A 72,089-nucleotide genomic window follows, 5' to 3' on the forward strand; every position below is an offset into this window, starting at 1 on the left:
AAAATAAAATAAAATTTATTTTTTTAATTCATATTAATATTTAAAAGAAAATTATACTAATTAAGATATTTATTAAATATTAATTTAAAACCAAATTTAAACCAATATAACCTGATTTTGAATTTTAATAATAAAAAATTGAATAATAGAATTTCATACGTTAAAATATGTTTAAGTTTTTAAACTTAATTTTGAAATCTGACCAGATCTTAAATTAAATTTCGAAATTCTCAAATTTTAAAATTTAATGATTACTTAAACTAAAAAAAAAAGTATAAATTTCAAACCTAACTTATACCTAAAAGATGAAGTAGATAAAATGAAAAATAAAATGAAATTGAACAAGAAAAACAACAAGAGGTTTAGCTATTGCTGAAAGCACACCACTACATTAGACAACAACTAGAGAAGACCAGAAAAGAAGCAAAAGGCTTTAAGACTTGTAGATGCATATAAAGAGCACAATATATACATTTTGGTAAGCAAGCACTATACCTAATTTTTATTATTTTATATATGTTTTTACTGAAGGACAAATATAAATGAACTTGGAAGTGCAATAAAAAAGTTGAAACTTGCAAGCACCGTACCATTTTATTTAAATTTAACTGATTTTTTAAATTTAATCTTTTTTTTTATAATTTAACTACTTTTTAAAATTAAATAAATAAATAAACATCTAATATTATTCATAAAATAAATAAAAATCATCTATAATTAAATTGTAAAAGTTATTTATATTTATTTTTATAATTATAATTTTATTATTTTTTATTATAAAAAAAAGTGAACACAAACATGTGTAACACATGTGTTTTCACTATTACCACTATTAGATATATAATTTCTTTAAAATGTCAAATATAATTTGGTCATAATCCGATTGAAATCCAATTTCTCTTTGAACTAAAAACATTATTAACCTTATATTTGATCTAAAAAAATAACAAAAATACCTAAAGTTCTATTTGGGCCATGAGTCCAGATTGGATAAGTGGTATTTAATTGGGTCAGTCCATGAAATTCGTCGAGTAACTGCGTTCACCGCTGTTAACTGATGGCAACGACAACCACCGGAATGGGCGAAATCTAAAACGAGAATCTGTGCCTACGCAATCTTCTCCATGTCTGCATATGAAGACACGTCGTTCGCGAAATGGAGAATCGCTTAAGTTAGCCTCTTCAACACTCATCTCTTCCACAGAAGGAATCAAACACCTTCTTCTGCAACTGCAACTGTATCAAGCAGACGACGCAAACTCTCAGAAAAAACAAAATGGAAAACCTCCATAATCACAGGGGCATTACGAATGCCAATAATAGACCTCCACGTGGCTTTACGGATATTTTCAGGAGAGAGTTGGGCTTCTCTCATCCCAGCGCTTTTGCGCGTCGCTTTTCTGCTTCCGAGGTTTTCTCAATCTCTCTCTCACATTCGGTTTTCATATTTTTTCCTTTCCAAATTTCTCTGATTAATCATCGCCAACTGCCAAATATTTTCATTGTAACTTCAAACCTATACAATACAATTCGATGAATGTAAAGTGAAAAATCTATTTGCTCAATTAACTGCGATTTGTAGGTATCTTGTTTTATGATGTGTGTAAGTTAACCTTACTCCGGACAATGTCATACAGTTAATATATAACTCATTTCCTTGAGCATTTTGTTAACTGTTGAATTCCTATTTGTATGGAGATTTTTTTCGAAGATACAGAATTTGCTTTGGTGATTTCTATATTTAAAAAAAAAATAGTTTACAACTATCTATTTGCTTTGTTGTGAGGGTTATTTTATTTCCACTTTCAGGTGCTTGTGAAGAGCTTGAATTTATACGGGAAGTTAGATGGTCACGAAGGGTGTGTGAATGCGGTGGAATTTAATTCCACTGGTGACCTTCTTGTATCTGGTTCTGATGACCGACAAGTCATGTTATGGAATTGGGCATCCAATGCTAGATTGCTTGCATACCCATCTGGCCACACAGACAACATATTCCAGACAAAGATTATGCCATTTTCCGGTGATTGTCGAATAATAACTTCTGCTGGTGATGGCCAGGTAAATAAATCCGTCAAATTCTGCATCAAATCAAATATTCTGTGTAGCTCCAAAATAGGAGGCTTCAATTCCCTTTGCTTCCTCTTTTTTGGGAACAAGTAGTATACGGGTGTTGATTAATTTTACCAAGATGTTATGCCTTTTGTCGGTCATCCAAATGTTACTATAATTCGCCACACCCACAGTCCAGACTCTGATTTAAGGTCGACATAACTCGTGCTTTTTAACAGGTAAGGCTTGGCCTTTTCCGGGAGGATGGTGGAGTTGAGACTACATTGTTGGGGAAGCACCATGGTTGTGTATATAAGCTTGCTGTGGAGCCTGGAAGTCCCCACATATTTTACAGTTCTGGTGAAGATGGATTTATTCAACATGTTAGTCAAGTATTACAGCATACGTTGAAGCTCTCCTTTATGCTATCCCCATACAGTTATAAGTTTGTTTCTTTTGCAGTTTGATTTGCGAAGTAATTCTGCTACAAAACTTTTCTGTTGTTCCTCATCAACAGGAAAACAGACTCCAAGCAAAATAGGGTTGACTTCCATTGTGATTGACTGTAGAAATCCGTATTACTTTGCTGTTGGTGGTTCTGATGAATATGCACGCGTTTATGACATAAGAAAATGCCAATGGGTTTCAGCTAGAAATTCAGATCAACCCGTTAAAACGTTTTGCCCCCGTCACTTAATTGGTTCAAATAATGTCCATATTACAGGATTGGCTTATTCAAGCTTAAGTGAACTCCTTGTTTCTTATAATGATGAGCTCATCTATCTGTTTCAAAAGAATGAGGGCATGTGTTCTTCACCTTCATCTGAGGATTTGAAGAACACTAATGAGCCACAGGTTTACTCAGGCCACAGAAATGCACAGACAATTAAAGGGGTGAATTTTTTTGGCCCGAATGATGAGTATGTCTTGAGTGGTTCAGATTGTGGTCATATATTCATCTGGAAGAAGAAGGAAGCTAAGCTGGTGAGATTAATGGTAGGCGATCAACATGTTGTAAATCAACTTGAGGCCCATCCTCATATACCTATCCTTGCTACTTGCGGTATAGAAAAAAATGTGAAAATCTGGGCTCCTCAAGGGAATGATATACCTCCACTTCCTGGAAATGTGAAAGAGGTACCATCTATGCTGTCTTTATGTTTTCCTTCATTCATACTCTTTCCATTACTCAACTACTTTCTTTACTTACACAGGATATGTTTGATGCATTTTTTTTTCATATTCTAATTTTCTGATTGTTGTTCATGTGACCAGATAATGGAGGCAAACAGACAAGGCAGAGAAGACCGATCACGAGTAACCCTTACCCCTGATGTTATAATGCATGTTCTTCGCCTGCAGAGACGGCAGACATTGGCATATATTGAAAGGAGACATAGTAGGGCAGATATTATGAGTGATGACGACGATGCAGAGGGCTACCTTTTAGGACGCTTGGATGGTGATTCCTCTTCTGAAGAGGATTCTCCTGGAAATTCCAGAGATTGCAACATTAGCTGAAGCTTACACTAGCGGGTTTGGCTTCTTTGGCTGACTAATTCTTTAGAAATACTAAATGATGTTAGCTTCACTGTTTTTCACTAAGCAGTACCATATACATATACATGTATGGAACGTGTGCTAATAAACATAATTAGGCAAGACACTGCAGAGGTGTAAAATCTGGATTGTTCAAAGTTGAAGTTTAGGCAGAGTGCTTTTATATACTATTTCATATGTACAGGTATAAATTTGTGTTGGTAATTAAAGCAAGTGTACATTTGATACTGTAGAAATAAGTGAATAACCCTCCTCTTGATTTTATAATGCTGAATGTTAACGGTTTTGGTAATTAAAGAGAGTGTGAATTTGATATTGTAGAAATAAGTGAATAGCCTTGGTTTTGATTTTAGTAGGATTTGTTAATCAAAGCAAGTGTAAATTTGACAATGTACAAATAAGTGAGTAACCCTACTCCTGATTTTATTATGTTTAATGTAAATGGTGTTTTTCATCTATAGTTTTTTATGATTTTATGTCATGATAGATTGACAATATAGAACTTAACTGTTGTCTAATATTTTTCTAAAGGGTATGATTGAAATATATAAAGTTGATCATGATTTTCATTATTCTAGGAAAAGGAAAGTTTGAAGCAAGATTTTACATCTTTTATTTCTTTCTTGCCGAACAGTAGAAAAATCATCTTCAAACATGTGTTCTTTCTTTCTGGCCAATTTCTTTTTCTCCAAACAAACGGTCAATGTTGAATTTGTTCTCATCCAGTAAAGAGTAATACATGTTTTCTCACAAAGATATGGTATAATATTAAAAATTATACTAATATTATACCAAAAGAAAATAAATGAAAGAAAACTATTGCGACCTGCCACAATTACTAATTGCACTCCCATAATAACAGGAAAAAACTCAAATAAGTACCCACTTCATCACACCACTGCTGCTATGGTGGCTACTATCACCGCCGTTTTAGTCCTTTTAACTAAATTTTGTTAGGTTTATTTGGTGTTTCAAGTACGTTTTATGATAGTATTTGAGTTGTTTATACCATTTGACACTGAGAAATGCGTTTGAAACATCAAATAAAGTTAATAAAATTTGGTTAAAATGACTAAATTCACACATTTTTAAAGTTTAGGGACTAAATTAGTCCAAAATTTTGAAGAGAGACTAATTTCAATTTTCACTAAAAGTTAAGGGATCAAAAACATATTTAACCTTCAGTTTTACATGGACTAAAAATGGTAATTTTGAAAATTTGAGGGAATGTATGAAGAAATTGTGGGTGTACAGAAAGTAGAATCCATGAAGCCCAGTAGCTTTGGTTCAACCTAGGAGGTAGGCTTTGGGTTTTGGAAGGTGAAAATGATGAATTTATGAGAAAGAGGATGGGTCCGTTCTTTCTGATTCATCTTCCCTCATAACCCATGCTTGCTCTTTCTAATCTATTTAACTTTCACTTGATTACCTGTTTTATCATGTTATTTTTGTGAAATTCATTGCTAATTTTAAATTTTTAAAAAATTACTATCTAAAATTGAAATTAGTAATTTTATTTTCAACTATATATTTTACTGCTACTGTTTTTTATTTTGTGAATTTTATTATGAATTTTTTCATAAATTTTATCATTTAACTTTATATTACCGAATAACTTCAATTTCATCGGCTTTAACAATTCATTCTCTATTCTCAAAAAATTATTGTTTTAAATTTTATTAATTAATGTCTATTAATGATATCATGATGTGATGAATAGATGAAAATATTTTATGCTATATTGATAAGAAATTATGATTTGAGAAATATATCTTTTAAATAAAAAATACAATACACATCATTTATGAAAATTTTAGATTTTTTGTAAATTTTATGATTGGACATAATTTATATATTCTAAATTTTTGTAAATAGTTAAGTAGACATTTTTAAAATAAAACTTTTTTTAAGTTATGAATAAATTATTTTTATTAAATATAAAAGTTAAAAACATATATTATTTTAAAAAAGTTAGATTTAAGAAATGGTTAATTAGCTATTTTGTAAAAATGGTTGGATATCATGCTTTTTTTATTATAGATAAAGTGAAACAAATTTAAATAAGGATTGAATTTAAAGTTAACTTTTTAAGATAATTTCAAGATCTATCTTAATGAAGTTTATAAAACCTATTATATAATTTATTATTGGTTAAACGTCCACATTGTTGTGTCAATGATAATATAGGATGAAATAATGATATTTTTTGAGTTATATCTCTAAAACAGCACATTTTTAACTTAATAAAAAATTCAACTAACAAAACAATATTCAAATGCTTTGTAAAACTATCAATTTGATCAATCATGAACTTCACATGTAATTTTAATATGACATAATCTTATTCTAAAACATTTAAAACTATACTTATATTCATTCCAATAAGCATACCAGACACCACGTGTGTCACCCAACACATTAAATAAACGTTTATTTTTATCTGACAGTAAATCAAAATGGTACGTGTTTTGAGGTGCAGTTGGTGCGGTTTGCCTGATACCACTAACTCAATGCTTCATTCAGCGAAGGCAAAAGGAAAAGAAAAGTCAAAGGGATTTGACACTCATATTTACATAAAAAGTGCCCAATTAGCATATTTTGTGATATTTTTTAACATATTAATAACTTTTTAATAATAAATTATATGTTATTATTTATTGGTACGTATATTTGAAAGATTAATTACAAACTATTATAGACAGTCATAAAAAAACATCAATCGTTAAAAAAATATTTTTTTATTTTTTCACAAAAAGTGTAATAATAAAAGAAAGAAGATTCAGTCCGTAATTATGATGTGACTACACTTTTTCAATGACAGTAGTAAGCACTATGGGAGAGAAACGTGTACATTATAAATAAAGCACTACCATCCTTTTTCATTCCCACCGTATCAGTGGAATCTGCATTTCTAGGTGTAATATGATATTGTAACAATTTTTTTAAAATGTATTATTATTTTATTGATTCATATATTTGAAATACATCTGTCACAAGTTATTATATAAATTGTTATAAAAAAATTATTAAAAAAATTGATTAAAAACACATCTTCCTTTTAATTATACTGTATACACCTCTAAAGTTACCACTACTTTTATTTATTTTAGGTATCTAATATAAAAGTTTATTGTGATTATCTAAGTATAAGTCTTTTAAAATATACTTTAAGTATATCATAGAGGTAAATAACTATTAGTAGAGGACAGACAATAATATTAGTTGTAATTATTGGTGTGCATATAAACAGAGTTTTTAATATATCGAAACTAAAACAAAAGTTTTGTAACCTTCCAATAATCCAACTCTTAATTCAATATTTTGTCTTAGAATTCATTAATTTTTTCGTATTTAGGTTTGTAATGAATTTTGTTATCTTATGACATTTAACTTTATAAAAAAACAATTTATAATGAAGTTTGTTAGATACTTTTTTGTTATTTAACTTTATAAAAAAAATTATTTAATTACTTTACATACATAATAATTTGTATACTCCTCTTCACACTGTCGTATTAAGGAAAAGGAACTCTGAATACAACTTTTTTTTCATCTGATATATAGTAAATTAAGTTCAATACTTGAATGTTACTTTTATAAATATAGTATTTATTCAAATAGATTAATTTTATTAACAGAGTATTTTTTTAATATAAAATTAATAATGATTTATCCAATGGAATATATTTTACTGAATTAAATAAATACAATGACAATACATGCATATTATTTTATATATGACTTTTAAGTTGAATTTATATATTGAAAATTATTATTAAAAATAATTATAGAAATATTCTTGAATTTCATATAACTAACTTTCAAATATGTTTTCAAATATTAAAAATATATTCATATAATTTAATAATGATGATGATGATTTATTTAATCATTTATTGAATTAAATTGTATTTAATTTTCTTTTTATATTTGGATTGTTAAACAATTAAAGCATAAAATTATAGCTATGATTCCGATTTCCACCTTATCAGGAATAGTTCTATCACATGTGCGCTATGGTAGCATTTAATTAGTTTTGAGATAAAATATTTTTATTTTTATAAGTTTTTAAGATACATTTTTAATCTCATGTAAGAAAATCTACTCGCTTTTGCCATTAAATTTTAAAAATACACCTCTCCTTTTTAGGAATTTGACAAAATTAATTAAACTTATTAGACTATTAATCATTTACACTATATTAAAAAAAATTGTTTATCATAAAATTGAATTACACTATTTTATAATTTAGAAAATTGAATCTCTAATATCATCAGTTTTTAATTATTCACTAATTTAAAATTATTTTGTTTTATTTTTCTTTTAGAGTTTTTAAAGTTGTAGTTCGGTTTCGCTATTTTTGATTCGATCAACCTTTAGTTGAAATTTATTGAATTTAATCAATTTTGATTTAATCAAAATTCAGTTGGGACTAATTCGATTGAATTTTGGATGTGCTTGATTTAAATAAATGTTGTCAATTTTTGATCGGGATTAACTAAGTTGAATTCGGCAAATTTTTTGCCAGGACTAATTTGACCAAATTTGATTGATTTTCGATCAGAATAGTCTCGACCAAATTTGATTCATTTTTGATCGGGACCGTGTAGACCATTTGTAGTCGTCTTACTCGAATTCGGTCAATTTTTTATCGGACCAACTTGACTAAATTTTGATTATGGTCGCCTTGGTCAAATTTGACCAATTTTTGACCTGGGCCAATTCAACCAAATTTGATTGATTTTTTGGTCAGGACCGACTTGACACAGATTTAACCGTGACTATTCCAAATAAAAATCGATTGATTTTCATCTAAACCGATTCGGTCAAGATCGAGTTGACTAAGTTTCGTATGTGGCCTTCCCAACCTAATTCGATGGAATGAGTTTCGACTGTGTTTGTTCCGGATGAATTCGACCGAATTTCAATCCCGACCCATTTCGACATTTTGCTTGGTTTGACCCGTTTTAGCTTTTGGTCTCACACGACTCATCTCAAGTTTTTAATTTTGTTGTTTGTGGAAGAACCTATGTTCTTGAATAAAGCCAAACTTTTCCTATCTACTTAGTTAAATTTTTTTTAAGTTTTTAAATAAAAGTTTAATTCCTAGAACAAAAAGTAGTTTAATTCAGTTCAACCAAACTAATTTTCAGACAAGATATTAGTTTAGTGCAATTTTTAACAGTTAAACGATTTAATTAATTTTTTCTATCTATTGGTCTAATTAAAAAAATTTAATATTTCACTCTTAACTTTATTAACATATAATTTAGAATTAACTATACTTTACTTTTGATATTATTCAAAGACAATGGTTTTTCTTACTCTTTAGTTAAGGTAAGTGGTGAACATATATACAATATGGTAAAAGCATTTTCAATCAAATTATTTGTAAAAATTTAATTAGTAACATATTATTTTAGTCAATTAAAATCCTAATTAATTGTAAAATAATTTAATTTGATTTTTTCTATTAAATTAATATTAATAGTGTTTGAAAATATTACATGTTAAAATCTAGATTTTTAAGTATAGATTTTGACAAGTCACACGTATCCAAATTTTGACATGATAGATATCTTCGTATGTCATTGTAATTTCAAAAGAAAAAATCACATTGAATTTTTTTCTTAAATTAAAAACTTAATTAAGTTTTTTCAAATAAGGAATCAATTGAAAAAAATATATAAAAATGAAAACAAATTAAAAACTTTAAATATATAACTAAATTTAAAAAAACTTTTTCTTTAACAATTTTTTGACAATAGATTATGTGTCAGTATTTTATTAATCTATATATTTAAAATGAACCAATCATAAACTACCATGTAAAATGTTATAAGAAAATTGTTAAAATAAATGTTAAAACGACATTTTCCTTTCTAATATCCTTAACAAGTAAGAAACATTAACGTTAGATTGTTTCAAAAACAAAACTAGTGAGCGAACTGTATTACTTATTACAATCCAACCTCGTTATTCTCCTCTTACATTTTTGTGTGCTTGTATGAAGTTGAACACAGCAAGTAATACAGAAAGTTGATGCCTCCTATGAAAACCATCATCCAGTAAAAATGATCTAATTTCCCTTCATTTATGTTATCAGGTAGCCAATCAGTACTCTTGTGCACTTGATCGATCAAGGCTGTGCTCAGATAAAAAGATATTCCTATAATCATTGAAATCATAGCAGTCGATGTGCTTCTGAGTGACTGAGGAAGTTGCTGGTAGTAGAATGCAACTTGTGCAGGAAAATGAAAGGATTCTCCAATGCCAACCAACACCAGAGCTGGAAGCAACCAGAGTACAGACATAGTGGTTGAAGGGTTGGAATGAATCATCTTCAGCCTCTTTGATTCAACAAGAGCAGAAACAGCCATTCCAACCACATTCAACACATGACCTGTTCCAATTCTTTGGAGAGTGGTCGGAGATTTACCATTGAACTTGTTCCATGCAGGCCAAACCACCCTATCAAGAAAAGTGAGGAAAATCGATGTGGAAATTAAGGGTATGACACTAATGGAACCTGCTGGAAAATTGAAGTGCTGTCCTATTTGACGATCTGTGGCTAGAGCTTGAAGAACTGTCATGCTTCCTTGAATCCCTATTGGAACTGATAGGAATATGCTTGAACTCCATAGTGGCAAGATCCCAATTATAGCTTTGAAATTTTCCACTTGCTGAACTGTGCACAGTCTCCATGGTTTACCGATTGAACCATCTGATTGAAGGTCTCCATCAGTTATCAGAGCTGCACGATTGAAGAATCTGCATTTCCATGTACGACAATGCTGTTACTGTTGATGGTTCAAAAGTCACTTACAAATAAAAAAAGTGGCATGATGTGCCGCAATATTAAGGTTTTTTTTTTTTATTTAATTTTTACTCTGTTTCTTTCTTAAAAAAATATATAAAAATTTACTCTTTTATAACCATTTTAATCTTTTACCATGTGATAAATGAATATAAAAATGTGTTATAATACTATTACTCTATCAATAATATTAGAATAATGATATTGTGATCTAAATAAATTTTTTATATTCATTTGATATTATTTTTTATTATTTTAAATATAACATACTACCATTACTCATAATATTAAGGTCTTTTGTTTCAAATTTTATCAATAATTTGTTCTCTTTAATATAGTATTATAAAATTAGACATTAATAAATGGTCTAATAAAAAAATTAAATAATAAAACAATAAACAATAAATTTTATTAAGATATATAATATCTAATTTATAAATCTTATATAATAATAATAAATGAATTTTAAATTCAACTTAATTTTACAAAATCAATTTAAAGGTTTTTCATTTATATATTAATTGATTTTGTCTACATAAAACTTTTAACATAGTCAACAAACTTCAATAACCTAGTACCTTAATCTTTTTCCAGGAGTTGTAGCAGGTTGTATTGGAAGTGTGTCATCCTTGGCGATATAGTAATCCTTTGGTGTGGAAGAAAGCTGAGATTTCCATTTACGGATAGATGCAACAAGAACACGAGCAAGATCCAAGAAGGCGCTTCCTTGAGGTTTATGAAGACGATAAAATCGGTAACCGAGTAAGAGAATGATTAGGCCGATGAAGGTGGCCACACTACAAATGCCGAAACCCCAAGCCCAGCTGACATTATCTTGGATGTAAAAAATGGCAGTGAAGGATACAACAGAAGCAATGTACCAAGTCAGAAAAAACCAGTTAAAGAATGTGTCGTGATGCTTTGCCTCATTAAATTGATTTGCTCCTAATGATGCTGTTGTGAAGCGTGCACCTCCAAAACCAAGTGCACACAGCGCTATGCCTCCGTATAAGATTGCATATTGAAACTTTGAAGGGGGGTTGCATGCCTTTGATCCATTCTTACAGGGTTTAGGTTTCAATGAACCAATCATTGTTGTCAAGACAAAAATAACAGTGCCCTGAAATTTATAAAAATGTATAATGTCTCAAATTTTATTTAATAAATCAATAGTATTTGTATTTATAGAACTCTTTTTAAATAAAAGATAATGATATTTTGACAACATTTTTTTACAATATTTTAACATCATTTACGTGTGTTATTCTGTGGTTGTCTAATACAATAAGTAATAATAATCATAAACACCAACATGGACCAAAATGACGATGTTAAAATGTTGTCAAAAAAGTATTGTCAAAAGTATCATTATCCTTAAATAAACTTTATTCTGAATAATTGTGAATGTTTATTAATTATACTAAATATATTTTAACATCGGATTTCATATTATTTGTATTTGTATATATTTATTTTCGTAAAAAATTAAAATTAAAATTTAATTTATATTTTATTTTAGTTAAATTAATTAAAATTAAAGTTAATTTATATTTTATTAAATTAAAATTAATTTATTAAATTTATATTTGCAAATTTATATTTTATTAAATTATTTGTATTTGCAAATTTATATTTTATTAAATTAAATTTTAATTTATATTATATTTTATTTTCTTTTAATTTTATCTTAAAAATATCATCTTTTTAAAATATTTATAGATACCACAACTTTTAAAATATTTGCAGATGGGGTGAAAGATGAATTTTTTTTTTTTAAATATCTGGTAAGAGATATATACTCATCTGTGATGTGACTGTGACTGTCCATTGCCATCGGTTGTAATAACTGCTAACATTACTACTAATAATAAACAAATAAAAATAAAAAGCAGTCACCCCATCTCAATGAACCATTTGTGGCAAAGTTGAAACTTAAGATTAGTCTTTTTATAATATATTACTGTAATGTTATCAGATTTCTATAATTTCATTGAAACAAGTATAAGAAAATAAGATGTTTAAGGTTATAAGTTTTGGAGAAAAGAATATATTGGTATTGACATAGATGCATAGAAGAGAGAGTATGAATAAATTACCAGGAAAGAAAGAAAGGAAGAAAGCAAGGCAACAGAGAAAGGTCCAAAGAAAGAATCAGCCATGATAGCTGCAACAATGGGAAATAAACTGGAGCTTCCATTTGCCACGTTTCCAACCTGTGCAGCATTGATGCTCTTTACATTGAACTCACGTATCAGATACACGATCAAGTTTCCAATTATACCTGCAGCACCGAGTGACATACCTGCCGTTGAACCTGTTCCAGTTTAACCATTAATAAACAATTAATTAACTTATTAATATATATTATCGATTAATGATGCTCACAGGCAAAGAAAGAGAGAAGAAGAAGACCGACCAATTATGAAGGGAAAACTTCTCCAACCACCTCTGCTGCTGTCACTGTTCATCTTCTCTGTTTCTCCGCCACTTGTTCTACTGTCGCACGTTCTTTCACTTCCACTTCAGAATCAAACCACAAAACCCATCTGGTCCGTTTTTTATAGGACATGTTTCTCTTACACGTTTTTCTTTTGTTTTCTTTACTTAAATTGTATTTCTTAAAATATTTGCCAACGTCAAAGAATAGACGTTTGACTACCAATAATTAGCTAAACAATGCATACATTTGCCATAATCGCACATGCACTATATTTTTCAAACTCTCACTCACACTGCATAATTGATGATTTTCCTTTTTCATATTCTTAGTTTTTTTCTGTATCTCTATTTATCAGATAAAACAATAATTGCTAATGAAAAATCATTGTCCAAGAAACATTATTATTGGCGAAATTTTTATAAACTAAGTTTATCACTACCTGTGATATTTATGAGACCATTGCTCTGGTGAGTTTATCACCAACCACTACCTAGTGTATCATGAATTCGTTGTCGTTCTGTGTGTTGACTTGTTCCCTCCTTTGAACCCACCACTCATTTGTGGTTTTTCTCGAAGGATGATAGCTGAGCTTCCCCGCATCATCTCTTATTTATTAATATCTTTGATATCATATTATTAATTAAAGATAAAATCAAATTATAAGTCAAGTTAAATTTCAATCCAATATATTGATCTACTTATATGTTATTTTAGTGTTATAATAACATTTTTTATTTGAATACTTTCAAACGATAGTAATATGTAGAGATCATTAAAAGTCATGTCAAATTTTAAACGAGTTTTATTTTTCACTTTTTTTTGTTGGTTGTTCTTCTCGCATGGTTTTTGAAGTGCTATAAAAAGAGAAGAATGAGTCTACTTTTATGAGAAGAAGAAGAAGAATGATTGTGTTTTTGCAGGAAAAAAGAAGAAGAAAGAATATATAGTTAGTGTGTTGTTGTTATAAACATTTTATTATAGTAATGAATGACAATAGTTTTTCTAAAGTAACAATTGACAGGGATCTGATTTATTTAAAATATTTATATTAGTTTTCTAAAGTAATGTGTTTTTAATAAAATGCTTAATTTATTAATATATTTTTCAGAAAGTTTTGTTTTAATTAAATAAAAGTGGATTCTTCTTATCTCACTTAATGGGAATATTTTTGTAATACACTTTAAGAAAAAATTGTTTTTGAAAAAGATAGTTTCCTAAGAATATTACTTTTTGAAAGGTAAACAAAACATAAAATAGCCAGAGACGATTCTTCTATTTATCACACTTCAACCTCTAGTATGATCCATTATAGTAATAATATTCTTTGACTAAAAATAGATATGCAATTCCAACCTCTCTTTTTTTGTATAAATTCAAGTGCATAATGGAAGAAATTGGATTATATACATAAAAAAACTATGTGAAATGCAAATGCGCGAATTATTAATTAAATACGCTAGTTATTTTAATTATTCATATATTAGCAGAAAATTTTCAAGCAATTTACCTTATTCAGAAATTATTAGATGGTATAAAGTCAATGGGCCATTTTAGTAAATACCTTGCAACCAACACAAAATTTCAATTGCAAAATTATTAAAGTTGAGCATGATTGCACTCTGACCATTAAAACAATAGATAAGTTACAAGGTACAGAATCAAATCACAAATAATTTATTCGAGGCACTCAATCAATATTGAGTGAGTATACATAAGGATAAATAAGGTTTATTCGTTACACAATTCACAACAACAAAAGATTATACATTATTCATTTTATTATTTATCAAATATTTGTTTAAAAAATATCTACACATATTTTAAAATTTATAAGTATATTTACATATATTAAAAAAATATTTTATAAATTTTTAAAATAAAATTTAAACAAAACTAGAAAAAAATATAAAATATAAAATATAAATTAAATTAAATATAAATTAAAATTTAATTTTAACTAAACTTAATTTAATAAAATAGAAATTAATTTTAATTTAATTTAATATAAAATTAAATTTAAATTATTTTAATAATAAATATTTACAAATATAAATAATATAATAGTAAATAAGTATTAAAATATTCACTGATAATAAATATCTGCATATACTGCTAGAGATATTTTTATCATCTCTGATACGTTTACAACATCAAAACCTCTGTCCTATTAGCATATATATTTTTAAGGAGATAATTGGAACAATAATTAAACATACAAATTATTTCTCCTATAATGAACCTTAATTTCATTAAGGTTTCGGATTGAGATGTTACATGAAATGTTGATAAGGATAATTAACCACGATTGAGACTTAGAATTAATCACACGAAAAAAACTTGAGAGTGTGAGTGGAGATTTGTCATCATTCAAGTTTTACCACACTATCACGAACTGCAAGGATAATGGGTGTGGATATTTAAAAATATGTTTAGAGAGAATTAAAAAAAAAATCTACAAATAAACATGTTGCACACCAAAAATAAATTAATGTATATTACGAAGAATATGGAATATTATTAGAGCTGGCTGATATCTTAAGCTAATGAAGAATCGAACATTATACGAGACTCAATGCATTTTTCTATCTTCCTCAGTCTCTAACATATTATTCCTTAGCTTTACTTTTTATAATTGGTTCCAAATTAGGATTTAAAGCACCTGGAATTGAAAGGAAGAGGAGACAGAACATTTTAAAATAAAAGATTATTGCAAACCATCGTATGGATGGAATGAAGGGAATATTTTTAAATAGTTAAATATTGTTATAATTTAAATAATTAATATTGATACTTTATGAACTAAATGTTGATTTTAGAAGTCTTAGTACTCTGGAGTCTGATCATCCGTGACACTGTAACGTTAATCAACTGATAATTTACTATTTAAATTAGGGTTGTCAAAATGGATTGTAACCTGCAAGTTAATCCGACTCATCAAGAATTTGAACTGGATTGAATTTGAAAAAAATGTAATTTTTTTATGCGGGCTAGGTTTTAACCTGGCTCACTTAGAACCCCGTTTACCGGATTCAACCTGTGGTGAGCCGGACTCACTCACCAACCCACCTGTAGATGATGATAAAGAAGAAGATGTTTCAAAAGGAAAAAATATTATAGATTTGTCTATTCAAGACTCTAATATTCTAAATAAACAAGTGATACAAAAATTATTGGTTCGTCTTTTATACATGTTTTTTTATTACGCTTGGATTGTATGATACTTTTCTCTTTATTTTGAATTGTTTTTAGAGTTTAACATCATTTTAGTGTGACATTTATTTATATTTGAATTTAAAAAAATATAATTTTTTAATTTAAAAAAAATTATAATTTTTTAATTTAAAAAAAAAAACTTACAATTAAATGAGCCAGTGAGTCAACCCGTTTAACCCATCGTGGTGGGTCGGGATGGGTTCGAATTTTTTCAGCTCATTAATAAATGAGCCGGGTTAGGTTGACTCACTAAGTGACCAACCGGTAGTGAACCAGGCCGGGTCGAGCCGGGTTACCCGTTTTGACAGCTCTATAAAGTATACTCATAAAAAAAAAACACGTAAATTTTTTCAATACTTATATTGTCTTAGCAGAATCAAAACACGTAAATTTTATGAATTTTGTAACATATTTTTCTGTAAATACGAATGTAACTCAAACCACTCACAGTTAAACTCTTTGGTTTGAAGTCCTAACAACTTTAAACAAGAACATATTCACACGTCAATATTAATAATTTAATGATTTTTATGAGAATAAATAATTGATAGATTGAAAATTTAAATTTTTTAAAATAATGTGATGGTATCCAGAAAAAAAAAGAAAAAAATACAAGTATAAAAAATACATTTTCGGGGTCAAAAAAAATATTTGAAGATATATGATAAAAAGAAATTAAACACCACAAAAAGCTTAATTCTTTTAAATATTTCAAAATAACAGAAAAATAAACAGTTATTGAAAAGAAAGAATAGCATGGGCCGAAACGATAATACACTTCTATTGCTGTACCCAAACTTTAAGTATACAAAAAAAAATAATAAAAGAAAAGCTTTTGAAAAGAGGGTTTTTATGCACCTCCAAAGTTTAATGCTTAAATTATCCTTCAAGAATAAATTCTTTTTCTCTCTCTTATAATTATCTCACCACCAACCACTCATTTTTACTCTCACTTCTTGTTAACATATCGTATTTCCCTTCCTTTAATTTAATTGGATGAGTTTATTAGATTTTGAAATTCAATTAAATAATTTATCAAATTTTGAAATCCATAATTAATCAGATTTTGAAATAGAATGAAAATATCTTTTGAATTTTAAAATTTGGTAAAATTTTATTTTAGATTTCGAAATCTAGTAACCACTTTTATACTCATTTGATATTCATATTCTCAAAGTTTGAAATTCTTATTATTGTATTTTATTTTCATTTTTATTTTTAAATCTTGTTGTTTTCAATTTTTTAAATGTGTTTTACTTGTTTTAGTAAATTATATGTTAAAATATTTAAATATTAAAAATATATTAATTTATATTAAAATATCAGATTAAACCAATTAAAATAGTTAATGAATTTTATTTCAATTTTTATTAAATTAAAATTGATTCAAATAAAATAAATTTTATTTTTATGTTAATTCAAATAGTATATAAAAGAAATCTATACTGATTAAAATATTTATTAAATTTTAATTTTAATAAAATTTGAACAAATATGTTATCATCATTTTGAAATTTTAACAATAAACATTTGAATCCATTTTAGCAAAATATTAAATAAAATTTATAAAATATTTTAAAATCAGGTAATCGGATTTTATTTTTGTATAATTTATAGTTAATTAGATTCCATTCAAGTTTAATTTAATATATGTTAACTGGAAATTCGATAAGTTCTCCAATCATACAAAATTCAATAAGTTCTCCAATCAAATTTCGATCAGGTTTCGAAATTCGGTGAGTTATTTCATCATATCTTGAAATCAAGTGAGTTCTTCAGTCATATTTCAAAATTTTGTGAGTTATTTAGTTAGATTTCAAAATCTGGTATGTTTTTTTTTGTTGAATTTTAAAATCCAGTGAGTTCTTTACTTGGATTTCTGAAGATTTATTCATACAGATTTCGAAATATAGTGAATTCTTCGATCAGATTTTGAATTTTGAGTGGGTTTGTAAATTTAATTTTGAAATCGAGTGTTTTTTTAAACTAAATTTTAAAATTGGATAATTTCCTAAACTGAATTTTGTAATCGAGTGATTTCTATATTGAATTTCAAAATTCAATAATTTTCTAAATCAAATTTTGAATTTTGATACATGAAAAAATTACCCGTGAAGAAGATAATGGACGAAGACAACACAATAAATGGGTTTTGGTAAGCTGTGCCTTATTTTTTTTTATATAAAATTTTACAAAAAGGAAAAAATAACAAACATTAAATTATTTAGTATATAATTTGTATGAGCAAAACGAAAAAAATGACAAGGATAGAAAAAGTTAGGGGTACACAAAGAAACAATGGAGCCCCTACAATGCTATTGCTGGACCCAAACTTTAATAGTCTATGTCAATAAGTTCGAGGCACTTGCTCTCTCCACCACTACCAAATGCTTCCTACACTACCCTATACCAATTTTGCCTTTCTCTAAAACGGATGTCAACATTCGTTTCACCTTCAACGGATGTTGACATCCGCTCGTTCATTTATTTTATATTTTAATTTATTTTTTTATTTAAAAAGAAAAAAAAATCTTCAACGGATGTGGCGACATCCGTTAACGGATTGCCACATCCGTTTTAATAAAATTTTCAAAACTTTTTTTATGATTATTTAAATAATAATATACAAAATAAATTAATAATAATTATTTTATTAAATAAAATAAAATTAATTCATAAATAATTAAATAATAATTTTAAATTAATTAAATTATATTTATATATTAATTTAAAATATAATAAATTAAAAACTAAAAATTTAAAAAGAAAAAACTTCATGAATGTTACCACATCCATTTTAATAAATTTTTAAAAATTATTTTATTATTTAAATAATAATACATAAATTAAATTAATAATAATTATTTTATTAAATAAAATAAAATTAATTTATAATTAATTAAATAATAATTTTAAAAAAATTAAATAATATTTATATATTAATTTAAAATATAATAAAATAAAAACTAAAAATTTTAAAAAGAAAAAAATTTCACGGATAACATCTGTATCTGTTTTAATAAATTTTTAAAAAGTATTTTAATTATTATTTAAAATAATTATACATAAATTAAATTAATAATAATTATTTTGTTAAATAAAATAAAATTAATTTATAAATAACTAAGTAATAATTTTTAAAAAAATTAAATAATATTTATATATTAATTTAAAACTTAAAAAAATTAAAAACTTAAAAGAAAAAAAAAAACTAAACGGATGTGGGACATCCGTTAACGGACATCCGTTGAAGAATTTTTTCTTCAACGGATGTCGACATCCGTTCAAGAAAAAAGAGGAGGTGTAGGATATTTTAAAATATAAAAGATAGTTTTGAAATTTAAGAAAAGTGTGGTGGTGCGTAATGTGTGGTGGTGTAGGGAGTAACCCTCTAAGTTCGACCCTATCGTCTGAAATATTTTCTAAAGTAAATGCAATATTTGCACAATAAAACAACAAAACCACGGCAACAAACTAAATTTTACACTTTGGTTTAAACATTTCACTACATTTTTATGATGATATTTTCTTTTTAATGAAATTAGTGTAACGTTTATGGCCAATAATTCTTTTAAGAATTCAAGGTTTATAATCAACGAGTTTTTTCTTTAACACCAAAATTTCATTTATTTTTTCATATTTTATAATTATATTGTCGGTATGAAAAATTAATAAAGTATCGTGCTCTTTTATTCACAAAATATTGAATCCAATATCCTTTTTAAAAGACTTAGTTGGCTTTCTCTTAAACTATTTTGTTTATTATTATAATATAATGCTATAATTGTCAATATATTTGATAACAAAATAAGTCCATTTTGTTAAACTTCACTGTTTTTTCGGTCAAATAAAGATCCTCATTACACTTATTGCTTAATTTGAATATATCTAAAAACCACATCGAATTATTTAAGAATAAAGAGATAAAAAAGAAATTCATAAATAAATTGAGAAATAATAAAATACTAATTTAGAATATTTTTATTCAGTATTTCTTAATATACTGTGTTAAAAATTAAAAATAAAATATTCCGCTAGATTGAAAATTAAAATTTTAATGCTCTAAGCACTTAAATCTAACTTTTAATCTGCAAGGAGTAAAGTCGATTTCTAATGTTATAAGAACTGAGTTTAAACTTTTAAAATTTACACTAACTAAAATCATACTTTTAATTTTTCTAGAAGCGAAATAAATTTACACCCATCACGTGAGAGTTTTAAAGGAATAAGTATTTATTTTTCTTACTTTATTGCAAGATATTTTTCAATTACGTGATGTTCAAACACTGTTCTAATATTCACAAAAAAGTCAGAAACAAGGGAGGACTAATTTATAATTGAAACCTATAATAAAAAAACAGACAACCTTGTAACATAAACTTTCTGTTTTTTTTATAATGCCCAAATATATAAACAAATTACCTTTTGTAATAAAAAACAAGTTTGGAATATAAATAATTTTTACTTATTTTACCAAATAAAATGTGAAGAATGCACTGGGACAAATTATATTATCCAAATTTTTGAATTTTTATTGAATATATTTATGGAAAGAAACAACTAAAACTTAAAAGAAAAAACAAAACTTTTTTCTTAACTTTACCAAAATTAAAAGAAAAATGAAATATATTTTTTTTAATGGAAAAGAGATATTTACATGCGTTAATTAAGATATAAAAAATATAAATATTTTATTTTTAGTATTATCATTTTGAAATTAAAAAATTGTTTGTTTATGTCCTAATGAATCCAACGTACAATTTTCTATTGTTTTAGTGCTTTACGTATACAAAATACCAATGTTTTACAACAATTCCAGGTACAACAAGTACTAGTATATATTTAAGTTTTGACGCATGATCAACTCTAGTGCACTTTTTCTTCTAAATCAAAATAATCGTGTAAGTATAGATGAAACAAATCCTCATTTAATTTTTTTTTTTATCATAAGTGCTCGTATATGTTTTGTTATACTCATTTAAATACTCCTTCAATTTAAAAATTTCTTGATGTTAATTAAGTATTAACTTTCCAATGTATTGTCCTACAATAATGTCTATATAACTTAGGACAATGATATTTTGACAATATTTTTTTGACAACATTTTAACACTGTCTACGTGTCATTCTGTGATTGGTCCAAAATTATTCCACAATCAATAATAATAATTATAAACACCAATATAGACCAATCACAGAATGACATGTAGACAGTGTTGAAATATTATAAAAATATGTTGTAAAAGTATCATTATCCTATAACTTATTCCAATTCTATCAAATGAGCTGTAGAACTTCAATTATAACGTAATTAATCAAATATGTATTCATGTACGTAAAAGAAGTTTGTATGAATAATGATTATGTTTAAAAGATTTTAAATCGAATAAAAAGTCTAATTCCAATAATGACAACATTGTGAATCTTTGCATACATCATCTGCAAATACACGATCATTTAATATTCGTGTCAAACTACTTTTCTAACATTATTTCATTTTAGATATTTATTGAATTTTCTCCTAAGACAATGTATATGACATATAACAATATGTTAGATCACTTCAACAAGAACACGTGTAAGATATCTGTATCTAATATTTGTATAATAATATTTATAACAAATTTATGAACTCCTATATGCATACATGTGTTTATTTTTTTATAACAAAAAATAGTGAAATTATCATTATAACTATACAATTAAATATAAATAATTTTTACAATTTTACTGTAAATATTTTATAGGTAATCTTTTATTTGAAAAAATGGTCAAGTTAAAAAAACACCATTAAAAAATGGTTAAATCTAATAAACAATCACTTAAATAATAAAATTAATAAAATAAATATGTTAATTTATTTATTTTATTTAAAAGTGAAATTGAAAAATAAATATAGATATAACAAACTCACACATTTACCAATATATATATATATATATATTTTTTTTTTTTTTTTCACGATTTGTAGAAAAAATGACCAAACTTGATTGTGAGGCATTAGTTTAGGTGTTGTATATCTGATATCTATTGTTTTCTTCTCTTAGTTCATGATTTTTCTTAGAATTTATCTTCCTTCTAAGTCTATTGTACCATGAAGCCTATGAAGAAACCAACAAAAGTTGGCTAATGATTTGATGCATACCGTGCTTGATAACTTGCTGAAAATTAGGTTTTCCATATGTTGGCCATTCTTTCACTTTTGGTCTTTTGGTATACCACATGAAAGTGTACCCTTGCATCCAAGACCATGCAAGTTTCGCACCCAAGTGCAAAACATTCTTAAATTAAAACCATCTAATTGTGATGAGCGTATTAGATTAACACCCATTAGCCACTGTTCAATTACTCAATCATAAGCATCAATTTTGACCATCAAAATCGTGCAAAAGTAAGTATTTGAGGAATCAAAACCCTCTAATCCACGTCAGCTAAAATACCATGATCAATCGGTCCAAAATAATTTATTATCAGCTTATAAATAAATAAATAAACAAATGAATAATTTCAATCATTGTTGCCATTGACTTTAATAATCAAGGTCATGATATCTAATTCGAAAAGAACTGGTGTTTCTTTTGATGATGAGGAAAGGAGCTTTTCACCAAACACTGCCGTGATATGAAAAGGTGACCACGTGTCTGACATACAAGGTGCCACGTCAAGATACGAATAAGGACTTAGGACCGCAGGTTTGTAGAGAATCTGAACACTTATACAGTAATCAATAAAGAGAGGGTCAACAGGGAGAAATGGCACGTCGCAGTAAATAAATAAAAAAAGAAGGGCAGGAGAGGGAGCTGAAAATGGAATACTTAGAACAACAGGGACGCTTGAAGGAGAGAGAGGCAAAAGACAAAATGGCCCATCCAAACAAAGCCTTATTCTCTCTCTTTTTAAAAGACACCTTGTGGTTTTCTTTACACTTTGCTCGGTCTTGCTCTCTCACCCTGCGTCTTCCCTATCGTTCGTGCGCTTCTCGAACAATCTCCTCTTACCGATCTCACCACTGTAAGCTATGGACTTCCAATCCGTCTCCCTAATTTTTCGATCCAATTTTATAATCAATTATTGTATAGATCCCTAATGCATTTGCGGATTATGTTTTGCTATTGATTTCCCGGATCATTGCTATTGTCCATCAATTTGTTATCTCTCTGCTGTTTTTTAATTTTTAAATTCATAATTTGTCTTTGTCTTTGGCTCTGGGATTTTTTCGGATTTCGATTTTGTTAGCTTTGAACAATTGTGATTAGGTCTTCAATTGCCAATTATTCCCTTTCTGCCTGTGTAATTTTATGCTCCGTATTAGTGTTTGGTTGATGTGAGGTTTCTCAGTTGTGTACTTCAATCTACTTATTTATTTTATTTGGATTTATGTATAAGGATTAAAACTGTGTTTTATGGTTGTAGTTCACTTTCCTTTTGCCATCGTTATTTGTATTTCGAACTTTTCATATTATCAAATGCTTCACTCTTTTTATGATATCTATTTTTTCATAGTATCTTAAAGTGATTGTGTAACAGTGCTAAGCGACGTTATTATGTTGTTGCGTCAAGGGGTCTATGATAACTTGCACCATCATAGTTTTTGTTGAGTTCCTGAGGCAAAATAGTATTTATTTTACCGAAAGTAGGCTTTTCTGCGTTTTTTTAACCACAACTCGGAAGATTTCTGGTTCAAGTTTGATCTACATTGTTTACAATATCCTAGTGTTTGTTTGACTGTTGACAAGACTTGCGTTTCTCAGTTTGCTGAATTTTTATCCAGGGCAATCATGAGTGACGAAGGAGAAAGGACTTGTCCTCTCTGTGCGGAAGAGATGGATTTGACAGATCAGCAGTTGAAACCATGCAAATGTGGTTATGAGGTTAGATTCTATTACTATTATTTTTGTCATTAGACAATAATCTGTAGATTTTTATATAATATCCTGTGTTCATTAGAAGAATGATTTAATTTCGACTATATATTTTACTCTCTGTTCATCTTTTTACACTTGGCATTCTTCAGTGTTATGTTATTGTTCTTCTCCTCCTGTAGACTCTATATATTGTTGCATTTTATTCAGCTTGTAATTCTGCCAGATGGCATTGGTTACTGATTTGAGTACACCATTTGTTGCTGATTATTGCTTATTGACTAAATACTGTGGGTTGCTCTCTAACTATTACTGTATCAATGATTTTTTCTGTTTAGAATAAAGTGCCACTCATCTTTTGTATACCAACATGTATTTAAGATACTGGTTCCATAGTTTACTTTGATTCTGTTTGAAATTTTTATATCTGACCGTAATGATGAATAATGTCTTTTAATCTACTCTTGACCGTAGATATGTGTCTGGTGTTGGCATCACATACTGGATATGGCTGAAAAGGATGCCACAGAGGGACGATGCCCTGCATGTCGTTCTGCATATGATAAGGAAAAGATTGTTGGGATGGCTGCAAACTGTGAGAGGTTATTCTGTTAACAGTATATCCTTGTAGGCTTGAAATGTTGTACTGCTTTCTTAAGCCCTTTTTTCCCTTTTTGTTAAGCATGCGCGCATTTGCATAACCATTCCAACACTCTGAATAAGCTATCTCTTTAATATTATGCAATATACAATATGTCCCTGTTATCTTTCGTCTTTATGATCAAACAAAAGAAAATACCAGTTATAAGAATTTTGTTTCACAAATTTCTGCCTTACTAAGAAACTTGTTTAAGGTACCAAACTTGGTCATTTTGTTGAGTTTCTCTTGATAATTAATTCTTTACTTAGATTGGTGTCTGAAGTTCATATGGAAAAAAAGATGAAGAACCAGAAAGCAAAGTCTAAATCATCTGAAGCACGGAAGCAGCTCAGTAGTGTGCGAGTGATTCAGCGGAACCTTGTTTACATAGTGGGCTTGCCTCTCAATCTGGCTGATGAAGATGTAAAATTTTTCCTCATGTTTATAATGCTTGTTATCTTGTGTATCTTTTTTCCTTTTTGGCCACCTTCCCCTAACGTTGTCAATTTTACTTATTTTATGTGTGAGTTTACTAATATTTTATCAATGTGCAGCTTCTCCAGCAGCGAGAATATTTTGGTCAGTATGGGAAGGTCTTAAAAGTCTCCATGTCTCGTACAGCCTCTGGTGTTGTTCAGCAGTTTCCAAACAGTACATGCAGTGTGTAAGTTTGTGCTGTCCTCAACTTTGTAGCTTAGCTTTTTTTCCTTAGTGGTACTGTTCTGGATTATTAGTAGCAGCGGTGGTGACTGCCATAGTGGCACAGAACAGAATGACTCATGGATAATCCTAAATGTTTGTAGTGGAGCACTTTGCTGTAGTGGTCCATAGTGGCCACTACTCTATTAGGAGTCATATTCCTTGTTTCAACCTCTTTAAGATTCACCAGAACGTAATGGTCTTCACAAGTTTGACATTAAAAACCTCATTTAGAGATCTGAAACCACTTTAACAGTGCATCACACACGTGTCTGTAAGTTCTTGTACTCATACTTAATAGTGTGTGATTAATTAGATGCCCGCCTGGTCTCCTCATTTATGCAGCAGGTCTACCTGTCTTATATCCATCTGACTAGCCTCACTCTGTTCTCTGGCACCATCTCCAGTCATTTCTATTGTTTTCCAATACCTTCCTGTATTTCCAGCTTTATATGTTCTCTTGAACCATCTTTGACATTATGTTCCTTTTTTGTTTACTCAGTTCTCTCTCACTGTTCCCTGTTCTCTCTTACAGTTTGGTTGCTGTAACGTTCTCTCTCACAGATCATTCAAGATTTCATCTCTGTTCTCTATTAGCAGCAGCATATGAATGACTCTCATTTTTGGCGATTTTTTATTTACTTATTTTTTATCTCTTTGATAGCCATTTTGGGGTTGGCTGCTCTGTGTTGATTTATAGGATTGATACTATGGTACTCTTTGTTCTCTTTATTTTGTGTTATTGCTAATTTGCTATTGACTTCCTCTGGTTGCATGTATTTGTGATCTATTTTTATTTTCCTTTTTTTAATAATATAAATTTTTAAAATACTATGATTATTGATTAAATGATTTTTGAAGCTTTTCATTGCAATGATTTCCTTTTCTGTAGTTGTCACTCCTCAATACGCTATTCCACCATAGCTTTTTGGAGGGTGACCACTATGCACCCCTTTCTGCCATAATCTGCCTTGTTATTATGTTTTAACTGGCCAGCTTCTCATATTGATTTCTATGGTAAATGCTAGGTAGACCTTTTACGTTTTCTGGTTTCTTGTCATTCAGACTAACTGGATGATATTGGTATATGCATTTTTTTTCTTTCTCTTTTTGATATTTCTCTTTTGTTAGTACTGGATGGAAGGAAATGACCAGCAAAAGGACTGCACCAAAGCAATTTCTTTTCTTGGAAATGAAATAGAAAAGCCAATTTACCCTTTTTGGAAATGGCCTTTTACCTTCTAAGCGCATGCTTTAATTCAAAGAAGACCAAAATAGGATTTATGGCTTTCACCGCCTCCATGATATTCCCTGTTACATCTGCTTGCTTACCTTTATAAACGAAAATATAGCAGTTCCTGAAAGATTTTTTGCCCCCAGATATATTACTTATTCAAAGGAAGAAGAAGCAATTCGATGCATTAAAAATGTACATGGATTCGTTTTGGAGGGTAGACCTTTAAGGTACCTACATTTGGATTTATTGAAGCTATTCATGTATGGATGACTTGCTTTTGATAGTCTAATTTGCTGTATGTTTTTGTTTTGTACATTTGCAGGGCTTGCTTTGGAACCACTAAATATTGTCATGCATGGCTCAGAAACATGGTATGAAATTTACTAATTCCTCAGATTTTAACTTTTACGGTTGATTGATGATTAAGCTTGACTGGAGTTAGATGTTCATGAACAGCCTTGTAGCAATCCGGATTGTCTATATCTGCATGAGATTGGCTCTCAAGAGGATAGTTTCACTAAAGATGAAATAATTTCAGCATACACTAGGTACTTTTTTTTCTTGGATGGATTTTAAAGCAAGGCTTATTATGAGTGTGTTGAAAGATAGAATCTATTGTTTATACGATCCCATCATGATTGGATGAAGTAAAGGATAGTACTTTACCCTTTGCTTAAGCATGTGTATAAATAATATCATGTTGACTCATTTAAATGTTTATAAATCTTACTGCCCAACACTCCTAGAAAATCAAGGAGGTAATGAATCATAAAACCAATCCTTGAATTAATTGAAACTACACCTATAGCATCTCTTATTTCAGTGGCCATTGGCAAGCTTTTTATTTTTGCGGTAAATTAAAAGCTTCGTGTATTTTTTATATTGATTCATAAGGGATTCACTTAGCAGTTGATACAAACCCGGCCATCCATTTTTTTTTCTCTGTTCTATATTTCCTTTTTACCTTTTGCTATCAAAATCAAATGACCTTGTTCAAAGGGTTGAATCTGTTAATAGGACTCATTGAATTCTAGATTGCTCTGAATGTATTACGTTACATATAAAGGTTTCATTTACTTTTTGACATTATAATTCAGCCTGTGCTTTGCACAGGATAAATATCCTTTTACAATTATTATTCATTATAAATAAATAGATATTTTAAATTTGTAAATAGTATTATAATTAAAAATCATAATATATATATATATATATATATATATATATATATATATTTAAAATCTAACTTATGGTTTGGAGTTATAATAAATATTTGACGATATATGATTATTTTTAAATTGGCATTGTTAGGTAGTTAAGAAAATTAAGTAAACTTCAAAATGTAAACAGTTTAGTTTGAAACAATTGAGAGTTTTTTTTTTGGCTTGTTGCCGATGTGAAATGCACCTCCCAAAGTGAGAAGAGTGTTGAGAATTTTGTATTATGAGAGTTAGCGCTTGGAACTCGAAGTTATAAATATAGCAGTAGCTGTAGATGAATTCAAATATGGGCATCACAATTCGTGAGTCAAATTAGATTTCCTAGTTTGTCTTTGTTTGCAAACTATATCTGCTTGCGAATTGCATCTAGTGCTTTTCATACAATGGTTTAGTCACCTGCTCTCTTGTTTTGAAGAAGTCGTGTTCAACAAATTACTGGTGCTGCAAACTACATGCAACGTCGAACTGGTGATGTGTTGCCACCTCCATTGGATGATTGCACAGATACTTCATCAGGGAAACCAACTGTGAACAATGCGGCAAGTGTAGGGTTTTCTTCATGCTTTCTTTAATTCTTGCTTTGTTATATGACCTCATTTTTTTGGGTGTGTATCTTTATTTTTGAGCTAATTTGATATTTAGTTCCTTTTCCTCCTGTTTACTATAGGTTCTAACTTTCTGTTTTTTATCATGGGGCAGACCACTGTTAGCATTGTTAAGGGTTCACCTCCTAATGGGAGTTCTGGGAGACCTATATCTCTTTCTTCTGCTGCATGGTAATGCATATTTTCTAGTATTCCGCAGTGAAGGTTAAAATAATTTAAATTTATAATTTAAAAATTTCAACTAATGTGTTTGCTAGGGGTACGCGGGCTACAAATTGTCAGCCAGCTGCTGGTGGTTTATTATGTGTAAATGGATTGTCCAAGCCTAAACCTGATACAATCAACAACACACTCCCCTTTTTGTCTGCTGTTACTGGCACAATTGAGGCTTCCTTAAATAGTGATGTGACAAAGAGACCACTGTCAAGTGATGGGAGTCATAGTATGACTACCGGGGTAAAAGATGAATTATTGAAACCTGTTAAACAATATAGTAGCATGGATGACAATTTTAGAGCTGGTGAAAGAACTTTAGCTTCTGATGTTCATCTTTCACCTGTGAAAATGAACAATCGGTTGTCTTCTGTACCATTGCCCAAAGATGGTGATAGAGGCAGTTGTACTGCTATGAATGCACCAAATTGTATCAACATCACTGGACAGTCATGCAGCTTTGGTCCTGAGGAAGCAAATATTTCTACCAGTGAAGAGATTGAGAATTTGTCTTGTAATTTGTCTTCTATTCACATTGATGGAAATTCCACAAATGACCACTACAGTCAACCCAAACCTATCAGCTCATGTGATAACATGTCGGTTAAACCTATGCAATCTCAAGAATCACAGTATAATTCTGACAAATATAGAGATGTCATGATTACAAATGCTGACACTAAAGCTACTACCTTAGATAATGAGGTTCGTAATGTAAAGGAACAGTGTGATTTATCATTGGTTTCTCAATCTCAAGTACTATCGGTTAATACTGAAATGGAAGATGACGTAACAACTTTTGATAATCAAAGACTTAAGGATCCAGAAGTTGTTTCTTCATATCTGCCAAAGTCAGCCAGTTTTCGTCATGTCCCAAATCATTCTCATCCACATATCCTGCAGCATGGTGAATCATGCAATGTATTAAATGCTGGTTCTTTAGATGCCAATTATAAAGTTGGGGATGACTCACTATTACATGCAAATAACATATTATGCAACGGATATTCTGAGAAATCAATGAGCTCTAGTTCTTATGGTTTCTTCTATGATGAAAGGAATGAACAACATATTGGAAGTTTATTTAGTGAAACGGTTAGTATTGGAAGTGATGTCATGGACAAGGGTGAGAATAGTATAATTTCAAATATTTTGTCCATGAAGTTTGACGCCTGGGGTGACTCAGTAACATCACCTCAGAGTTTGGTGAAGTTGTTGGGTGACACCGCCACCGCCGACAAGCAGAATGGCTCACTAAAAAAAAGTAGTTCTTGGAAAATTCAATGTAACAATCAGTCCAGATTTTCTTTTGCAAGGCAGGAGGAATCCAAAATCCAAGCCAATGTACATCCATCTTCGGGTGCCATCCAACAATATCCAAGCAAGGGCTCACTCGTACATGATTTTGTGGAAAGAGACTTTTCTTTGGACAAGCTGGGTATCACAAATGGCTTCCCCTCCAATAACCTCGAAGAATCTGGAAATCTTGGCAGTGGTCAATTTTTTCCTTCAAACAATAAGCTTTCTGGTAGGTATTGATAGCTTACTTAAACTGGATACCCTAGGTTTTATAATAACACTTATCATTAGTTCTTTTGCTGTTCGGTCATTGCCATATCTTTTATTGTGCCATTATTGTTTGTAGATTCTTGTTGAGTAAACTGTATATTTCAAAAAACATCTTACTTTTGATGGGATTTTCCAGAACTAACCAGAAGCATTCATCACAAAAAGTTTCAATATTATACTCGTGTGTACATTAAAAGAATTGAGTTTTCATTACGGTTGGTAGAATAAACGATTTATTATAATGTTCCCTTGTATTGCCGTTGCTTAAGTATACTTATATCACCCGAAACCTCCCTGCAGGTCAACTGGTCAGGTATAGTTGATTTTTGTTTGCTAATTTTGATTGAGTTATGTAACCAAGTTTAAAGTGCAGTGACTGCTTTTATTATCTTATCTTTTTTTTATAGATATGTAATGACATTCCTTTATCGTATTCTTCAGCTGTTCCAAGAGCACAAATTTCAGCACCACCAGGATTTTCTGTACCAAACAGGGCACCACCTCCTGGTTTCTCTTCTCTTGAGAGAACAGGGCATGCTTTTGACTCCGTTTCTGGTTAGTTCTTGTTTTGTTCTACTTTAACATGTCTTTCTAGATATTTTGGTTTAATATCATTGTTATCCCTTTGACAGGGAATTTGTTGCGTGACCCTTCTTTCTTACTGAGAAATTCATATCAAACACCTTCAAATGGAAATATCGGTGGTCCAGGAGACATTGAATTTATGGATCCTGCTATTTTGGCAGTTGGTAAAGGGAGAATTCAAGGTGCACGAAATAGCCCATTGCTGGACATGCGGTCCAATTACCCTGAACAGTTAAATTATTTGGAAAATGAGGCTAGAGTTCAATTATTGATGCAAAGATCTCTATCACCACAGCAAAACCATCGATTTTCTGATATTGGGAATTCCTTTTCACAGTTTGGTGATTCATATGGCATCTCTTCTAGGTTAAATCAATCACAAGTCAGTAATCTGGCTCCATTTCCTCAGTTGTCTCTTCAGCAGTCTAGAAATGCAGTCTTGTCAAATGGTCAATTGGATGGATGGAATGAAGTGCAGAGTGGAAATAGTTTGGGTGTGGCCGAGCTTTTGAGAAATGAAAGACTTGGATTTAACAAGTTTTATAGAGGATATGATGAAACAAAATATCGGATGCCAAATTCTAGGGATCTGTACAACAGAACATTTGGGATTTGAAATTTATTGGGCATATTGACCATGGTAAAGCAAAGTCAGAATTAGAAAAACAGAATTTTTCTGCATTGCCGAAGGTGATGAGGCAGGATCATGACATAAACTGTCTATTGGGCTTCCACACGATTAAACTATGGAGAAGTGCGGTTATAGCTGCAGCTGGTAATCATTTAAACCCAAGCTTACCCTTTTCTTAGTTTTTTTGGTTTAATTCTTCATTTTAAACTTCCTCTTACGCCAGTTTTGTACATTATAAAAAGGTGCTAAACTACTTCTCCTTTAAAACTAGATTTGAAAATATTCTCATTTTGGTAATGAAATTTTAAGTAAACTTTTCCATGAACCTTAATAAGGGGAACCAAAAAAAATTCTCCATAAATTAAAATTAATTTGTGAAGTTAGAAAAACTGTTTAGGGAGAAGTTGATATGAGAAAACTTCTATGGATAAAACATAATTTATCTTTTAAACAAACTTATTTCATTTTTTCCATATTTTCTTCCCATATAAGTATTTATCTCATCGTGTATGAGTGACTTTGCTGTTCAGTTTTTGAAATGTACAATACTCAATATTCTTCTCTTTTTCTGTGTAGTTCTTGATTTGTGGAAGCAAAGCTGGGTTGAGATTAAGAAATCAATCATGGATCGGAATGTGATATATTTGGCAGGTAGACCTTAGTTAAGTGTTTTCTCTCTTGGTACAGAGCTTGGAAACCTGTTGATTGACTATCAAATAATCTCTCGTATATTTATGTAATTTTTTTCTTTCTCCGATATTGTGGATATATATAGAGGTTTGATGAGAATAATTCAATGGAAACAATTTTGGCAGTGGCTTTTTGTCTTGGTGTGGTGTTTGAATTTTTTTATGTTTGGTATGAAACCCTTTTTAATTTAAAAAATCCCTTATATGTGTAATACTGACTGTTGCTTTTTTCTGTGCATAATTTTTGTAATGGCATTTTATTACTTTGTATATATATACATAACAAAACAGTGCAAGAGTTTGGTGTTTTCAGCTATATATACACATGAATTGCCTTCGCTAATTACCTTGTTTTGTTTTGTTTATCTGGTATCTTGCTGTCTTTTGATCTTGTAACTGGTTATCAGGCTATATAACGGCATGGCTGGAATGTGACATGCCATTGATGAATAACTTTTTACATGCTTCTGTTAATGCAAGTCAGGGTTTTTACTTTTTGTTTCTACTGTGTACTTTTACGTGAGTATAGCAATATATATTTTCTGAAGGCTTGATTTTGGGTGATTAACGTGTTAGGTTGTATTTGTTTGAACGTTTGTTTACTTTTACAGACTAGTACAAACTCACGGATCGAGGGACGAGTATATTTCTTACAAAGTTTTTGGTTCGTTTATTTAAATAAGCCATTTCACTTTCTCGGGCATAGATTACACTGAGTTGCAATAATAATGTTAGGATATTGTGTTATTGGTGTGAAATAATAAAATCATGTTCTGGAGTAATTGAATGGGTCTTCGGAGGCAGTGGCAACTCTTATATTTAGTGATACCCCATTGATCCAAAATACTCCAAGCTACAATGTTTGCTGGAAACAATTGCTCCGCCCGCATTTTCGTTTTTGTGAAGAATTACAACATTTGTTTTTGAGAACTAAGTTAATTACCCTGTGTAATTCCTACTTGAGTATGAGATCGCGGTATTCTGTGTAGATGTACCTGAAAGGGTATTTCTTCCCATACCTCATTATTTTCTTCTTCCACCTCATTTTTTTTTTAGAATAAGTATTCTGGAATGAATGGAAGTTCAGAGAAAAAAATAGCGTGGTTGAAGTTGGAGCCTGCCTGAAAATATGAAGTCTTCAGATATATATTTCACTAGTTCTGAGAAATGGTAGAGGGTATCAATGTTATTGAAAATTAGAAATGGTAAAGGACATCAATGTCTATTGTAATTACGACTCAGGGTTACTGGAAGTGCCGAGTATTCTTAGCATCTGTAATGCTCTGACAAAGATCTACTGGCATGTGTTGTTTAGCTGTGACTTTGTCAGAGGGTCGATTGTGGCAAATGCTAGGAAATGGAAAAGAGAATCCGTTGTTTTTTAGAAGCGTAATGTTACGTAGTCTGCATGATAGAGCTAGACTTGCTAGAAAATTAACTATTTACGGTAGTGATTATTGAACGAATAAAGCGGTAAGGATCAATCACCTATTGGTGAACATGATGGTCACATTCTGCCAGAAGTTCTTGTCCTCCAGCTACTTTCTTGTGTAAATAGAAATAATTTGTTCACGTGAACAATGTAGCTTCCTGCTGCTTCTATGATCTGGCATTAAAATGCTAGTAGTAATTTATCTGTACATTATTTGTTTATTGGCAGTCGGAAATATAAGCTAAATAAATTATGTTTTCAATATGCAAGTGATTTTTCAATTGCTGACCAACTTCAGTGCGAAGCGATGAATGGAAATTTGAAATATTTGCTATTCATGAAAAAAATTGCATTGAAGATTATGCATATTATACTATAGATTTACCAATTTGATTGTAAAAAGTTATAGTCAGCTACTTGAAAATTGTTGTAATTGTTTAAGAGGAAATCAAAGGAAATTTAAATTGACATTTCTTATCCGTGGTTTGTAAGAATTATAAGAATTGTTTATGAGGAGAACAGAGAAAAGAAAAATACAGAGTGATATGATACGTAGATACGAAAAGAAAAGGATAGAAAAAGGGGCCGAGGAGAAGAGAAATTTCTGCGTAAATAGTTAATATCAATGTGGAGTTGAAAATTTATTACTATTTACTTCCATATAAAATTAGTAAGCGCAGCATTACGGCAGTTTGAATCCAAAATATTGTCCGAGAAGAGCTAAAATTTTCAGTCTATCATTGGCTAAATATTAGCTTGGTTATGTGCATCAGTTGAATTACAAAGAACTTCCATCTCAACAATAATATTCTTTCATCAAATTCATCTATCTCTGTTTAACTTGTCGCTTTAAATTTATCCAAATCTTTCCTCAAGAATTCAAAACGTACACACATTTCCACTCTCTGTAATCTATCCAACACCATCAATATTTTTAAAAAATAAAGCAAACATTTAAAATAAGATAATTTTTTTACAAGATAAGATTAATTTATACGCAATTTAAAAATAAAAAAAGGTATATGCAAATTAATTAATATATAAAATATGTTAAAATTATAAAGAATCGTATTTTTTTTATCTAAAGTTATGTAAAAACATGTTGAAAGAGTTCCAAAAGTAGTTGGAAAAGATATACCATTTAACAATTTTCAATTAAGAATCCGATACAAATCAAACAAATGGCCAAGTCTTTATAAAAAATAGAATACTTTATAATTTGATTTAAGAACAAAAGTTAATTTTTTTAATAAATTTAGGAAAATTTATTAAAAAAGTTATATAAAGTTTTTTTCGTTGATTTTATACTGCCTCTATATGTTCTGTCATATGTTCTGTCATAGTTGTATTGTGTCCGAATATATCACCAATTTCATCCTCCTTCATTCTAACTGGTTCCAAACGTAAAAAAAAATTACATAAGTAGTATTCTAAGCATTAAAAATATTTCAAGTTGATCTTGAATTTCCTAAAATACCTCAAGTTAAAATTCACTCTAGAAGAATTACTTATTGTAATTTTCTTCTTTTTACACATAGTTTATTCAATTTTAAAACTATTGCTTTATATAATATCACATTTTGGTTCCAACTCCTATCATATTTGTTGTAGGATGATAAGCCACATATTGTGTTAATGTATTTAGTCTATTTTAAATGGAGAAAATTAAATAACAAAAAAAGTAAAAGTATATATGGATTAAACATGTATAAGTTCATAACTTTGATGACAAGTTTGGATTCCCAATGTTGCATATGATGTAAATAGTGCCGTGCCCTTCCCTCCTTCTCTCTCTTAAATAAACATTTTAGGGACCATTTTGTTGGATAAGACATTGAAGGTTTGATCTAACATTGAAAATGTTTTGTTTTTTTTTTTCTTTTTTTAGTTGATTTTTAGTAAACGACATGTTCTTCTTCGGTTGTCATAAAAACGTTGCGCAGTAGAGTTGGAAAGCCTTTATTATTGGTATGGCTGTAACTGTACGCACCGCATTATCGTCACTGGTGAAGATGCCCATGCGCCTCGCTCCTGTGCTTCTCTAATACCCACTCTTTCCTCCGTTTTGAATCATTTTTCATTTAGCCAACTTCTATTTATTAAAAAGCTAATCATATATTGCCCCCCGAAAACCACTTTATAACAATAATATTTTATGTGAAAAAAAAATTATGGTGTTTTTCTTCACTCAAAAATTCATTGTTATATATATATATATATATATATATATATATATATATATATATATATATATATATATATATATATATATAAAATTATTTCTCACTGGTTATCAAGTGGTGCCAGCACTAGTGCAGAAAGGGCTATAGACGTCCGTTCTTTAGGCTTTTTGACGTCCGACGTTCGACCGACGTCTTTGCGGGTGACGTCTATGTAGACGTCCGTTGTGTCAGGCCGGACGTCTATATAGACGTCCGCTGTGTCAGGCGAACGTCTATATAGACGTCCGCTGTGAACCTCTCGGACGTCTATATACTACTGCAGAAAGGGCTTTATTGGACGAGTTATTTAGGGTTATTTACGGGTTATTTAGGGTTATTTAGGATTATAGGGTTTGGACGTTTGTTTGTGCACTGCAACACGTCTGAAGAGCAGATTCGAAATGAAAATGGAGGGAGATGGAGGAGTAAACGACCTAAAACGTAGGCCAAAAATGCCGCCCAAGAACACGCTACAAACTGCACAAAAATGCACAGAAAACGATTTTTAATCGGTCCAAATGAAAGATATTTCATCATTGAACAATTTAATCGGAATAAAAGTAAGATTAAATGGTCCAAAACAGATAAAAACCAACCTGGAAATGCAAGGCGCAGCGGGAACTCTCACGGGTTCGCATAACTCCTCGCGGGTTCGCGTTTTGGTTAGTAAGTCCTTATTTTAAACGTCTTTTGAACGTCCGTTGTGGCGGGGGCGGACGTCTATAATATAGTAGACGTCCGTCCCCCTCCAGAACGGACGTTCAAGAGACTGACAGTAGTTCAACCCATCAGTCTCTTGAACGTCCGTCCTGGAGGGGGATGAACGTTTAATATATATAGACGTCCGTCCCCCTCCAGGACGGACGTTCAAGAGGCTGACAGAGTAGTTGAACCAGTCAGCCCCTTGAACGTCCGTCCTGGAGGGGGACGGACGTCTATATATATTAAACGTCCGTCCCCCTCTAGGACGGACGTTCAAGAGACTGATGGGTTGAACTACTGTCAGTCTCCTGAACGTCCGTCCTGGAGGGGGACGGACGTTTACTATATATAGACGTCCGTCTCCCTCCAGGACGGACGTTCAAGAGACTAATTGGTTCAACTACCCTGTCAGCCTCTTGAACGTCCGTCCTGGAAGGGGACGGACGTTTACCTATAGTAGACGTCCGTCCCCCTCTAGGACGGACGTTCAAGATGCTGACAGGGTAGTTTAACCCGTCAGTCTTTTGAACGTCCGTCCTTGAGGGGGCAGGACGTTTACTATATATAGACGTCCGACCCCCTCCAGGACGGACGTTCAAAAGGCTGAATCTTCAACTCTCCCGTCAGGCTTTTGAACGTCCGTTAGAGGGGTCGGACGTCTACTATATTATAGACGTCCGGCCCCTTCTAGGACGGATGTCTCCACACTCAATTATTTACATTTATACCACCGGTCAATTATCTACGTTGAGGTTTTGGTGGACGGACGTCTATGAGGTGACGTTAAAAATCAATTTTGCACTAGTGCAGTCATCAAAATATAGTTTTCCTTCTTAAAGTTTTTTGACATAGATACATAACCCAATCATAAACTAATTAAGTTATTAAGTGTTGTTGTAACATGATTCTTACTTCGTTTCCCACTTCAAAATAAAACGAGATAGAATACAATAAGTAATTGTATAACTTTTACTTTTTAATTTCTTATCTTAATCTTATTTTAATTATTGTAATTTAATTAAATTTATAGTTCAATCTTATAAAATTGAAAAATTGAGAATTGTGTCACTATCTTTAATTTGATCTTATATGTAGGTGATGTAAAATCCCTAGCATATTATACTTATTTTGATATTATTTCGAGAGAAAATTTAATAAAAAGATACAATATATCTCAGTCTAGTTTATATATAGGATTAATATTACATATCAATGATTTTATGAGTTTTTCTTCTTATGTAATGCTCAATTTTGTTATTTCTACTTAATCTAGGACTTAAATTCACTTGAATTTTTAACATAATTTAACCTCTTTGCAAAATAAAGATTACTTATTGATTTCATCTATAATCAAATAAATATCTCAAACAATTCTATTAGACATATTGAATTCAAACACATTTCAAACATATAATTCTTTTATTATAGAAGGTAATTTTATTAAGTTTATTGTTGTTAATTCTAGTTACCAAACCAATAATGAAAATATAAAAACAAATTAATGACAGAGGTCATTTGTATGAAAAAGATGTTTTATAATTTTTTTAGAAATAAAATAAAATGAAAGATTACATGTGAAAAAGTTGTGATTTTTTAAGAACTAAATTCGTAATTATTTTTTAAAATAAAATTATAAGTTTATTTATCATTTTTTTTTTTGGTTTTATCTTATATATATGTATTTAATCATAATTCATAAATACTTATTCCGATCTGAAAATTATAAACGTTGTAACTCATAGTTTTATGTTAAAAATAATTTGGATAGATTAAAAGAGAAGAGTATTTATACATCATCACTAACTTTGACTTGTTTTTTTATATATAACTTATACAATTTACAGCTCGAAATAGTCTGACTTTGTCACAAATCACAGTACTTAATAGTAAATTTTGATAATACCATGCACGACGAAGCTACCTTATCAACATGTTAATTTTCCAAACGATTAATCAAATAAACGTTTTTTATTTCACCACATAATACTTAAATATAAAAATTCTATCACGACATTATTTTACATCAATTTAATTAAGAATGTTGTATGAACTAATAAATTTCATACTTTTTCCAAAAAATTCAACCAAACTGATCTAACCAGTAACGAGTTGGTTCTATTAGAATTAATTGAGTCTCATCATACAAACGTGCAAAGTTATTTTAAAGAAAAGATACATAATTATCTTCTATTGATAAAAAGTATAAATAATATATTTTTATCATAATTAACATAAACTAAATAATATACACTATAAATCCCCTACACATAGTATATAGTAATCAGTAATAAAAAGTAGTATTTATTTGGTCAAAATCCATAATATGTAATTTACAAAATGAATATCCAAATCAATTATCAATTAGAATTAATAGTTTTGGTTTATAATAAGCTAAACCAAAGATTATAATAAACTTAATTGTTTGGTATGGTGAATGAATCGAATTAAATAAATAGTATCATGATTTATTATTCCATCTCTTTCACTCTACATGATATGTGCATAAACAAGAAGACAAATTTGGAAAGCACCAAACAGAGACCTACCATAGTTGAACAGTGGCAGCCACCCAAAGAAAGAGAAAAAGATGAATGTATGGAAATAAAACAATCACAAAACCCAACTTTTGCTCCTTCTATCCAACGATTCTGGTTGTCCTCTTTGGAACCACTCGTTTATAATGTTTCTTTTAATGTTATGGTTGAAACTGTCACAAACACCTTATCCACTTATTGTCAGTGTTCAAACCCAGATACTTTTTATATGCAGAGTGAAGCACTGAATAAGACTACATGTCAAAACAGAATCATTCTGCCTTTTATTTCATTATTATTTGCAACATCACTCCTATTAATTCCACCGCAAATAATGTTCAAATTATGTTACTTTTACGTTTAGTTGTCACTTATCTTTGGAGTGTTGTGCAAGAAATATTTTTAAGAAAGTTGAATTACAAATATCACGTTGTAGTATTAGGTATGGGTGTTCATTTCCACGTTTGGAATAATTCAGGAAAATAGTATCTTTAGAGTAAAAAGTTTGTTTAGTGTGATCAAAACGGAACACAGGTTTAATTAAGTCCATTTTATTATAAATTTATCATCTCAGTAAAAAAATTAAATTTGATTCGATTTATCATAGATTGATAGGTTAAATAGGTTAGTTCAGTCTTCTAATATCAAGTTTTCTTTTTCAATTCAAAAAATAAATATTTTTTTAATTTAAATTCAAATAAATTTCAATCTAAAATGATATTAAATTTTAAAAAGATAATTCAATATATATATATATATATATAATACAATCTAAATACATTTCAAAATCATGTTAAACTTTAAATATAATAAAAAAAACAAGCACAAAAAAACAAAATTAGATGAATTGACGAGACAGCCTGACTACCACATGTTCAACTTGGATGAGTCGAATTCTTAGTGAATCAAGCTTAAAATTAATTTGTATCAAAATTTCAACTTTTTTTTCAACCTAACTCGACCTGAATCCGTGATAAGCCAAATCATTAAGAGATTCTAATTCATCTTGACATTACTAAGTTTGCGTGTGCTTTATTGAGTTGTGAATTGTTATGTGTAGCTCTTCCCTCATCAACACATGGACCTCGTTTTTTATTATGTTGACAGCAAATTACTATTACATTGCTTTATTGTGAATAGAGTAGTAATATTATTACATTATTAGTATTTTAATTATTATAAGAATTAAAATATGATATAAAAAATACAAGAATTAAAATTTTAATGTCTTATAAAAATAATTATTTTAATTTCTTTTACAATTCCTCTCATGATTAAAACTAATTATTTTAATTTATTAAATTATAATTCTTTTACATTTTAAAAATTAATTTTAATAATTATTTTTAATTTTTATAAATATTTTTAGAATTAAATATAACATTAGCAATTATCATTTTATATTATTTTAATAACTAGGAATATTTTGATAATCTTTAATTTTTATCAATTAAACAAATTTTTAAAATTTATCATATGAATCAAATCCTACACTAATTCTCACAAACTTTACCTTTAAATACATTCTTAATTACCTCTAAATCCATCTAATAAAAAAAAATTACTCTCTAATTTCCTTAAATCTATTCAATCATTTTTCCCGATCATCTCTAATTAAACGCACCTTATAAATGAACGGAAAAGTACAATCTGAGAGTGTGAAAAGAGATAAAGATGGATGTTGGAAAAGGTTTGCTGATGAAATAAATGTTGGAAAAGGAGAAAAGGAATAAATATTAGTAATTATTACGTAGGTCATGATCAGGGTAAACTTAGGACATCAGAGGATCCTTTTCCCTTTTCCCATTTTGAATGACTTCCAAATTCATTGACTACAGTACTCCTCCAACTACAAGAAAAAAGTAACAAAAATAAGAATTTTCAGTTCTTTCATATATTATTTCAGTTATATATATCTTGTAATAAAAGCAGTAAAAGATGAATAGATAGATGTAAAAGAAAGTGAAAGAGAGATATTTTTGTGACATTAGACGTGGATGGTTGATGATAATTGTGATGATGAAGAGAGAAAAGTAATGTAGGGTTGTAGGTGACATTATTGTTGTAGTACTCGAGAAATGGAAAACCTTAGGAGATATTTGATGTTGATTTTCTGAAATTAGTAATACTAATAGGAAGAGGACAAGAAAAGGTTGGTCCCGTCTGTGTTTCAGACAGAACACAATGATAGAGGGTGTTCTGTTCTGATTGATTCTCTGCTGCGTTTGTACAATGAAACAGAGATAACACATGAACAGTAATTGGAATGCATAGCAGCTGATGATGCCTCTCTTCTGCTCTGCTCTGCTCTGATGCCTTTCATATACTTTTGTAGCTCTCATTACCGGAATGAATAATGTTGCATTGCTCTGTCACCCATATTATTAAATACTACACTCCTTCTAATGTGTAATCACTTGTGTCACCCACTGCTCCTTCTCAATCAACATCGCCAATCCTCGTTCCTTTAAAATTGCAGGTTGACTCATTATATCCCACTTTTCAATCTTTTTTTCTCTCGTAAAACCATTTTTTTTTCTCTGTTTCAAACTCTCAAACATGTATCTTTTTATTTAAGTATTGATGCTCATAATTATTTTGTAAGAACGCTTATTTTAATGATGAAAATCACAAGCACTGGCTAAATTAGTTGTGCAAAAATATTTAGTTACAATTCAGTTATTGCTGTAGATATATCCTGTGAAAGTGAGTTTAAGACAGCTTACTTCATTTAAAATATTTTAAAATAATGTTTTTGTATTAAACTATAGAAGAAAAATTAAATTGCTTACTATTAGAATAAAATTAGACGAACTGAGCTAAAAGAATTGGAAAATATTATATTAAAAATTCTACATATTATGAATTCTTTTCCAAAACGTTCTATAACTTGTATAGTTTCACTAAATATATCAAATGTAATATTGTAAAAACAGCCACTCTTACAAAGATAACTTACTATTGTTTTTTTTCTTCAAAAGGCATTTACTAAGCACACCTCTTATCTCACGTTAACATTTAGTACATAATAGTAGGAACCAATAAATGACCAAAACTAAATTGATATCCAAAAAAATTATACAAGGTATTGGAAATTAAGTTATATAATGACTAGGTATTTAATTTAGTAATTTTTAAATTATCATTTATCTTTTTTGGTAATAAACATTTTTAAGAAAGTTATCAATTACCCAAATAATGACAAATTAACGTTTCTTTCTAAAAATCCTTATTAAATGAATGAGTATATAAATGTCGTTGGTGAATCGATACTTAATGTTTATGATTGGAAAAATAATAATTAATATTTTAGTAATGTTATAATTAAGAAATATTTTAAATTAAGTTAAAACACTATAAAAGGTGAATTTGGCGGGTAGAAAGAAATAACGGAGATTTCTTAGAAATATATTATTATCCATATTTTTTTCATAAGCAAAAAGAATGCACCCAATCATAAACCATCGAAAATGAGAAAGGTTTTAACTCCCAAAGAAGAGATGCAAGAGCGCTGGGGTAGTCAAATAAAGTTGTGAAATGTGCAATGAAAAATACAACACAGATTGGTTTCCTCCCAAAGCCAGGGTTGCACACAAAGAGCCCACACTCACAAAATTGGCGGGCGAATACCCTAGTTTTGATAGCCTCTTACTAGTTTTGAAGATAAGAGAATTCTAGTATAGAATTGGTGCTCTCGAAAATCGTTTTTTTCTTTTCTTCATACACGATTGGGAATAATGGTTCTTAACCAAGAGGAGCAATCAGTATCTAAGTATTCATCAAGCAGTAACAGAATTATACAACGAGTTATAAGCGCAAAGGTCTGTTGCAATTTACCATTTTTACTTGCATTACTAGATAGGATGGGATGGTGCCTGAGTGGACTTGACCTCGTAATATAATTGCGGTGTATTGCTACCTGGTGCACTGGCTGAAGTGAAACAGAGGTTCTGCGGAATTGAGTTCACTGATTTTGTTGGAAAGATGGCATGCGGTGGAAAGGTAGCTGAAATTGAGAATCCTGATGATGCTGCAGAAGAGAACGGTGGTACTGGGTTGGCAGTAACCTGGCCATGTGTTTGCCACGCCCAGTTGGGGACTCCTTTTGAAGGATCTATGCCGATTCTCTCTGCTATTTCCTGTAAAATATTTCAACAATCTTTCAAACATACGCATATAGTTATCTTCCTGTGCCACAAACCACACAGTAATGCTGGTATCAAGTCGTATTAATGCATGGAGTATCTCCTCCATGTAGGATACAAATTTGAAAAGGAACGCCGAAAGGAATGTCGACGGAAATATTATTCCCATGCCGAGATGGTTTGTCATTAAATTTTTAGCCGTTTCCAAATACAGCTCATTACAAATATATATTTATGAATTACAATAACCAATTTATGGACTCACCACTTTAAGTACAGTTTTTCAACGTATTTGGGAACAACTCTTCTTGTCAAAAAGGAATAAGTGACAGCTATTTATCAAATAGAGACAAATTCCTTGAAAAGTTAGATTGCACCAAAAGTTGATAAAGATCGTATGTAAACGCTAAGGAGGATTCAACGGACATAAAACTCAACTTCGAATGTTATGTCAAAATGAAAAGTTAAACGTTTCTGTTTGACCTAAGGTAGACAGACACTATCGTAAATGTTTATATGGAAGCATTTAACAACGAAACAAGCAATCGGTTGCACAGGCAATTGAACTCACCAGATTGGGAAAGAAAGTGTAATGTGCGGCGTTCCATACAGAAGGACGCTCTTCAGTTACAACATGCCTTTTCAAAGAAGGATCACCAATAACTGAACTAAAATTAGTCTCCATCTGTAAATAAAGAGAATCACCCTATCATGACCATTAATTAATTACTAACATATAAATGTGAAGCAATTACCAAACAATACCGGAAACCATGTTTCCCACCATTCATGACCTATGAAGAGTGCTACGGAGCTAGCTAAAGCAAATAAAGGTTATAATGTGATATAGACATTTGCCCCCGAGCTTAAAGTAAACAAAGACGAAAAGTTCAATTATACCCTTGAAATTCTTCCGGGTTGCGTGCTGCATGGGACTTGCTGGAACTGAAGATGACCTATGTTTTCTTTGGGACCATGTCCTGGAGTTGCTATGCCCAGATTGAGATCAAGATCGTGATTGCCACCTGTGTTGAATTTTAACATTTACCATCTAATTTTAACTCTGACAATCAATTGGAAATAAATATAACAGAAGAGTATCTTGCTATGAAGTACTACCTTCATTGATAGCTTCAGGTTTCATTTCGCTGTCATATGTACTTGGCTCAAAGTTAGTCACTGCCTCTCTTCCATTGCACTTGATTGCTGCCTTGTCATAAGCCCTGCTTTCCAGAAAATCAAAAGGGAGACATGTTGGTTCGAACCGTAATTAGCTTTGAAAATTCAGGGAAAGGGTTCAGTGCAGGAAAAATGTAATTCATGTATCATTAGGACCTTGCAGCTTCTACTTCGCTGTCGAAAAGCCCAAGATATATATACCTGCACGAAAGCATTGCAATCTCTAAAACAACAAAAACACCTCTGCCAATCGTTTCTGTGAAACAGGCATCCTAGAGAAGTTTCTCCAAACGTGGAAAAAAGCCTATAGAGTAAAGACCGATTGACTACCAAGCTGGAAACAATTCCCTTCGAATTCGTACTTCAGTTATACCAACAGGTACAGCTGATTGCAATAGGAACTTAAAATCGTACTAATAGCTTTTGCTCGTACAACGTATAAATTCCATAAACGTAGGCATACTGCTACATCAGTACAAAAAAAAAATAGATACTCACTTTTTTCCAAGGAATTGTCCCATTCGAGCTTCCCACCGGCCACATTTGTGAAGTGTCACTCCCCGGTATTTTGAACTCCCCCTTGAGAAACCGGTACTGTGACGGCGGAGTATGTGCACGAACTCCTCCTTGGAAAGATTTTTCATCTGTTCATCATTAATAACTAGTGAAAAACCAATCGCAAGCTCCACTTAGATTCAAATTCACAGAAAGCTTATGCTTTTTCCAACCTGTTTTAAATCCTCCTCATAATCAACAAGATTAAAATTGATATCCGCATCAAGTCCCCTGAACTTAATTGCAGCTCGATCATAGGCCCTAAATTTGAAAATTCCGAGTCAATTAAGGAAGACACCAATCAAACGAAGGACAGATTTCATTAATAAACAAAACTACGACAAAGGACATTAAAATATGGGCAAAAAGTTTACCTGGCTGCGGCATGAGCGGTGTCAAATCCGCCTACAATGAATAACAATCTAATCACAAGACGCTAAAAATAGCAAGGAAGCATCGAATAACAAACTCAAATATATATCTATACGTATATTAATCAAAAATAATATATGTAAATGGAAAAAACTCAATTATATAAATATATAAATGGAAAATACAATTAATCAAAAATACAAATCCATACCCAAATAGACTTGTTTCCCGCAATCCCTACATCAAACAAGAAACTAATTTAGGTCAATTCTGTTGTACTTTCAAATTCCACCATGATTAACTACATTAAAATTTCAAAGCAAATAATCAGAGTTACTTCAACTCAAACCCTAATAAAAAGGGAATATAATATATAATAATCAATAATCAAGAGATGCTAAAATGAACAATGAGAACTGCACGAACCAGATATGCGATTCCCATCTTCCGGTCCTTCTGTAGAAGGTGACTCCTCTGTACTGAGAGCTCCGAGACCGTGGACCTCTCCTACTCTTCTTCACCTGTGGTTGTTGCTGAACCTGAACCACCTTCACCTCGCCGTTTTGGCGATCCAGCGAGAGATCCACCAAACTCTTCCTAGCCTGAAACGACGACGTCGAACTCTGTCCTTGCCTATTCTCCGCGCTCGCCGGAAACAGCTCCTTCGTCGCTGAGACGACGACGTCGTCGGCACCTTCGACCTTAAGGATTCCGAAATTGAAGGTGAACACTTCGCCGGCGCGTGTCGAACACGAGTCCTCGTTACTCGACCCTTCCGCATTCACCACGGAGGAATTCGAAGTTCCCGAAGAAGCTTCGGGAAACTTGTCCAACAGCATCACCGAGTCTTGGCTCTGAGTCGAGTCGGCATTCAGATTAAGATCCAACATGGCGCTAAATCTTCTTCTACTAAGTATTTTTCAACTCTGATTTTCTTTCTATTTTATTATTTGTATCACTTACGCGCTTTATTATTATTATTAATTCGAACTACAACATAGCAAACAAATATTTCTTCAGCGTCAGCGGAGAATCTCTTTTTCTCTTCAACCGATGGTTACAAGAAGGAAAATCGATCCAATAAAAGGAAACAACCAATTATTACACGTAAAATGTAACCTAAACGGTTGAAGACGCGATATCTGAGGTTATATTTTGGTGTATAAAGAGCTTCTTCGACGAACAAGGAATCTGCAGTGGAACAGAAGCAAAGAGAGGGAAAAGAGAATTAGTAGGATATCCGGCCACTGTGAGTTCGACGGAGAAATTATCCGGCGACCGGAAGAGCGAAGGAGGAGGAAGAGAGAAAAACTCACAGAAGGCGTGAGAAGGAAGCACTGCGAGGTTTGGTAGTTACATTTATAGTTCCCTTGCGATGATTTGAGAACCGGAGAGAATAAAACTTTGGGGGCTACGGGATTCCATGGCACCGGAGAGAGAGTGAGAGAGGTAACAGGATCCGGGACACTTAATATAAAAGCTCTGACCCATTTTATGAGATGATGGAATATATAAACATTTTCTCTCTCATGGTTCCAACTTCGAACCGGTTGGTACGGTCACCGGTCAAGCGAAGGAGTTTTTTATTTTTTTATTTTTATTTTCATTACTCTGTGACACAGTCCAGTTGTGGTCTCATCGACGGAAACAGCCATCCACCACTAACGGCTGGGTTTCTTGTTATACGTATCAGAAAGAGGTAATAAGGGCGTTTTTGGTACAAAGTATCACATGCCCAAATTTTTACCCTACAACAAATTTTTCTCATCTCTCTCACGCACTAATAACTAAATACTATTGTAAACAAACTCACTTCATAACAGTATTAATTCCAGATTGCCATAAAATAAATTAAACTTTCACTACATCTTACTTATTCTGAATTATGCAATAGTATTGTATGTTATTGTGTAAGGTAGTAATGATTTTTTTTATATATATAAAGGTTCTGTTTTATCTTGCTTTTTTTAAGTGTGTGATATAATCTTTTTAACAAATGTAGTATATGTAAGAAAATAATTTATGTTCGACCATATAACATTTTATATTTTTATTTAATTCTAAATTAATATGCATGCTAAATTTATTAATTTAGTAATAATCTCAATATATTATTAGTTAATAGTATATATACTTAAAAGGCATACAGATTAAAGAATGTGCAATTATTTTCTTGTAAAAATATACTAAAGAATGTACGACGTTACAGTATTTTTCTTCCTTATATTAACTATATAGAGATTAATTAAAATGGCATATCTTCGACTCCTTTTGCGCTATTTGTAATTTTCAAATCTTGCAGATTAGAGAAAAAGAAAATCTTCTTGGAAAGCTAATCCTTCCATGTTGGATGAATAAAATAATATCACCTGATATACATGCATACAAAATATTACGATAATAAATCCTTGAAGAAGTACAAGAAAAACATATGATAGAAAAGTCAAATTGGATGTGTATACTAAATAAAAGTAAACGTTTACATATGAATATTGAAAAAATACTAATAAATGACTTTAATTTATAGTTGTAAAAATATAGAAATATTTTAATAATAGAATTTAATTGAATAGAAAAATAAAGCCTACGAATAAAATTTAGATTTTTTATTATTATATTAAAAAAATTAGGTTTAAAAAACTTTCTTTCACTTAATTTTCTCGGTAACAAAATGTGTTTTTAATTCTAGATTTTTTTTTAATTTGAAATTCTAAAAGAGAGATGATTTTACATTGTTGTGGTCAAGATTTAGATAAATATGATCATCCTTTTCAATTATGAACGTTTAAGTGAAGATGGACTCATGAGTTATCTTTTAAAAGTTTATATAAACTATTTGGAGTGCGAAAAAGATTAGAAATAAATTGCCGTTTAAAAAACATTTCAATATCAATGGAGTTAATATTACATCTTTATAATGTAATTATTTTGTATGCTTAACCTGTGTTGAAAAGAAAAAACGAGTAAAAGTTACATAATTTTATATTTGACATCATGGTTATGTAAAATTTGAGTTCATTATATATGAAGTTAGTGTTTATATTCATTGGTGTGATAGAGTTATCATTATTGTTACAGTAACTTTATAAATTTTTTAAAATTTTTATAGGGTTAGAGAAATCAAGTTATTAATAATATTCTTCTTAAAATGAAAAAAAAAAGTTCGTAAATGGGTATGGAGAATTTTGTAGAGGTTTGTTGAATAATTGAACTACACTTCCTTAACATAACATAGTAGAAGCTTTAGAACTCTTAATCTGTTTTATGAATTTCAAGCCGCTATGTTGCACTTTCTCGTCTTGTTTCTACGAAAGAAATTCTAACCCTAAAAAAATCTTCGTTTTGCGAGTAAGTACAAGTTGACCCTCGTCTAAACCATAATATATCAAAAAGTCATATCAAATCAATATTTTCTATTAAAATAAGTTTAATAATGAAATAGATATTTTGCTTTTTATTTCTCCTTTCATTTCTGTTGTTTTTTCTTTAATTTAAACAATTTTTTTCAATTATTTTATTTATTTATTTCAATTTTTATACATAATATTATTTATCATAGTTGTTCATGTTACCAAAAATTACACTTTCATACACTATTACACGCATTTGATGTATTATTTTTCATTTTTTCATTATAAAATTTATGTCAAATGAATATAGATGTATCATTCTATCATTACTCATATTATTAAATTACCCTTTTTCAACAAATTCGTGTAATTTTTCGTGTATTTTGTGTCTAACTGGTTGGGGGAGCAAAATATAAGTCAAGCCACTTAAAAAAAAAATAATCCAATTTTCAAAATTACTTTTAAAAAAATGGTTAGATACCGAATAAAGAATTTAAAAACAATACAAAAATAGTACAAACACACATTTATTTGTTTTTCATTAAAATAAATTATTTATTTTATTCTTTGGCGCTTGTTCAAACCCTTGCTTATCTCTGTTTATCACTCTGCTAGTTGGTGAGTAAAGAAGAAAAAAAGTAATATGAAATACCATGATCGATTTTAGAGCACCATAATCTATTATGAATTTTTGTATTATAGTATTGATGACTAATATAAATTTATATTAATGAAATAAAACAATCTCACTCATTCACTTTTATCAATTTATATTGAGAACTTAATTTTATGTTTTTTTTTTCAATCTCCCATTTTCCTTTTCCATGATCGAAAATAAGAAATAACATCATGGATTGGATTTACGTGATTGTCGTCCAAAATTTAATGGCCAACAGCTTGTCACTTCATTTCTTGTCATTGAAGGCATTTGCTACTAAAAAAATAGCAACTTTAAAACTTACAAAAGAGACTTGACAAAGAAGCTGATGAAAAATTGTACCCACTTTTAGAGGGATGCAAACTATATATGTTTCTCATAAATATATTCAAATAATATTAAAAATTACCATAGATTAAAAAAATATTCATATTAAACTTGTACTTTTGAAATGAGATTTGTTCTACCTTTCTCTCAAATAAATATAATTATATTGACGTATTTGAATCTCCAAAGTGGTATTCTTTTTCAAGAGGCAAGGATACAATACCATATAATTAGTAAAGTATTTTTAAAGTAGAAGTAATTTTAACACGATGAATTATGAATATTTTATTAGTTCAATTAAATTATTTATGAATATAATAATTTAATTATTCTATTTTTACTTTCTTTTTTTTAAATAAAGCCATTTCTTTATAACTTACTTTTTTTTTTCAAAAATGGTGATTTACTTGTTCATCGTTTTCAAAATCAAACTCATCGTAATAAAGTTATCATATATTAAACAATTTAGTCAAAATTTTGTTTAGAATAAGTTTGTCTGTATTTTGTATTATTTTTTTCTTGGATTGTTTGTATGAGGTTGATTTGTATAATTATGAAGATGTGTTGTGCGTATGGTTTAATTGACAATGATTAATCCATATTAATTTAAGATCATATTGATATATTTGATTTGATGATTACGGTTTTGTGTGGACAAGTTTTAGCTTCCTCAATGAAACAAAATGTGTTCGAGAATAGTAAGAACATTTTGATGTTAAGGAAAGTAAGTAATATTTTTTATACAACCCTAAGATTGTATATTCTAATATAAATTACAATAATAATAATAATAATAATTTGATAATAAAATTTAAAAAGGAATACAAATAAAATAATATATATATATATATATATATATATATATATATATATATATATATATATATATATATATATATATATATATTAACCATGACAAGTAAATGTATCACCGATTCATTAACATTCTTGTCTATAGTAAACTAAGATAGTTACATTGCTTTCTCCATTTTTTTGAGGTCTTTAAAATTATTTTGTAGGAATACAAAAATATAATATTTTTTCATTTTAATAAGATTGTTTCGATAACAAATACTTATTATAAGATCAAGGATATAATAAAAAATACAATAAAATATAAGTTTAGTTAATATTTTGGTTTTATATTTAAACTAATGATTTACTTTTGTTTGTGTATATATATATTTTTTTACTTTATAGAGTTATTTGTTAAATAAGATTAATTTTATATTTCTAATTAATTTGATATTAACACCGTTTAAAAGTGATACGTATCAAAATTTAATTCATTTTTATCTTGGATTACCTTCTTGTTGTGTTGAACTCTCATGAGAATTTTATTTTTGAAATTATATAAATAGGATTACTATTTTAATAAAATGGGGTTTTATTATTTGAAAATGATGTAGAATGAATACTCGATAAGAGACAGAGGAAGGTGGAAGAGGAAAGTGTAAAAAAGTGAAAGAAGTGATGAGAGATGAAGGAACATGAAGAGAGAAAAAAACAAAGAAATTTCATATTTTGACATTTAATATTTCTAAACTATGTTAACTCCAATTAACATTAAAAATAAATTAATTCTATTTAACAAGATTTAATTTCACTAAAGAAATATAAGGATGAAAATAAAGTATAGACCTAGGTATAAGAATCAAATTTATAATTAAACTTAAAATATATTAATGAAATTAAAAATAAAGTTTTATTGAGAATTTATGTTGGAGGAGGTTCGACACACACATAGAACTCCACACATGATAAGATATTGTCCGCTTTGGGCCAAGCCCTCACGGGTTTGCTTTTGGTACCACTCCAAAAGGCCTCTTATCATTGGAGATATCTATGTGTATATAAACCCTTGACCAGTCCTTATTTCACTCAACGTGCAGTCCTTATTTCACTCAATGTGGGACTTTGTTTGCACTCCAACAATTTAAACAAATAAAAAATTAAGAAATTACACATTAATTTATATTAAAGAAACCATGAAGAAGGATTCTTCTTCAAATATGGAAGGAAAGTTGTGATATATTGTAAGATGGAATTATAACTTTAAAGATCACAGATTCAAATCTAATCGGTAGCTTTTCAAAATAAAAAATGACAACAATATGTTATGCATCATGTGACAAACTTGTAATATATTATTAATTTTTTTAATATATATTATTTTGATAGTTATATAACTGTAGTTGACTATGAGAAACTAAAGTGATGTTAAATTGACAAATCAACTTTTAAAAATGTCATTAAAGTATAAAAACACCAAATTGATTAGCTAAAACATCAACTTTCAATCTATATCAGCACAATATTAAAAATTCCATCGAATCCATACTAACTTGTTTTTGCTTTTACAACTACATTCCTAGGTTAAGTATCTAAATCACAACCTCTATAACAATGTTATGTATTATTTATTTACTGTTCTGTCCATCATTTCCTAATTAAAATATTAATTATAAAGTTTGGTTTTTAATTATATTTTTCTCATCCAAAAGGTTTACATTTAAATTTATATAAAAATAATAATGTCTAATTTTTTCTTGAACCAGTACAACATTAATTTATTAAGTAAAAAATATAAAGCATTTGTACAGCCAATAAGGTGATGCTAAAATATTAAAATTCACTTATTGGTAAAAGATACAGAGTTGTATTACTTATCTTAGACTATTTTTAATTATATTAAATTAATCAATATTAAGTTTATATTTTAACATACATAAAATTATCATAATTTTGAAATTAAACAATAAAGTTTTAATGTCTCAGAAAAATATAATAACATATTTGTTGATGCATATATAGTCCCTAGTTAAGCTCTATCAACATTGACTTATATCAAGGGTTATTATGAAGAATGCCCCACTGTATTAATATTAAAGTAATTGTTATTTTTTACCACTCAACCTAATTATTTATAATATAAAAATAACTTTATTACACTTTTACAGCAAAAGGTGGAAGAAACAAAAATAAACAATTCTTTTATACATTTATATAAATATGTAGTAAAAATCGATGAGAGATGTCTGTTTTTAAATGTGTTTTAGTAATTTCAGACATTATAAACTAAAAAGTTATCAATTCTTTAAAAATTATGGAATAAAATTTATTTATTTATTTTATTAACTCTCATCTAGTAATCTATTACAGATGTTTATTAATGAAATAACTAATATATTATATAAAAAGATATGTTAATTGTTTTAAATTTAAAATGTAAAATAACATGTTAGAGATACCATAATGTACACTGGATATAATTATTCACAAATACTTTTAATAAAAAGGTAAAAAAACAACCACTATTATTATAATTAATAAAATAAAAAATATTTAGAAACTTATTCTCATTTAAACTTTTTTTTTAAGTGTTTGTGTACCGACTTGAACCTGAAAAGATTGGACATCTAAATAAAATTGGTATATATATATATTTATATATTTAAAAGATAAGGTTTATCTGTCATAGGAAACATCAAAAAGTAGAAAACTGCAAGATTTTTGTCCAGAAGGGTAGCTTTCTATTGTGTTATCCAATTAGTTGACCCATATTTCAATAAACTAATTTTCAGTTTTTCATTACAGTTCCTCTGATCCAAGCAACAGATATTAGTAATCTACTGTCACGAGTCACATTTATAAATAATATATAAATAAATATAAATTAAAAATCAGGGGTGAATAACTGAATTCATACTTTAAAAATTAATATATTAAAATTACAGATAACAATGTGTATATATATATATATATATATATATATATATATATATATATATTTCAGATTTTAAAGAACTATAAAACAGAATTCCTATGTAGATTAGGAACAGTATCGTAGTTAAAAGTTATTAATTAAGTATTTATTAAAGTTGAATAGAAAAAATAAGCATGTTTGACAAATAGTAGATCCATTAAATAATAGTAATGAGATTTTTTAAATTGTTGGGTAAGAGGAAGGGTGAAGTATCTAACTATGTATGACTTACCAATATTTGTTGATATGATAGAATAAAGTACTGTAAGGTGTCTTGTCTAATCGTGGAAGAAAATAATGGTTGAAAGGTGCGTTTGGCCCCACTCTTATTTCATGAACTTTCCATGGGACTCAGACGTAATATGGCCAAACAACACCTATTTGGCAATTACCCTTTGGCAGGGACAATCAATAAAAGAGTAAGACAAGCTCACATAAAAAAGAGAATAATATAAATGAACCACATAAATAACTATCTTTTGTTAGTCACACAATTAGTACTTCTTCTTAGGGTAATCCTCCAACCTTAGAATAACCTTTTCCAAAACAATGTTTTCCAATTTCGGTAACTTTACTATTATAGTATTATCACACAACCCCACCAATCTCATTTCACGTTACATATTACCGGTTATCTCCGGTTTTGGGAAACCAAAAGAAAAGCTACTTTTTAGTTTGTCTCTAACTAATTATCAGGCAACACGTGTCTTTCTTTCATACACACGTTCCTCATCACTGATGGCACCTATCCTTCATTGGTATTCACATAGGCCTAAATTGTGTTCTTCCACGCAGTTCAGTTATTAAGACGTGAAAATGTTGATTTTTTCTATATACGAATGAGAAAAAAAAGTACAGAGTTGAATTGGAACGTGAATAGTCAAGTGCAGAAGGTCAGAACCTAATTAAATACAGCAGCTTTTTTAAAATTAGTTTAATGTATTTTAAGATCCGGTTAGATTGTACCCATTTAATGTAATATTTTTTATTTAATGACAGATATTTTTGTTTGTATATTATATTATTTTGTTTTTAATTTAAATATAAAAATATTAAAATTTGTTTTTCAGGGTTCAAGTTTTAAGTTTGAATAAATATAAAGAAAATAAAATTTAAAGTGTATTAATATGATGTTAGTGTGGAGTTCATGTTGAAATAAGAGTGTGTGGTCAATTAGTAAATTATTGACTGATCTGGTGCAAAAGTGGACATATTTGAAATAAATATCCTTTGTTTATAAAATAAAATAATGAGGACAAATGAATAATATTAAAAAAATAGCACTTGTCAAATTGCCCCAAGTTGCGTCTTGAAAGTACAAACACTAGTATAATAATGCAACCATTTCTATTTATTTTAATATATCTAGAATAAAATAAAATAACATAGGAACAAGTTTTCAATTTTAGTAATAATCATAAATTTAATAAAATTTAGTGTTATTGTTTTGTTAACATTAAACACTCACTTAATTAATAAATTTATTTATAAAAATATATATTTAAATATTATATTTGATTGGTTGTGAAACGGTGGACTCTCTTTTTAGACGAGAAACCTCGGTTTCCGACCTCTTCTTCAGCGTGAGTCTGACTGAGAGGCTGCACCAGTAAAAGATGCCTCACGCGGTATTGTTGGTCTTCGCTACAATACAAAGTATAAAACATTGTTCTCATTTTCCCTTTTAATGCTTGTTTTCAATGTTTTGCTTCACAAAAATGTTGCTCATTTCCATTTTCTTATCAGAACAAATGAGTACAGCTACCAAAATAATGGCAGTATATCCAACTTGAATTATAAAATGTATAAATAAATTATAGTAATTAATAATTATACATAAAATGTATTTTAATTAATTAAATTTTAGATTATGTTATATATTATATTGTTTTATAAATTTTCTGAAAATTAGTTCATTAATTAGAACATAATACTATAACTTCTAACATCCCAAAAGTACATTCTAAAACCATATAATAGAAAGATCACATATAATAATATTACAGCACAGTTTTTACAAAAGATAGGACGTACGGTTATGACTGAACGACCTTACAAAAATAGCAGAGAGTTAAAACTGTACAAATGAGTACAAATATAGAACGAACGGCTTATAACCCTTCTTATGCTGAACCGTCAAATCAAAAGATAAAGTAAACGAATGATCGAACGCTCCTACAAAAGAGTAGGCCAATAACTGACCGAGCTCCTAAGTTTCGACCTTCACGTCCGTCTCTTCCAATGCTTCTTCCAGCAATCTCTTCTCCTTTTGCTCCCACTCACAGGGTGATCATCGCAATGACAAGGACGAACGAACGGGAATACATGACATGACAGGAAATAGGGTAAGCTTATGTAATTTAATTCAAACATCAACATATATTTCACACAAGTCTAATAAAAATCATCATGTACAAAAATCATACTTTTCCCAACCATAATCATATAACAATGCATGCAAAGACTGTTCTTTTTACTCTGACTGTCCGGACTATATGAATTTTGTGTAGCTACTACGTTCGTGCACTCGTGGAAAGGTAATCTGAAAAACCATCAGAATTACCATAGATGGAAACCCAAGCTGCCACACGAGGCTAGCCCTTCATCCCTCATTGTAGCTGGAAACCCAAGTCTACACATGAGTTTAGTCTGATAGCTGGAACCCCAAGCTATACGCAACCAGACCTCCTGCTATTCTCACCACATGCGCCACCATTCTCTACTTGAGACTCAGTGACCATTAGAATATTAGGATGAACAACATATTAGTCTGACCACATTCATACTTTACCATTCCAATATCAAATCATGAGATATTCCTCCCCGAAACACTCTTTCATAACCAAAGTCATTTCATCCATATCATATTCCATCATCTTTCATTATTAAAACCTCAACTGAACCAATTTGAATAAAGATCCCGTAGGATACCAAATACCGAACGTTAGTTTTTAATCCAGAACAAGACCAAACACTTGAAATGAGAGCGAGATGTCTCCAACTCAAAACAGATCAAATCGAGAGAGTTACTCACTTATTGTGAAAGGGACCGAATACAATAATAGTTCTTAGAGGCTAATAGAATCGAACGTTATTTACCAAGTGAGCCAATTTAATGAACTGACTCTTGATAGTTCAAACCGAACACCGTAAAGTCTAGGCCGAGTACTAACACCCTAGGCCGAACACCATTAGAAACTGATACTGTAGGACATCAAATAATAATAACGGACGTAATTATATGAAGAAACCGAACGATATAAATACTTAGCTTTATTAATGAGTTTAACATCAAGGAGAACGAGTGCTAGTCGAAGACCGAGCATTGTAGAGACCGAACGCTATTGAGTTTGGCCGAATGCTCTTATTTCAAAATTCATATTACTGAATCAAGGTCGAGCGGTTGGTTTAAGACCGAGCACCACTTAGTACGAGTACTTGGTGTAAGACCGAGCACTACTTAGTACGAACGCTTGGTGTAAGATCGAGCACTACTTAGTACTAGCGCTTGGTGTAAGACCGAGCACTACTTAGTACGAGCGCTTGGGGTAAGACCGAACACTACTAAACTTATAGAATAAAGGATTAATACATATTAGATATCATTTAACTAGTGTTCAAGATCGAACGAAATATACAAATGCATATAGATATACTGAAGTTTATAACCAAATACCAAGGAATGACTACCCTTGGCCGAACGCTCATGTACAAATATTACAAAACGAAAATGCTCGTCCTCAACTAGAATTCTCTCCAAATGAAAGAATACAGTTCCAACCGAGTCCACAAGAAAACCGAACACCATATCGAACACTTACGAAGAACGAACGCTACTGAAACGAACGCTTGGTCCAAGACCGATTACTCAAGTATAACTGAATGATCAATACTGACTCTCGACAATATCCCTACCCACTTCATGGCTTTCATTAATCATCAATACTTTTAAACAACATACAATATTTCATCATCAACCAAATCATCAACACAATATCATTCCAGTTTCTCATCTCTTAGATTCATATACTCATACGGCCAACAATGCAGTAACAACCATATTTCATATCAACGAACATGCATCCATACAAAGCGAGAATCTAAATCAAATTATATAAGATTCCCTTACTTCTAAGCGTAACCGAACATTCACAAATGCAGCATATGGTTCGCCTCTACCAGAGACCTTAGCGTTCTACAGTCACGCCTTAAGAAACTAAATCAAACACAAGACCAGAAATACTCAGAATGAGAGGATCAACTCATGCAACCAAAAATCTGGGTTTGCATGCGACAGAAAACACACACCTGAGGGAGAGATGAACTTACTAGCTCGGAATCAAAAATTGATCGGTTCAAACGAACGCCCTCGACGTCGGGAGTACTCAGGTGTGGTTTGTTTGATGATCGGAGGAAGAAAAGAGTAAGATTTTGTAGAGGGAGGATGAAGAAATCTTAGAGAGAAGGAGGAGAAAATGAAAGTTCATAACTTTGGGAAAGAAGGGTGTATGCAGAAGTGGCGTGAACTTTTGAAAACCCATAATTTTACTCCTACCGTCATTAGCGAACGGGCAACCTCCTGCTGCCACCTGTTTTCCACTCTCTGATTTCCAGCTCTCTTCCTTGACATTTGACTTCCACTCAAATGAGGTTTTTAGTGGGTTTTAAATGAGTTATGACATAACTCCTATTTTTATATAAAAGACTAGCTCTTCTAAAAATGGAAGGAGAGATGAAGTTGTGTATAGAAACAAATATTTTCAGCACTTATCACAAGTTTGTTTGTTGGGAGTTACTGTTTGTAGGGAGTTACAAAGAGATAAATCTACAGAGACTATGGAATTGACAAATTATTGATCATACTGATGTGATTGTATGAAGCTATTATTAATTTATATATATATATATATATATATATATATATATATATATAATTACTAAAATAATAAAACAAAATAGAAATTTAATTAACTAAAGCCAGAACTTATATTATTTGGGACTTTATTATTCTTGATTTTTTTTATTTCTTCTCTCTTGGTAATTTAATTTGAGTGATTTAATTGTATTGGCATAGTATACTATTCTACATATCTAAATTATTTTAATAACACGTTTTAAAATAAATATCAAACAAAAATAGTCATTTATCTTCCATTTAATTCTAAAGCTTTTTGTTTCAAAAACCCATCTTTCTCTACAATCTCTTTGACAATTCCCAAAAAAAAACACAGTCATAACATAGCAATTTTATTAAATTGAAGTTATGAAATATGAATGAAATGAAGATGATTTTATATCTTGGTAAGTAAAATCAATTTTAATTGAATTACTAGTTATGTATTTATTTGTATAATATATAGGGTTAAATATGTTTTTAGTCCCTGAACTATCAAGCGATTTTGTTTTTAGTCCCTGCTCAGAACTTTGATGGTTTTTAGTCCTTATAGTTTTGAAACTCTGAGTATTAGTCCTTAAAAATGGACGGTGTTAAGTTTTTGTCAATCTGGCAAACGGCGATGCCCAGCTGTGCTCTACACTCTCTACCACGTTGCTGACCAATAAGAATCTCACGCTCACGTGGCCATTCTCGTTCTTCCTCGAACGCCCTTCTTCATCGTCTTTCTGTGTTTTCTCAATGCCTGTTCTTCTGTCTTCGCCACCCATTTGAACAACAACACCGTCAGCCTCACCGGTGACCTCGCCGTCCGAAACTCCGTTGCTGGCAGAGGGTTTGAAGTTGTAAGAAGCAGTGAGATCAGAGAGCAAGAGAGAAAGAGAGACAATGGCGTCAGGCTGGGGAATTACAGGCAACAAAGGTCGGTGCTACGATTTCTGGATGGATTTCAGCGAATGCATGTCTCGCTGCCGAGAACCCACGGATTGTGGTCTTCTCCGTGAAGATTACCTCGAGTGCCTCCACCATTCCAAAGAGGTATTTTCCCTAATCCTCCCCTCTTTTTAATTCCCCTTTCGTTTATCGCATCCACGAACTTCCTTTTATCCAATCTGTAATTCTTACTTATATTCTTTCATCTCGTTTGCCAATCCTGTTGATTTCCGTTGCACGGCTTCGCTTCTCTTCTCTTCTCATCTCTCTTTCCCTTTACTTAGATCGCCTTTTGTGGTTTCCTCTTGTCTTTGGGATCTTGTATTGTTGTTGATTCGATTAAACCATCTCGAACGGAAGAGACGGCTGAAGAAGTGTTTAACCTAGAATTTAATTTGCTAGTTCCCCGCTTGCATTTCTGCTTGTATCACACCGGAAAGTTGAGATGGGTGTGGCGTTTAAGGATTGTCACTATTATGATGAAAAAGGAACTGAGTTTTCATATAATTTATTTTAATGATTGAATAAGTTCGTTCTCTTTACTTGTAAGGTAAAATGTATTTGATTAAATTGGGCAAAAACAGCATAAAGCGCTCTGCCAGCAGCGGAGTTTGGGACGGCGAGGTCACTGGTGAGGCTGACGGTGTTGTTGTTCAAATGGGTGGCGAAGACAGAAGAACAGGCATTGAGAAAACACAGAAAGACGATGAAGAAGGGCGTTTGAGGAAGAACGAGAATGGCCAGCGTGAGATTCTTATTGGTCAGCAACGTGGCAGAGAGTGTAGAGCACAGCTGGGCATCGCCGTTTGCCAGATCGACAAAAACTTAACACCGTCCATTTTTAAGGACTAATACTCAGAGTTTCAAAACTATAAGGACTAAAAACCATCAAAGTTCTGAGCAGGGACTAAAAACAAAATCGCTTGATAGTTCAGGGACTAAAAACATATTTAACCCTAATATATACAATATATATATATATATATATATATATATATATATATATATATATAATTGAATGACAAATATTAAATAATAAACTTATTTTTTTATTTATTCTAAATATTTCTATATATCTCCAAACTGATTTATAAAGAGTGGTCCACAAAAAATACTTATTCAATTTTCTCATTCAATTTTATACTCATATTTTAGGATATTTTATTAACTTTATTTTTGTAGGTAGATCTCCACTTGATATACATTAGATATGTAAATGAAAAACACCACTGTTTTCACCTCATTAGTATTTCATAAATTTTGATAAGAACATCAAGATACTTTATTCAACTTATTAAAGGCCAATAGGGTTTGTCAACAAGTTTACAATAAGAACTCTTTCAAAGAGTTTCTCTTCCGTATTGCTAGTATCCTCATGAAAAGATGTCACGAATATAAAATTTGTTCATCTCCACACACTACTTTCAGAACAATTGTAAACGATAATCACTCTTTACCATTTAAATTTAAATAGGAAACGAATATATTTGGTTTGTTTCCACGTGTCAAAAAAATTACTAGTGACAATTGATAATTTCACTCAAAGAAAGTTGAACCATCGAAGACTACAAATTTCCAAGATGTACACAAATTCTTTTTTAAATAATGTTATATGCATATATATTGTCACATTTCATTGCACGAATAATGTTGACAAGTAATAAACAAAATATTAGAACAATTTATGCAACAATTCGACATACACTAGTGCAAAAAGGGTTTTAAACGTCTGTTATTTTGGACTTTTAACGTCTGATTCCGATCTGACGTCTTTATGGATGACGTTAATGGGACGTCGGGCTTTACAGGTCCAACATCTTCATTTATAGAGCCTCCTCAAATTAATGACATAACAAAAATTGCAAAAAATGTTATATTAAATGACCTTAAAATGAAAATTGAATAGGCTAAAGGTTTTTCAATCAAAGCAATAGCCAACATAGTATGAGGATACCACTCCACTCCTCAACCATCCATTTAGAAACACCATTTTGATTAACACATAGGTTTGATGTCATATATTGGTTAAACTTGAAGAAACTGTGTGTCGGAGACAAACTATGAACAAGGACAATTATAATAGCAACTTAAGGAACAAGTAGATCTCATACATCAAATACAAGAAAACACGAATAAAAAAGGAAGTTGCAAGTATAATAGTCATCACTATAATACCTGTGTTAGGAAATGACTTTTCACAAAAATAACTTAATATAATGCAAACTCTATAAATTTGAAAATACAAACACGAAGTAAAACTAACACGCAATTCGAAGGTAGTTTTTTTAACTAACACCGAATTGGGAAGACCTATAACATGTAGTTTTTTTAAGCAAACATATATAAAGATTATTTGTTCTAATCATGATTAAAATTTAATGTATAAAAATATTTTGCGAATAACTAAAAGGCAGTGTTTGATGTCTTAGAAATTTTTTTAATATAAATTCTTATATTAAAACAAATGTTATGCTTTGTTTTAAAGAACAATACACAACAAGACTGACCTTCAATAAAATAAAAAAAAAATACTATGATATAACGATTTGCAAAAGAGATCCCGCTATATATCCAAAAATAAAACTAATAATAACCCACTATATTTGGTATTGTAAATAACAAGGGTTTAACATGCATAAATAGTACCAATGTTTTCGGTGTAGAAAGTGGCATTATTGTACAATAACAAAACAACCATTTATAAATTATTATGTTAATAATTTAACCATCGTTCACTTTCCAATAAAAATTATTAAAATGAAGTTATAAATAAAATTTAAGTTAGGAATGGCGTGAAAACATAATTATCATAGAAAGTATGGTTTAAAAAAGTAAAGAAAAAAAAAGTAATGTAAGAGAATTGAATAATGGTAAGTGAAGAGTTAGGTTTTGGATGGATACGTTGTCGGTAAGATGTACGAGGTTTAAGCATAGGGAGACGTGGAGGCTTCTTCTCCATTCATGGAAAGCCATTTCTCAATATCATATGAACTCGTTTTGTCAAACTTTTCCATTTTTGGATTATTTTACTTCAAATTATTCCTATTATTTTATTATCGTTTCCCACTTTAATATGCAGGTAGGGCATTTCCTTATATATTTTAATCCAATAATTTATTCCCTTTACGTAACCCAATTATTGGCTTAAGAATCATATTGTTTATGTGCTTTCCACTGTGGCTTATAATAATAATAAATAATAATTAATAATATTTGATTTTTGATTGATTGATTTCCATTTTTGTGTGCCTTGTGCCGTGCAAAGAGGAGAAGATAAGGCCCAGTCAGTATCAACCTTCCAATTAAGGGTGTGTTTGGTTGAGCACAACAAAAATAAAATTTGAAGGAGAAAAATAACTTTTTTATTTTTCCTAAAAGCATTTTTAACTATTTTTTTTTTTGTATAATTAGAAGTAGTGGTGAAATTTCAAACTGTTAAATTTTTAATTTCTTAAAAAAAAATTCATTATTATCATCGAACCATGGACGATATCCTGAATAATTTTTGTTGTTGTTTTATTCTGCACGTCACAACTAAGGAGATGACCTTCATAAATATCATTATTTGCACCAACCTAACAAACTACAAGCAAGTTGCCACCTCTTTAAATGTTATTTTTATTATATCCAACAATAGAGTGGTACAAGTAAAGATGATGAAAATTAATAAAAATTGCCCAATATTTCAAGAGTTAAAATTATTACTATTATTATTATTATAATTATTAACGTTAATATTTGTATTATATTATAAGTTAATAATATATGTAAATTGATTAAGTTAATAATATATGTAAATTGATTAATGTTTACTGTTACAAACTATCAACATATCAATATCTAAATTTGAATATGTTTTTATCCTGGTCGAATACAATTATGTGTAAAAACTACAAATATAACAAATAAACAAAAAGAGAAAAATAAAAAAAAGAAACCAAGGTTACATGCTCTTAATTTTATGGCTGTCGGTTCATGCTTAACATTGATATTAAAATATTTCAATTATAGGTCGAAATTAACTATTTTTTACGTATCTTAAAAGTTTGAATGTTCGTCTTTGTTATTTTTGTTCTAAATGTTTATTCAGTTAAATTTAGATTTTATGTATTCTAATATCAAAATTAGTAAATGATTAACATTCTAACTATTGATGTGTATTAAATGTCATCACCTATCTCTTTATTTCAAAATTTATATTTATAAATTTTAGAATAAATTTGATATTAGTAACGATCTAATTACGATTTAATTAATTATGATCGTGTTTTATCTCACGTGTTAAAACTAATTCATCTCAATCACTTAGTTTAAGTATGACCGTGCGGTCATATGATATAGATACCTACGAAGATTTTGTACAAAATAATTTAAAATAGCAATTACTTTAAAAACAACAGTTATATCATTTAAAAAATTAATTAATAATTGTATTATAAATATAAGTAAAATAAAAATCATTCTCTTTATATATAAATATAAATTATTATTATTTTTAGTATACAGCAATAAGATAACATTTTACTTTAATAAAAAACTAAGTTGAGTTTATTTTTAGTTTTGTATATTATGAGAATTTATAAAACGTTTGAACATTTTAGATTAATTTTTGCGTGAATAATCACAATAGTTATGCCACTAACAGAGTTGACAATAATCATGATTAACCAGAAACAACGAGGGTAATACTATATAATGAGGGATGATAAAAATAGTAGTCATATTTATAATAATTGATACGAGATGACATCATTAATGACATCAATGGTTGATTAAACTTAAGGGTTAGTGAAAATGGTAGCATTAATTGATTAATGGTGTGTTAATAGATACTGGGGAGAGTCTTTGAAATAAATAAAGAATTGAATGATTTGTCTTTGCATTAAAGAACCTAATGTTACAATACTTATTTTTAATTGTAAATTTGACCCAAAGATGTTTGGCTAACATTTAAAATCATTAGGTAGTGGTCACATATAATATATTCAACGTACATGGAACATTAAAAATCATTTATAAGTTAAACTAGATTACAAAAACTAACTAATATGTATGAAAAATATTTTAGGACTTGTAACCTTATGCCATTGATATATTAGGTAAAACGTATGCTTTTTACATTTACGGGCTAAAATTGGAAAACAAAAATTGATATAAGCAATATTAGAAATACAAACGAACTTTAATTCAATTGGCTTGTAGTGTGCTAATAGATTACTTGAGAAAATATATATTTATAGAATAATTAATTATATATAATTGCTTTTTTATTCTGAAGTCAATTATTTTTTTTCTTTAAATAAGTTCTTACAGTATATTTTATTCAGTTGGACAAAAATATTACTCTTATGGATTACATTATTAAACTAAGGATAACAATAACAAGTATTTTTTTTTCATCAAAGGCAGTAAATAAACAATAATCATGAATTAAATATACTTTTAAAATGATATATAGTTTTGTATTCTCCTACTCTAGGGTTTGATAAAATCATCGAAGTTTTCTTTTTCTGGAAAACGCTTTCTAGTTTTCTCAATAAATTTAAAAATGTTTTTTGAATTTATAATAGTTGAAATATATTGCAACTGAAAATAATGTGTGTAGATTGTAATTAGGCAAGTTGCTGATAAAATTAGAAAAGAATAAAATTTTATCATAGACAATTTTTTTTTGTCTTAGTTTTTTGCAATGAACATGGCATGGTGGTGCGATGTGAAGATTGAGTGGTGAGTACCATAAATGCTTTATACTATTTATAAAGATTGGTGACGCCATCAGAATATTTTCATTTTCGATGAAGACTTCAAAAAGGTACAAAGATGTAATCTTCTAAAATGTTTAAACTCAATTACTTCATTGCTTTGTAAAAGAATTTTTTTAATAATGATTTGTTTAATATAAGTTGAGATAAATTATCGCTCAATAATTAATTATAGAAGTATCAAACTTTGACACCATCGCAAGTGTTGGGATTTTAAGTTTACACAAATATCACATCAACAAATAAAATTATTATATTATAGTTTTATGTTTAGGTTGATATCTTATTTGTTGAAAGTCCTACATCGACTAGAGATAAGACTTATTTATAATATATAGGTGAAGTGCAAACCTCAGCTTATAAACCGGTTTTGTGGAATTGAGTTAGACTTAAAGTTCACTTCTAACATGGTATCAAAATCATGGTTAGAATCCTATCCTAACAATATCTGTTGTTTGCTAGATAAATTGTTCCACTTGTTATCGGGATGAGATGTCAATCTTCAACGTGAAAGGGGTGTTGGAAGTTCCACGTAGGCTTAAACCTCACTTCTTAATATTATTAGTATTATATTTTTTTTAATGAATTTTCAACGTCGATAAACTTAACCTCTTAACATCTTATTCATATTTGGAGACACTAATATTAAATATTTGTCCACCAAAAACAGCTCTTTCATTTTTTTCATTTTTTTAATATGTGAATCTAAGAAATCTTACTACTACCAGATTATAGAATCGCTCTTAACATAATATTTATTTATTTAAGCATAGATAAACTTTATCTTTTCCTCTTTATATTTTAAACTTATCTACTTTAGTTTCTAAGCATGCCATTTTTTTATTTCTCTTTATCTCTATGGTTTATATTTGCAGTAACTAAGAAAAGTATTTACATAAAAACTAAAAAAAAAAAAAAGATTATTGAATCATAAACAAATAGATGTCGACAAAGTTTGTTAAAGTTATTGGAAAGATATGACATTAACGACTAAATAACAAACTTATATATATATATATATATATATAAAAAAACAGCATATCACATCGCTTCAAAATGTTAAGATGAAATATTTATTTGTTTTATTATTTATATATTAATTATTTTATCATTTTTAACTAACGTGAATTCATCTTAAACAGAGATATATCTTAAGAAAAAATATCTTGTGGGTCAAAACTATGTTCGCGAAAATTCTGAAAGCATTAAATATATAAAAAATATATATATTTTTTTAAACGATTTTATTTATATATTATTTTATATATATGAAAAAAATAAGATTAAGGGAACCAAAGATTCCTAAATTTATACTAAACTCTTCCATTGATCTTGAATTTCTAACCATCTTTTCTAGTTTTTGACTTTCTTTATTTAACAATTATATCAAAACTAAGGTTATGAGTTTGATTTGGACATGTGTTTAAAAAAAATATTATTGTGAATGACACTATTGTTTCCATAAAACTAGGTGGGACAAATTGAAAAATATAATTATTAGTGAGATAATTATTTAAAAAAAAAATTTTACATATGAAAATGAGATGAATCATTTATTAAATTATGATATTTTAATTACTATAATTTTAAATAAAAACAAGTTACTTTTTAAAAATTGTAATTTTTCAATTACTAAATAGAGTTCAATCCAAACAATACAAATATTTCCATTTTATACTATTATCATTTTAGTAAAATGAAAACATTCAATACAAATAACTTAAAACTTTAGAAGTTTAGTACAACGCTGGAAGCAAAACAATATAAAAGTAGTAATTTTAGTTTATTTTATTTGAAACGAGATTCTTGGGAAAGAAAATAGTTGAAGAGGTTCGAAATTGCAAAGGTACGCACACCAAAAGCATAACCAAGTTTGACAAAAATAGTACAAAAATGCTGATAATGCCGTCCGAATACGATGCCAGTGGGAATATTATAGTAAAACCGAACAACAACGTTGCTAATGTGCATAAACTATTGAAGAAACACGAACATTTCGGAGAGATTAAGATGCCACATATATAAACAAAGAGCAGTGATGAGAAAAGAGCCACGTCGATTAGGAGTATTAATTAATGAAATTGTGATTAAGAAATGTGAATGGTACCAAGTTAAACAAGATTCAGAGACACATTAGACTTGTTAAGGTTCACAAAATCATTCGCTTGTATTTAAAATTCTGACCAAGTCAGAACAACGTTGGAGGGGTGTCATGGATGATGATGATTCACCTTTTGCAACAACAAATAAATTAAATCATAGTTTATTCAAATCAACCAACTGAAATCATGTGACATAATATTATAAGCCCAATCAGAGAGATGTAAAATCCACTGGAATCTTGCTGTCGCTGCTACCAGTACTATATTTCGATTAAGAAACCAAGAATGCATGTCTCAACTATTTTTCATCACTGTTAATATCTTATGTAAGTGCAACCATTGGTATAATTATATTCTAAGATGCACTGGCCATACGGCCACATAGAGGACGGATCGTCGAGGGACAACTGACTGAACAGGATGATGTTAGCCTTATCACGTCTCAACCTTACACCCAAAACATAAGATAAAATATGTTATTGGTATAAGATTTTTAACATATTTTTTATTCATTTTAAATTTAACTCAATGTAATAAAACTAATTTTCAAAACAAAACTTGTACTCGTTTGTATATTATATATTTATTCTATACGGAATCTTAACATGTCAACCTTTAAAAAAATGGATCATTGCATGGTAAGATTGAGAAGCTTGATTTCTGACCTGGGATATTTGAAAAATGGTGAGAGAAAGAAAATGAGTTGTAAATTGAATCTGGATGGAGTAGATGGGAAGATATTATTGTTAATGGAAATGACACCGAGAGAGAATTAAAAAGTTGTGATTGTGATGGTGCTTATGCAATATGCAATTGATGAGTTATTATTATTGAAGAAGAAATTGCATATATGGTGGATATGACCTTTGATCTAATCGAGAATCACATGCTGCATCTATTAGTTTATTGTCATAGTCCTGTTCTAGGGTTGTGTATTTAGGAATCCGATATCTATCAATCTTAAATCAGATGCCATTTAGTTTTCATAATCGATTGATGCACTTGTAAATAGCAATCATCAATCAAAGGTAGCAAGAAAAAACATCTACTGTCATCTTAATTGTTTTATAAGCACTCGTGAAGCAAGTTACCTTAACATTAAATGAATTTCGTGTAAATGAGTTTAAGAATAAGAGTAAGGAACTTTTGGGGTTATCAACAACTGCTAATGAAGGTATATAGTAGATAGTGCTTTCTAAAACACATTACAACGTATATTAAAATATATTACAAAGTATATATTTAATATTTTGTTTTCTATTTTATGATTTAACTTTGCATGCTATGCTAAGATTGATATTTTAACACACACATATTTCCGATTTGTAATAGGATAAGATTAGAATCCAAAGAAATCTTGAAAGAGACAGAGGCACAAAGATAAATCCATCTCTACCAATCTCGCACAAAATCCTAGAGATAACCACAATGGAATTATATTAATTTCATGGCTAAAATATTTATGGTGATATTATAAGGTTTTTTGTTTTAAAATTAAATGATCATTGTGTTTGCTAACTTAATGTCCTGATACTTTTTGTTAAATTAATTCAATCTTTTTTATTAGTTATCAAATCGGAGGAAAATTTCGTTTTCTAACTTATACTACATACTTTTTTTTTTAACGATGAGGGCCCAGGGCCCAAAAGCTACCAATCAATAATATACCTTACTCTCGCAGGCAGAGGCCATTCCTAAAATTTTCTCCCCGTTACTTTATTTTTTTATTATTAATAATAGTTCATGCATTGAAGTATGAGATAAGAATTTGGCATGATAAGCTTATTAATTTTTATCATGTCAATTCTTCATTTAATGAGTTATGGTTGATTAATAGTGTCAATTTCTTTTACACTAAGTATAAATTAAACTAAACAATATTTCATTAAATATTTTCTTGCATTTCATGTGCTTTTTTTTTATATATAAATAACACTTCTATTTACAAAGACACGCAAGAATTCTTATAAAAACAAAAGTTGTGAAACGCTGAAATTTTGGTATTTTTTTGGGCGACATGCACCTTCTATTGAAATTAGTGACCTTAGGATAGGAAACATTTTAAAACTCTATATAAAAATATTTAATGTAGTTGTAAGTCTATAGTTTAATCAAGACCAAAGTGGTTTTAAACTAGTAACTGTTAACTTCTGAAATACTTATATTGAGAATGTGTATAAATAGACTTAAAATTTATTGCTGGACTCTATTTTCTCTCTTTAAAAATACTTATATTGAGAATGTGTTAAAATGGAGGTAAAAATAATCATAGAGAATGTGTAAATAGTGTAAGTTTTTGGTTAGGATAATGAGAGCCCAAATTTTGTTGGGTATTTCCTTCTACATCAGTGAGTAGAATGGTACGATCCAATACAATGTTCAATCCTGCCCGCCCTCAAGTATAAGCTGCAACACTTTTTTTAATAATTAATACCACGGACTTTCTTCCTTTCTTTCCCCACCTCGAAGTTTTCTTTTTACACCTCCAAGTTCTATTGTGATGACAGAAATAACCTTCTAAAATATATATAAAATATAAAAAATTAAGTAAATAGCAATTGCTGGATACCAAAAAGGTATTAACTGTCGATCTATATTTACCGAAGGCATCACTCCGAAGACCTATCTTAACGTGTTTTTTTGTCTTCTCTCTTGTAGTGGTTTCCATTCGCATTTCTTTTTCGTTTCAACAACTTTGTTCTTCCACTTAGTTTTCCTTCATCTTTTCATTACATCTTGTTCATCTTTCAAGTGTAAGCCTTTTATTGGTTAAATTTGATTTAAAATTTTATATTTATTTTCTTTGAAATCTATATTTATTTATTATATTTGGTATATTATGAACTTCAAAATCTGATTTAGAAAATTCATCAGATTTCAAAACACAATTTAAAAAATTACAAGATTTCAAAATTTAATTAAAGAACTCATCAGATTTTGAAGTCTGATTTAAGAATTCAATTAATTTAAAAATTTAGTTTAAAAAATTTCAAAATTTAGTTTAAAATGTCACCAAATTTCAAAATTCGATATTCACTAGATTTTAAAATTTAATTTAAGAAACTAATCAGATTTCAAAATCCAATGTAGAAAGTCATTGGATTTCAAAATCCGATTTAAGAACTCACTGGATTTCAAAATCTAGTATTCATAACTATGATTTGACACAAACTTTAGTTGACAAAAGGTTAAGTTCTACTAAACAACCATTATTTGTTAATACGACTAAGAGTCAATGAAACCTAAAAACAATATTCTTACTCTAAAAAAATTAATTGTAAAAGATACACCCATCAAATTTTATAATAAAGACAAAAAAACAAAGATCAAGATATACCTAAATGATATTGCTAGATGTCATTAGGCACTAGAGCAATATCATGATCTTCAAAAAAACAACCCACAATTGCATTCTCAACTGCTAAAGCAAAATATATAGTTGTAACAAGTTATATTACACAAGCAATATGGATAACAAGAATGCTTGAAACGATGTGTCAAAAGCAAAATACTCCCACAATGATATTTTATGATAACAAGTATACAATTGCACTCCAAAAGCCCAATTTTTCATGGATGATCCAAGCACATAGATATCCAATATCCCAAGATTTAAGAATTGATAACCGAGAAAGAAATAAAAATCAAGTAATGTCCCACTGAAAAACAAGTTGCTAATATTTTTAAGACCTGAAAGTTGAGTTATTTTTCAAGTTAAAGAAAATGTTTGAAATGGTAGAAATTTGATTTTTAAGAGAGGCAATATTAAAGTTAAATCAAGTGCATAAGTGGAATTTTCAACACCAACTAAAGTTTGTACAACCCGTGAATGCATTACCAAAAGCTTGTGTTTTGTTTTGTGCCCTTTTTTCTTTCATAAATAAGTCACCAAGGTGACGCATATTGTGTGTGAGCAACAAAAAATAATAAAAGGTCTGGGTTTAAGATAGAAAGTGAGTTCTTATACATGTCTAATAAAAGGTCTGAGTTTACGAGAGAAAGTGAGCTCATTGTGATTTTTATGTGTCCCAATGATATCAAACTAAAAGGTTAAAATTAGAATTTTAAAATGTATGGGTGCAGGATGAAGTTATGGAGGTGCAGGAAGAAGCTGCCTTCTGAAATTGATGGTAATTTATGGAGGCGCAAGAAGGAAAAACCCTCATCATTGTTGGCATACATTCAAACAATGTTTCTATTTCAGTAAGGCCGTATATTTGGCTTACATACTCCAACTAGGCTCCACCCATCTTATCCCGAGTTTGGCAAGGGAATAAAGGAGGTCTTGTGTAGTTTAACTACTGTCAGTTGTGTCAACAGAAGTCTTTTATTAGTGGTTCTAACAAATGTTAGTGTTCTAACAAAACGTAAGAAACTAAAAAGTGATTGTGTACCTTACCCTTTCGAAATTAAACAAAGTATTTTGGCTCTCATGTTTTTCATTACACTTGAAAATAGGCAAGTCAAGACTTCAACTGTAATAAATTAAACCAACAAAAGACAAATGAAAACCTAGGGTGGTAAATGTAACTTAAAATTGCATATTTTTCAACATACAGTGACGACATTACAAGGTAGGCAGTGCGCTTTCACCTAATCATGCACAATTAACTAATGCAATCATTGAACAAGGTGATAGTATCTTTTATTATATATACCAAATTTTAGATAATTTAGACATCCAAAGGTAGGTTTATATGAAATTATATTTTTATCAGAACAGTACACAATCAAAAAGATTGTCTGATGACTTATAAATTAATTTTGTAATTATATGAAATTCGTAACTTTATTTATTTCACAAATCAGGCGCATAAGAATTTTAAGCCCCCAATTAGATTGACAAAATTTATCACACAAAAAATTCTATCAACCAACGCAAGTATACCAAGACCCTATGTTTGGCACATTTAATACTTAAAAAGAACTTCTTTTCCATGACGACAAAGCATATAGAAAAGAGGCTCTAAGTTGTGGATGCCATTCAATACATAAGGTCTGGCTTTAACCATTTTAAGTATTTTTCGTACACAAAACATATTCCGTAGAGTTAACTGCAAGAGAGCTCAATGACAAACCTTGGCACTGAATAGTGTTTATTTCTGGCCCTTTCATTTCTATCCC

At 29.6% G+C, this 72,089-nt stretch overlaps 5 protein-coding genes and 1 pseudogene across 11 annotated transcripts in view; 3 read left to right on the forward strand and 3 right to left on the reverse strand.

Moving 5' to 3' along the window:
- The first annotated feature begins 1,026 nt into the window (after nucleotides 1-1,026).
- Nucleotides 1,027-4,068, forward strand: LOC124830797 (Transducin/WD40 repeat-like superfamily protein). Its single transcript, XM_047304618.2, has 5 exons — nucleotides 1,027-1,411; nucleotides 1,810-2,061; nucleotides 2,292-2,435; nucleotides 2,515-3,189; nucleotides 3,328-4,068. The coding sequence occupies exons 1-5, from the start codon at nucleotides 1,277-1,279 to the stop codon at nucleotides 3,571-3,573; spliced, it is 1,452 nt and encodes a 483-aa protein (XP_047160574.1). The 5' UTR covers nucleotides 1,027-1,276; the 3' UTR covers nucleotides 3,574-4,068.
- Nucleotides 4,069-9,446: 5,378 nt separating this feature from the next.
- LOC124830798 (protein NRT1/ PTR FAMILY 2.6-like) lies at nucleotides 9,447-13,388 on the reverse strand. Its single transcript, XM_047304619.2, has 4 exons — nucleotides 12,846-13,388; nucleotides 12,526-12,743; nucleotides 11,008-11,549; nucleotides 9,447-10,383 (listed from the first exon to the last, which is right to left on the reverse strand). Exons 1-4 carry the CDS (start codon nucleotides 12,895-12,897, stop codon nucleotides 9,600-9,602), a joined length of 1,596 nt encoding a protein of 531 aa, XP_047160575.1. The 5' UTR covers nucleotides 12,898-13,388; the 3' UTR covers nucleotides 9,447-9,599.
- Nucleotides 13,389-22,958: 9,570 nt separating this feature from the next.
- Nucleotides 22,959-33,726, forward strand: LOC124830799 (uncharacterized). Of its 6 annotated transcripts, none has more exons than XM_088092589.1 (15): nucleotides 22,959-23,093; nucleotides 23,854-23,953; nucleotides 24,419-24,546; nucleotides 24,854-25,007; nucleotides 25,139-25,248; nucleotides 26,664-26,747; nucleotides 26,843-26,891; nucleotides 26,977-27,068; nucleotides 28,156-28,285; nucleotides 28,440-28,516; nucleotides 28,603-30,086; nucleotides 30,569-30,682; nucleotides 30,760-31,487; nucleotides 31,920-31,994; nucleotides 33,089-33,726. In XM_088092589.1, the coding sequence occupies exons 2-13, from the start codon at nucleotides 23,861-23,863 to the stop codon at nucleotides 31,326-31,328; spliced, it is 3,084 nt and encodes a 1,027-aa protein (XP_087948715.1). In that variant the 5' UTR covers nucleotides 22,959-23,093; nucleotides 23,854-23,860; the 3' UTR covers nucleotides 31,329-31,487; nucleotides 31,920-31,994; nucleotides 33,089-33,726. The 6 variants fall into 6 exon arrangements, with proteins under 6 accessions (XP_087948715.1, XP_087948714.1, XP_047160577.1 ...); XM_088092588.1 differs by lacking the exon at nucleotides 33,089-33,726 and adding an exon at nucleotides 32,644-33,020; XM_047304621.2 differs by lacking the exon at nucleotides 33,089-33,726 and having other exon boundaries at nucleotides 31,920-32,157.
- An 8,713-nt stretch (nucleotides 33,727-42,439) lies between these two features.
- LOC124830800 (ethylene-responsive transcription factor RAP2-7) lies at nucleotides 42,440-46,663 on the reverse strand. Of its 2 annotated transcripts, XM_047304626.2 has the most exons (11): nucleotides 46,490-46,663; nucleotides 45,600-46,364; nucleotides 45,385-45,410; nucleotides 45,176-45,206; nucleotides 44,975-45,062; nucleotides 44,745-44,890; nucleotides 44,403-44,447; nucleotides 44,187-44,290; nucleotides 43,968-44,092; nucleotides 43,639-43,752; nucleotides 42,440-43,061 (listed from the first exon to the last, which is right to left on the reverse strand). In XM_047304626.2, exons 2-11 carry the CDS (start codon nucleotides 46,061-46,063, stop codon nucleotides 42,777-42,779), a joined length of 1,428 nt encoding a protein of 475 aa, XP_047160582.1. In that variant the 5' UTR covers nucleotides 46,064-46,364; nucleotides 46,490-46,663; the 3' UTR covers nucleotides 42,440-42,776. The 2 variants fall into 2 exon arrangements, with proteins under 2 accessions (XP_047160582.1, XP_047160583.1); XM_047304627.2 differs by lacking the exon at nucleotides 44,403-44,447 and having other exon boundaries at nucleotides 46,490-46,662.
- A 12,374-nt stretch (nucleotides 46,664-59,037) lies between these two features.
- LOC148196800 (NADH dehydrogenase [ubiquinone] iron-sulfur protein 5-B pseudogene) lies at nucleotides 59,038-59,251 on the forward strand (annotated as a pseudogene).
- Nucleotides 59,252-71,735: 12,484 nt separating this feature from the next.
- The window catches only part of RAD51B (DNA repair (Rad51) family protein), a 4,233-nt gene continuing 3,879 nt past the window's right edge, over nucleotides 71,736-72,089 (reverse strand). Inside the window, exon 11 of the mRNA XM_047304629.2 lies at nucleotides 71,736-72,089. This exon is cut by the window's right edge and continues 98 nt beyond it. Coding sequence (XP_047160585.2) covers nucleotides 71,979-72,089 — 111 coding nt within the window. The 3' untranslated portion in view covers nucleotides 71,736-71,978.

The sequence above is a fragment of the Vigna umbellata genome, chromosome 6, assembly GCF_029865625.1.
Source record: "Vigna umbellata cultivar VRB3 chromosome 6, Vumbellata_1.0, whole genome shotgun sequence".
Lineage (NCBI taxonomy): Eukaryota > Viridiplantae > Streptophyta > Magnoliopsida > Fabales > Fabaceae > Vigna > Vigna umbellata.

Excerpts from the sequence above, each read along its gene's own strand:
- LOC124830800 (XM_047304626.2), bottom strand. The coding sequence starts at position 46,063 with ATGTTGGATCTTAATCTGAATGCCGACTCGACTCAGAGCCAAGACTCG. Across the intron at positions 44,291-44,402 it reads AGCGAAGTAGAAGCTGCAAG|GGCTTATGACAAGGCAGCAA; the intron begins GTCCTAATGATA and ends TCTGGAAAGCAG. Across the intron at positions 44,093-44,186 it reads ACCTGAAGCTATCAATGAAG|GTGGCAATCACGATCTTGAT; the intron begins GTAGTACTTCAT and ends AATTCAACACAG.
- LOC124830797 (XM_047304618.2), top strand. The coding sequence starts at position 1,277 with ATGGAAAACCTCCATAATCACAGGGGCATTACGAATGCCAATAATAGA. Across the intron at positions 1,412-1,809 it reads GTCGCTTTTCTGCTTCCGAG|GTGCTTGTGAAGAGCTTGAA; the intron begins GTTTTCTCAATC and ends TTCCACTTTCAG. Across the intron at positions 3,190-3,327 it reads TTCCTGGAAATGTGAAAGAG|ATAATGGAGGCAAACAGACA; the intron begins GTACCATCTATG and ends TCATGTGACCAG.
- LOC124830798 (XM_047304619.2), bottom strand. The coding sequence starts at position 12,897 with ATGAACAGTGACAGCAGCAGAGGTGGTTGGAGAAGTTTTCCCTTCATA. Across the intron at positions 12,744-12,845 it reads AAGTTTTCCCTTCATAATTG|GTTCAACGGCAGGTATGTCA; the intron begins GTCGGTCTTCTT and ends AAACTGGAACAG. Across the intron at positions 10,384-11,007 it reads ACTCCTGGAAAAAGATTAAG|ATTCTTCAATCGTGCAGCTC; the intron begins GTACTAGGTTAT and ends ATGGAAATGCAG.
- LOC124830799 (XM_088092589.1), top strand. The coding sequence starts at position 23,861 with ATGAGTGACGAAGGAGAAAGGACTTGTCCTCTCTGTGCGGAAGAGATG. Across the intron at positions 25,008-25,138 it reads TCAATCTGGCTGATGAAGAT|CTTCTCCAGCAGCGAGAATA; the intron begins GTAAAATTTTTC and ends ATCAATGTGCAG. Across the intron at positions 27,069-28,155 it reads ATAATTTCAGCATACACTAG|AAGTCGTGTTCAACAAATTA; the intron begins GTACTTTTTTTT and ends CTTGTTTTGAAG.